At 42.6% G+C, this 70,435-nt stretch overlaps 7 protein-coding genes across 7 annotated transcripts; 1 reads left to right on the top strand and 6 right to left on the bottom strand.

Moving 5' to 3' along the window:
• Positions 1-2,639: 2,639 nt before the first annotated feature.
• LOC119646349 (pancreatic triacylglycerol lipase-like) lies at positions 2,640-3,898 on the bottom strand. Its single transcript, XM_038046783.1, has 2 exons — positions 3,764-3,898; positions 2,640-3,672 (listed from the first exon to the last, which is right to left on the bottom strand). The coding sequence occupies exons 1-2, from the start codon at positions 3,804-3,806 to the stop codon at positions 2,708-2,710; spliced, it is 1,008 nt and encodes a 335-aa protein (XP_037902711.1). The 5' UTR covers positions 3,807-3,898; the 3' UTR covers positions 2,640-2,707.
• A 10,657-nt stretch (positions 3,899-14,555) lies between these two features.
• Positions 14,556-15,866, bottom strand: LOC119646730 (phospholipase A1 VesT1.02-like). Its single transcript, XM_038047311.1, has 3 exons — positions 15,768-15,866; positions 15,446-15,692; positions 14,556-15,354 (listed from the first exon to the last, which is right to left on the bottom strand). Exons 1-3 carry the CDS (start codon positions 15,808-15,810, stop codon positions 14,625-14,627), a joined length of 1,020 nt encoding a protein of 339 aa, XP_037903239.1. The 5' UTR covers positions 15,811-15,866; the 3' UTR covers positions 14,556-14,624.
• A 10,014-nt stretch (positions 15,867-25,880) lies between these two features.
• Positions 25,881-27,344, top strand: LOC119661465 (phospholipase A1-like). Its single transcript, XM_038070826.1, has 3 exons — positions 25,881-26,153; positions 26,216-26,414; positions 26,512-27,344. The coding sequence occupies exons 1-3, from the start codon at positions 26,111-26,113 to the stop codon at positions 27,254-27,256; spliced, it is 987 nt and encodes a 328-aa protein (XP_037926754.1). The 5' UTR covers positions 25,881-26,110; the 3' UTR covers positions 27,257-27,344.
• A 5,930-nt stretch (positions 27,345-33,274) lies between these two features.
• Positions 33,275-40,585, bottom strand: LOC119646355 (phospholipase A1-like). Its single transcript, XM_038046792.1, has 3 exons — positions 40,303-40,585; positions 40,052-40,241; positions 33,275-34,047 (listed from the first exon to the last, which is right to left on the bottom strand). Exons 1-3 carry the CDS (start codon positions 40,343-40,345, stop codon positions 33,279-33,281), a joined length of 1,002 nt encoding a protein of 333 aa, XP_037902720.1. The 5' UTR covers positions 40,346-40,585; the 3' UTR covers positions 33,275-33,278.
• Positions 40,586-40,701: 116 nt separating this feature from the next.
• On the bottom strand, positions 40,702-41,887 carry LOC119646354 (lipase member H-B-like). Its single transcript, XM_038046791.1, has 2 exons — positions 41,560-41,887; positions 40,702-41,464 (listed from the first exon to the last, which is right to left on the bottom strand). The coding sequence occupies exons 1-2, from the start codon at positions 41,844-41,846 to the stop codon at positions 40,729-40,731; spliced, it is 1,023 nt and encodes a 340-aa protein (XP_037902719.1). The 5' UTR covers positions 41,847-41,887; the 3' UTR covers positions 40,702-40,728.
• Positions 41,888-51,679: 9,792 nt separating this feature from the next.
• Positions 51,680-53,011, bottom strand: LOC119661618 (phospholipase A1-like). Its single transcript, XM_038071038.1, has 2 exons — positions 52,694-53,011; positions 51,680-52,432 (listed from the first exon to the last, which is right to left on the bottom strand). Exons 1-2 carry the CDS (start codon positions 52,975-52,977, stop codon positions 51,697-51,699), a joined length of 1,020 nt encoding a protein of 339 aa, XP_037926966.1. The 5' UTR covers positions 52,978-53,011; the 3' UTR covers positions 51,680-51,696.
• A 10,345-nt stretch (positions 53,012-63,356) lies between these two features.
• Positions 63,357-64,659, bottom strand: LOC119661617 (pancreatic triacylglycerol lipase-like). The gene is made up of 2 exons (XM_038071037.1): positions 64,342-64,659; positions 63,357-64,162 (listed from the first exon to the last, which is right to left on the bottom strand). The coding sequence occupies exons 1-2, from the start codon at positions 64,623-64,625 to the stop codon at positions 63,424-63,426; spliced, it is 1,023 nt and encodes a 340-aa protein (XP_037926965.1). The 5' UTR covers positions 64,626-64,659; the 3' UTR covers positions 63,357-63,423.
• Between the last annotated feature and the right edge of the window lie 5,776 nt (positions 64,660-70,435).

Here is a 70,435-nt window from a genome sequence, read left to right as displayed (position 1 = left end):
GGAGTATTGGAAGCGGAAACCAGCCTGCTCACTGTCGGCTTTCTAGATGTTTTTTGATGCGTTCCTGGATTATTTTAGCTATTATCATTGCGATTGGCTCCAGTTGTCACTCTCAAAACGGGTTCCTTCTTTGGGATCTTACCGATCGTCCCTTTCTTTCACTCTCTCGAAAGGGTCTCGTGGAAGTGGCAGATCTACAGTAACTGCAGATGCAGCTATAAATAACTTTGCGGGGAGACCGTCAAGCTCAGCGGCTTTACTCCGTTTGAGTGCATTGGTGACTAAAATGATTTTTCTTCTGCTTGGAGAAATATTCCGTACCCACATGATACGGTGAACTAGTCATTTCATCCACAAGAGGAAAAACTTCACTGCATGCGGTACGGCTAAGAACCATTGGGAAGTGTTCTTTTTATTTCTGCAGTTGATTGTCGTCGTGAATGGAAGTCGACCGTTGATGTTATTCACAGAACTACCGATAGATTTGTGATCACGTTCAAGCTCTTTCGTGATGCGGTATACATTTCTGAAATCATTACGATCTGCGGCATCTTCCGCTTCCTTGATCAGCGCAATAGCAAATTACACTATCCTGAACGCGTCTTACCCACTGTTACCCACAGCAGACAGTATAGCCTTTATTCCCTTCCGTTCATCGATGCACTTCCACGATTACGAATTCAGCTAGATCTTAGAACGCCATCTCTGTGTAGCACCCGAGAAAAGAGCATTTTTTATGGTAGCCCAATGCTCATCGATAATCTCAGAGAGGCTACTCAGTATATCTGTAGACCGATCAGCAAGATAATTCTCCCACTGTCGAGCAGCAGCTGGATCATATAAGCTGTCAATGATCAAGTTGGGGGCTCCGGTTTTCCAAACCTCTGAGAAATGGTGAAAGCTACACGCAAACATAAGCGACATAAGCGATGATGATCCCGGAATGGACCGGAATCATGCAGTCAGGATCCGGCTTACATGTCAAGAGAGCTCGGATTGGTAGCCGTCAGGCCACATGGTTCGCGTGTGCTACCACCTGGCTTTTTAGAGTACAAAAGCATATTGGCATAGGTATGGAAGGATGGAGAAGAAAACTATTTCACTTCACCTAGGCCCAGAGCATCCACTTCATATCACTGGAATTTTCGTTCGAGTTGAAGAAGCCTTGAGAACCCTGCATACCGCTCCAATCATTAATGGTTTCCGGTTAACCAAAGGTACTAGGCGTGACGCCAGTCCCTATCCGAACCGTTGTTGGCTTTTGGAAAGGTTTCTTAAATATTATACAAAGCAGACCTTAATGAATTAGTCTAAGGGTTACAATGATCTGAATAGGGGCTGCAAAGTACGTTGTCCATCTTAAGCTAGACCAGATGTCATGTTAACGGTACCGATAATACTTAGACGTATAGTTCTTTGCATTGAGTCTACCTTAGAATGGACACCCTTCTGCTTCACTTTAACCCACTATATTATAGTTACTGGACTAATGAGTGCCTAATGGATACAGCGCATCTCCACAATCCCAGGCTTGGAAATCAAGGAATAGAAGGCAGACTCACAGGACTTTTCACGCTGGTAGGTGTCTTGGTTAATGGATTCAACTTTAACGACTTCTCGGGAATAGCATAATTAAACGAGTCCCTAAACAGTTCAGTGAGAAATATGTTAAGCTAGTTGGTCTAAAGTTCTTTGGATTTGAATAGTTATCTTTCTCAGGCGTCCGTTCCCCGGCATCAGCAGAGGGGCCAACTATGATGCTTTTTTTCCAGTTGCAGCTTTGTCAGTCCTTTTACCGCCGGAAAGAAAAAGGCTTTGAGATGCTGAAATGGAATCATAAAACGGGGTTACAAACTTCTCCCCAATTTCCGCCGGAAATTCTGCTGACTGTCTTTCAATTTCTCTGGGTATTACCACATTTAGTGGTGCTGCATTGGCCATATTTTTGTTTCCAAGGTGCTAAGCCCTCTTTCACAGGTTCACAGTGGCATGCACATCATATCACATCAGCAGAAGGTTCTGACAGTCGAAGATTGAGGCTGTAGTTCACCCTTCATAGCGACTGAAGTTTTTTTACCGTGCCATTCTCGCCCATTTTCTAGACGACTTAAGCAATAACCCTGCAATAGCAATATTGTTGCAGTACTCTACTTTCTGGCAGGTAGCGCTGTAAGCACCAATGATTACCAAGTGCAGACTTCCCACTTAATGAGGCTTCCAAAATGCCTGCCTCAACCAGAACTCGGTTGTTTTGCTCGAAGTCGCGAGTGGATTAGACATCCGTCACTTCCTTGTACTTGGAGAGTACAAATCCATTTACAAATTTATGACATTTTTAATGTAGTAGTTACCAGAAGCTGCTCCATAACGTCAACGTGGTGTCCGAGGCTAGTAAATCATAAGGAGGGGCTACAATTCTAAAGGCTCATAAACAACCGTAAGGACTAGTTATATATGATAATAAACCCCAAAGTGAATATGTATTTTTCGAGTTCGACATAACTTTCAATAATTCTAGCACACTCAGGATTTTTTTCGAACACTGTTCAAAGTCGAAGTAAGTTTTCTAATTATTCCCATTGGTCTAAATATTTCTATCCAAACATATTATCTGTAAGTGAAAGCCCGAAATACATAAATAAAATTAATAAATTTTGTTCCTCAAGCTTTATTCGATCCATTTTATAACAGCCAAATTGAAAATTCCTCAAACTTTTCCAGTGGCATAGGGGTACGCTGAGTTAACAGGTACGTAGAAAACACCAGCAATGCTATGATTAGATGGTTCTCCACCCATAAGGCTAATGCCCCCTGTGCATACTTTATTTTTAAGGTTATTCCAATCGCCACAGTTCTGTCCCAAGAATTGATTGTTGGCTTGCAATGATTCTGCAAAGTATTGATAAGATCGGCTATGAGAGCAAGATCCCGCCACGTCAAGACCACATCCAGGTTGTACGCCACCCCAAGCTGGGTAGAAGGAGGATGTGCCAATAGGAGAGTCGAATCCAAGACGTCCACCATCTGTGTGGATGGTTTCAACGTAACCGGCATCGCCAACAGCTAATCGAGTGCTAGAATCGCTAGCGCTGAACAATGGAAGGGCAGCATCCAGTCCAAAGATGGTGTTTGGCTTTGAGTTGGCATTCTTACCAGCAAAACCGCTAACGTGAGCACCCAAACTGTGGCCAATCAAGTAGATGTTATTCGATGAAGCACCATGCGCATTCAGGAAGTTAATGAAAGCAGCAACTTTCTTGCCAGCGTCAGGAACGTTGTTTTTGGCAGTAACGTAGTTCAAACTTCCTGCACCTGCTCCCCAGTCGACAACGATTACATTGAAGTCACCACGGTTCAAATAACCTGTGCGAACGACACTTCCTACTTCTGAACTGGCATCATTACGCCATCCATGAATGATAATCCTGGTTGGACGGCTGGCACTGAAGTAGGAGTTGGTCAGCGAGCCGGAATCTCCGGTGATGATTTGTTGGGAGCTGGATGGATTTGACTTTGTGAATAGGAAGAATTTCACGTCAAAGTCAGCTCTCTCCTCAAGGGATGCTTGAAATTCGGCATCCTTGACGTTGATCAAACGGAAGTATCCGTCGGCAGTGGGAATCAATTCCCACTGCTCTTCGGGCGCAGCATCTTCAACTGGGTAGCCAAGCACTGTCGGATGCAGGAAGAGCAAATTAGAATTTCACTGTGAAATTGATCCTAATACACAAACATTTATTTATCGAGAAGGATGTTCACTTACCACAGGCAATGCCAACAACAAGAACCAAAAGTGAGCCTTTCATTGTGGAACACGCAGAAGAACTCTATGAGCCATAAGCTTCCTCCTACTCTTTTTATATAAAATCCATCAGATCTTATCCGTTCCACATTGTTTTAGATCCGTTATTGTGGTTCTCGAAATAACATCCATTTTTTAGGTATTCTACGACGTACAAGTGGTAATGATTGATGGTAGAAAGACAAGTGTCAGTAGTTTCAACTGACAACCTAAAGATATTTATCTTACCTAATGGGACAAATTCAATAAGTTCGGAGTAGATAATGTCATACCCCATTTTCGTATTGTGAACAATGGAAGATCGTCCATTTATACGCGCTTTACACGGAAGTTAGATTGAACGCAACTGATATCGCGAATATTTGACGTAATTTTATACATTTCTGAATTTACTGTTTTATTATGAAATTGGTAATTTAAGATCGCTTCAGTCTTTAAGTTGCACCCCTATAGAAGCGCTTGGCAATAAATTCAAGCAACAAATTTAGGACCCTGAGATTTATAAACGAGTGTTAGCCCCATTTAAATAAACGGATTACATGTATTGTGAGACTGGAATTGTGTTCACTTTGACTTTCGAAGGAGAAATTAATTCTGTAGCCACTCCAGAGCAGCAGAGTACCTATCGGGACATTTTTGCCAGACTTTGTCACATTGCTCACTGGAGCTTTCAGCTATTTTACAGGCAAATAAGGATAGTAATTTGTGGGCTAATAATCTGCACATTTCGAAATTCCATTGCTACCAAAACGACAACAGTGCTATGCACCAACGAGCATTTCCAATACAGTGAGGAAGAATGGTTTTTTCAACTAAATATATGCAGATCAGGAGAGGCAACATTATGATCATAATGGGTGATCTGAATGCCAACGTGGGTTCTGATAATACCTCACCCGGGAATATAGTGAGAAGACATGCTTTTGGTTACCGTAAAAACAACGGGAACAGGTCTGAAGACTTCTGCAGCTTCCATCATCTAGTAGTCAGCGTCACACTGAACGAGCACAGAACCTGTAGGAACGGCAGTTGTGTTGCGTCTGATTGGGCATAACATCCAATCAGATCGACCATTACTGTCTGACTGTACGTAATAAAAAGAGCAGAGAATTCCTTTCATTGTTGAGAATTTCATTGCGCGGATGAGTTCGAATTTTGAGTTTGAAAAGTGCAGTTTTTCATAAAATGCTGCTCCAGAACAGCTTGCTTTGATCTTTGCCAAGAAAGTGTTTCATTATGTTTCGGATAAATAATAGTGGGTCTACCTTCTGGCCGCATTTTTATGGATTTTTTATATAAAATCCAAGTGCTTGAACAACATCCGAAAAGGAAATGAGGAGGAGCACTGAGCACTGATTAGACTCGATTAAATTAGAAGTGCAGCTTACACGAAGGGGCTAATGCGGATGCACCCTTAGGTTACTTTGAAAAGGGGATAAAAGAGGTCCTAAGATAATCTCTTCTTGGCACAGAATTTGGTCTATTTTGACTTGGTATTCAAATGCAGGAGAAAAACTAATATCTTGCGCTTACCTCTTTAGTCGCTTTGATTGCCGCAGATATCTAGAAAGAAAATGGATCTTAAAGAGAGATTCAGTGGTAAGCGGCTACATCTCATCGATCGATGGGGTAAAAGAAGCATCAGCAGCATCCCTGCTTGATCGTGACATGCGTGGCTTTGAGTTGGTATTTGGTTTCAAGGACCTGATCCACCATTTTTTTTTTTTGTTTTCCAAATTTTTTCCGCATTTATTTTTACAACCCCTAGCGAATTTCGCACTTTTATTAATTTTAGATTCGGGTGAGTTAGCAGGTATAAAGCACGTTGTATACATAAGGGTAGTGAGTGCTCCAGGACGTGACTGGCACAGTCACATCTAAGGCGGATCAGAGCGGCTTTTCAGCCCGTCTGCACGTACTAGTGAACCCATACGACCAATTTCTAGCATTTCTTTGTTTTTGAAAATACCTCCTTCCAGCTGTTGATCATAGTCAATTTGGGTGCTCACTTTCAGAATCGTTGACCGCTACGCTCTTCACGAGACCCAGATAAAGAGGAACCACAATAGCTTAGTACTAAACAACAACGGAGATTTCCCATGTAAAAGACAAGAAAGGAGATTCTCAGTTCGCGGTGGATGATCTGAATACCAAGATCAGCTCTGACAAGATCCTGATAGGGCATCTGATTTGAAAGGATGGGCTTGATGATCTTACCGAAAGCAGTGAAAAGTTTGTTTTTCCGTGCCCTCTTTGATGTCAAGGCCTGCAATAAATTCAATTCGATTCCAGTTGACCGGCAACAAACGCCTGATTAGATCGGTCAGATCGCGATGACCTCTCTGGTTGTTTTGTTACGCATACTAATCGATGACATTTCACTCGGATAAGTTTATAATCTGGGCAACCGCGTAAGTAATCGCTCCGCGCCTACGTTCAAAGACGGAAAACAGCCCCCCGAATGCACCATTAGTTGTTCCAGCGGGCTGACTGCAGTTCAGAATTGGAAAGGCTTTCATACTACATAGAAGATAACTCAACAACATCTCAAACGGAATGAAGCCTTCAGGCTTAACAATCTAAATATTTTCTGCACCAGGCTGCTACTTTCGCTTTTTCTGCATCGATTTCGGAATGGGTCTCGACAACGGCTCCGGCTGTTGACGTGTGCCTGTCCCCTAAACGTGTCACTGTCCTTGGCAACTGGCTGTAATATTAAAGGAAGAGACAAGGAGGTGAGGATTGCAGATAAATACAACGAAACCAAAATTCCCAGAGTTGCTGGTTACCACATTCTTCCTATCCATTTCAGTGAGCAGAACATTGAGGCTTTGAACAATTTTTATACCTATGAAGCAATATTATTCGGCACATCGACAGCGCAAAGTAGACCAATGTGATATTGAGGCACATCCACCTCTCTTTAAACTGCTATATGGGAATATCACATAGTAAACGATCGACATAGTTAGTTGAAAACTTCAAGGTTACAGAAACAATCGGTGTACTCTGACCTGTGGGATGCGTATTATTAAAGTTCGCAAGTTTCAACGTGGTCAAATACTGGTACCATTTATTTGGCTGTAGCTTCACCTACGGCTCAGCTCGGAGAACTGTGACGATTGTGAAGACATTCTTATTATCACCCTCTTAACCAACAATGGGAACAATAGTAATAAAAGTTTTGTAACCTCTGGGGTTTTAGGATGCAACTGGCCTGCAAGCTTATTAAACTCAGACCAAGGAAGATTGAAGCCAATTCTTTCTTATAAAGTCGGAAATATTTTGGATAGAATGATGAGATCCTAGAGCTACTAGACTATGCGCAATTCCCCGGAAAACAAGGAGGACTGTGTGCCAGTAGATTACTTCTAGGGCATGGAAGCCCAGTCCTGTTAGATTACAGAATCGGCACTCGTAAAAGATAAAATTAACTGGGCCATCTTCTTTACATAATCTTACGGCCCATAGGGAAAAATACTAGTCATTCTTCAGAAACAACAAGGAAGGGTTGTGAGGCAGCTCTTAGAGACTCGCCGGAGCTGTATTTCGTTGGGATAAGCAGAACACTCCTGGAGACCCGCTCGCATGGTTTTGCATTCCGACAATGGGCAGGCGTCGCCATGAGGCCACAAAGGACTTTCAGCCAAATAACTTTCGTGATGAAGACCAAAACTCTGAAGAACTTTGAAGACCCTAGAGCGTATCCAGATAGTCGTCAAGATACTGCCCTTCTAGTCATCTCAGCACGCTTACCTCCAAGGAGAACCCAGAGCGTATCCAGATAGTCATCAAGATACTGGCCTTCTAGTCATCTCAGCACGCTTACCTCCAAGGAGAATCCAGTGGAGGAAATTAGCACGGTTCAGCAATCGCTATAATAGAAGCAAGTATTTTACAACGTAGTGTACCAAATTCATTGAGGAAACTCTAACCGGAATACGATTAAATAGATGTTTTATGTATGGCGCTAGAGTGAGGCCATCTCTTCGGTGCTCTTTTGATAAGCATAGGTGACATTCTAGGTATATGGGACTAGAACGGGGTCAAGGTGGAGGCGTATACCTAAGACTTGACGTTATTGGTTTCAATGTTTCCCACCGTTATTAACGAAATCAAGAAGGGCGCATTGGGAAAAATGTGTCTGGGCCTACAAGTTGGGGGAAGTGTGCCTGGCGGCTAAAACATGCGACTCGTTACAAATCCATCCAATTGGAGTTGATGCTGTTTTCTACCAATGGTATCCAAATTTCACCCATTGCAGCTAAATGTACAAAAATAGGCACTCTCACCCAATGTAAAAAATCTGAGCGAAGGTAGATTCCAAGTTAGCGTATCATACACTGAACAAGAAACAATATAGAGCCAAGCTTAACATCGTTCAACCGCAGGTGTATGTGTTACTAGGGCACTGTAGTGTCACCTGATAGATGCTCTCAATATACTCCTGCACCTCCTCCCCCCGAGCTTCGACATTAAATGCGTTGTGACGAACAGAATTGTCAGAGAACTTTCCGGATCTTAGGCAGTGGAATCCTCTCGATAGCTCTGAGCACTCCCATCGGGTTACACCATAGGTGAGCTGAGCTTCAAGTAGAATTTTCTGTGAAGTTTCCAACCAAGGCATAGTCGGAGAATGGCAAGTGTTGCTACTATACAGTATTTTTCACCGGCGGGACAAAGGTAATATTTGGAGTCCGATGCATTCAGTATAGGCAAATATGCAGTTGCACGGAGCATTGACCTACAATTCGCACTACCGACATTGGGAAGAGAAGGGGACATCACTAAGCACTTCCATTGCGATTGAATAGCTCTAACTAAGGCTAGGTTGCAGACATAGGTAAACCATTTTGTGGGAACCTCAAAGAGATCAGTGTTTACCAGTCAGAATAACCACAATACTTCTACAAGTCTTCCTCCTTCTCGACTGGACAAACTTTGAAGAATTTTTGCGTGGTTTTAGCAGAAAAGTTTGGTGTATTAATGTAAGGCTCATCCTCCAGTCATTATGGACTGGTTGTTCCCAGTTTCTGTCAGCACTATTAGCCAATGTTACTGACACCCCAATTGCTGATTCCTCTCGCATATGGGGGAACCGAGATCCGAGCACCCGAGATTTCATTTTCCTCTACACTACAATGACCAGGTACCCAGAGCAGTTCCACAAAGAGAGTTCAATCGATTTCAACATTCCTGAAAGATTTTTGAAATGATCAAAGGACTGCTCAACGCTCTTAATACAACTGGACTATCGCTACAGACTGCGATGCATTTATCTTTTAACCGTTCGGTCAATCATACAGGTTGCTGGCCTTGGGATCGCAAAAACTTCAGCTAGAAAGACCATTCGTGAGGTAGGCTTCTGTTTCAGAACCTTCTTTTGTTTTTGAGTCATCAATGTAGAAGACGTCAGTATATGCTGGCACGCATTTTTCTGATTCGTCTCAGTTTTCCCTCCATTTCAAGATAATTTCATACCAAATAAATGTCTGGGGATCCGAGCATCAAACGCCATTGAAAAAACTGGATTCAGTTCTCCCAATGACTCTTCCAATGCTCTGTGCTCGCCACGTCCATTGCTTCTCCATAGATGTAATCAAATTAGTCTGTGAGCTGTTTCCATTGCAGTGCTTTGAATAACAAAATAAAAGGACTGCGATTTCAATAATGCATTTACCATAGAGTTGCGCCGGATGTTGTTCTCATGGCACCGGTAATACCCAAACACCGTTCTTTGCAGTGTGGTTAGTTTACAGCAAAAACTCTTTTGTTTCACCTCAACCCACCATACTGCAGACGCATAAGCAAACACCGGCATAATGATAGCAATGTATATCCACATTACCACCTGAGGCCTAACTCCCATGTCAAGACCAAGGTCCGCCTAGACAACCCATAAACTGTGAGAGCTCGTTTCATTTTACCTCTACATGCTTTTTTCATTTTTCCCTAGAACAACTCCCAGTCTGGGACACCAGTTGTCAATTGAATCAATGTATTGGCAGATTTAGCAGTTCACATTGCAGTGCAGGTTATTTGCAATTGAATAGTCATCTTTTCCAGGCTTAGATATGAAGACTGGCTTAACCTTTCGCCAGGTGGAAGACATGTAGCCCAGAACAAGAGATCCCCGAAAAATATTTCTTAGAAGTTGCTCTAAGTTCTCTATACCCACCTTTAGCATCACTGTATAGATGGATCCGTGCCAGATGCGTGGAAATCCCTAAAGGGTAGTATAGCAGCTTTCGCTTTTTCATTGGTGGCAACCACTTTTGCAAGGCCCTAATTTCGCTTGGCACACTTTCATGTTGAAATTTTTTTTGAAACCCCCAATTCTTAGTTTCCTTGTGCCGAGCCCTTCAATCCAACTTTCTGGAGGAGTTAAGAAACGATGTGACCGAAAGGCCGTGTTACGAACTTAGACTCAGACGATCATCCTAAGGGGCCGAGAGCGACCTAGAGGGAAGAGCTATACCAGCAACCTAAAAAGTTGGCGAAATTGACCGTGAAGCTCACCCGGAAAGACTGAAGCTCTATCAAAGTGCTCGGTCGACACATTCTTGTTGAAATGAAACAAAAGACAAATGTGTACATCAGAATGTTCACCGTTCACCGGAATAACAACGGTACATGGATCCGAAATGAATTTTCGAGCGAGGACAATATCCAAAATTGAAACAGCGGAGAGACGACGGGGATTGTTCTTTCCTTTGGATTTTAGAACTTCTGCGGCAATTGATCCACACTAGTTCACTGGATTTGTAATAATCACGATTGAAGCCTTTGGACAATTGTCCGCAATGGTAGAAGTCAAATCGCGAACGATACCAGTATTGGTGTTGAACCAATCACTTCGAGTCCTTCCTGGTTTACGTGGCACGCCAGCTGGAATAACAACTCCATCGCCTTTAAAACCATCCGTAAATTCGTCTGCTCCAACGTATTCTTTTACCCTCCTGCCTCTGTATCCGCCGGAAAAGATCCGCTACACCAGCTGCTCCTCGCGAAAATTTTTGGAATCGCCTTCTCGTCTTTACAGCTGTCTCTCCTGACTTCCAGCTGTCTCCGCTGCCAATCACAAACTTCCTCCTTATCTCACCGGCCAGTCCAGCTGTTCAACCCAGAATCGCTCCCCATGTCGCTACGTTCACCTTGAACTCTGTTGATTTCACGTTGCAGCATACCGGGTGCAGGCTTTCCACTGAAGTAAAAATCATGTCTTCAACAGATTTCTCCGTGGAGGAACATGAATCTTATGGGGCCTCCAAAATCCGTGCCTCGGCCATGACCTGATTTTTCAAAGTCACGGGTGGATTTGAAGTCTGCAACTTTTTGCCATTTGGAGAGCTCCAATTCATTACAGCATCCTCATGTATTTTTGGACACCCTTAGTATAGGCAGATACTATATTTCGCTTTTGCTTGGAATTTAAGCTTTTCTAGAAAAATCCCTAAAGGGTGCAATGGTAAAGGGAACTATCTTTTCTATTATAGCTAATTGGAATATGCTCCGCTCCTTCCTCTTCCTTTCTCTAAAATACTCAGTACAAAATACATTTTATCAGGTTGGTATTGTTCTTCATAAAGGATGATAAACTAGATTCTTTTCCGGATCAAACCGCCGTTGCTTTAGAAACTATCTGATCGTTCGCAACTCCAAATGTCATCTTCAAAGTATCCTCATGAAAAGTCCTCCTCAGCAAGTCTTCCTTTCAGAAAAGAATCTAATTCTTCAAATCAGTTTCAATTAGTTTGTGGCGTTTTTTAGTTAGGTTGTGGCACTCTTTTTATTTTCTAAATTTGAAACTCTTGCACTATCACAGTAAGACATAAGATACCATCCATAAGATGCTATGCAATTAGGGATTTTGGAGTATATCTCTTCCACCTGTTAAGCTGCTCGTCGTAGTAGGTGAGACGGCTGCCGTCAACATCTTCGACTGAGCAACTGCAAATTCTTTCGTGATGCAGAGTATAGTTTCGATATCATTGCGGCTACCGCAGTTAATTACTCGTCTCTTGCAACATAGCATTGTATTATTGAGGTTTTTCATTATGAACAGGAATTTCGCAGTTAGCATCCTGTTAGAAACCGACTTCAACTAATGTGGGCGCGCCTTGTCAAATAGCAAACCCACGTTTGATTCGATAGGCACAACGGGTTACAGGGTTATGGTGCTGCAAGAGGGAAGGATAGCTCTTCCGAATCCTACCTTCCAACTTCATTTAACTCCAAAATATTCAGTTTGTCGTGCTGGAATTCTTGTTCAGATTGAAGGATATGAGTATTTTGAGGCACCCGATATCGTTTTCAGGAGGAGCAATATTATCGTTCCAGAATATTCAAAAATGAGTACCCACAAGTTCTTTCTCATTCAAGTTATGAAAAATCGAAGTTTCCAAATCGTCGACCCACATTTCATCGCTTTTGGTTAGAACCGTAAATAAGAAATCCCGGAGTGAAAATTATGCGAAAAACCGAGCCCTAAGTGAAAATTTTTCAGGGCTGGGGTAAAAATTATACGGTCCTCCTATTATCAACTTTTCCATTGAAATTGCTATTCCGGCCCCTTGAGAAAACTCTGTCTCTTCAGGCCCGCTGCTTAGGTACTATCTGTGTGAGTCATAATATACCTTGCATTAAAAGTCATCATCTAAGATGCAATAATCGGTTCCCTGTCTAGGCCGGCCTTCTAAATATCCCGTGCGCCGAGGTTCACAAATATCATATCACTGACAATTGCCTAGCGTCCTGGGCTACATCATTGCTGTTCATAGCACTGATTCCCCTACGTTCTCTGTTTCTTATATATATATTGTCCTTATAAAATTTCCGAGCTAAATCATCTACACTAATTCAGATTAGACGATCTATCCAACGCTGCCTATTAATCCAAATTTCATTCACAACTAATCGGGTGTGATAGCCCGATAAATTTTTTCGTTATATAAACTATAAAACGTTCACGCTGACGGGACTCAAGATCCTTTTGTATGTGCCGGCGATGTCCTGGGTAGACAATATCTTTAATTATTGCACTATGCGAATCGGTTCACTGTCGCCAGCTTTAACAAGTTGGTGAACTGCTCGGTGTGGCTGGTAACCTCCATCTTGAACCAGGTCAGCTAGATTTCAAATCAGTAATCAGATTTCTTTCTATAACTCGAGAGTACGAGCATCGTGGTATATATGGCTTAATCCGGCCAGCTAACATTCGACTTCCGGGCCTAGCGTGGCTGATCTCTAACCAACTCCAATTTACAGATTTTTTGGTTTTCTGAGGTTCCTCTTTCAGAAGCTCCGTCTGAAGCTGCTTCCATACTAGGTGGAGATAATGATAATTTCCTCCTTGAGAGTGGAGTCTTCTCTCTCCTCCGTTCTTAACGGGGGACCTATGCTTCCCATGAAATATCTAAAGAAGATTAACTTTAATCGATTTCATCATGACAAAATGTAACCGCAACATTAGGCACGAAATATCGTCATTTTTAAGGTTTTTATGTAAACACAAAATCTTATCAGAATCGAGTAGGTGTTTGTCCGTCTGTCTGTCTGTCTGTCACACCCGATTTATTCCGAAACGACTAGACCGATTGTCACGAAAGTCAGTAAGAGTACGTGATCTATTGTTCCCTTTACACGAAAAAAGAGGAATCATTTTGTGGTCAGTTTAAGGGGGGCCTCCCCATAGATGTGAATGGAGGGTGGAATATTTATTTTCACAGAATGTGGCCCATGTGGGGTACCAAATGAAAGGGCTCAATAAGTACTTTTTCGATAGCGGGTGAAACATAGGGCAGTGAGGGATCAAAATATGACCCCCAAAAAGTGTAACAGGTCTCCTTCTCAGAACCTAAAAACCTAAAAAGCACAGTAGTGAAGCTCTACAAAATCCAGGCCTCAAAATCCGGCTCCGATATCTGCACAAATTTAATACAGCATATTTCCACATTTTAGAAATTTACCCGGCAATCCCCCTTATGTCCATCCCAGAAGTACAAAATTTGACATGGGTGTAAGGGACAACATAGTGCACAATTCGGTCAAGGTTGAAGAAAATCCAACTATTATGAACAAAGTTACAGAGGGTGAAACTTTGCCATTTTTTGTGAATTTCGTGCATTCTACAACGTGTATGACGTCACTATCCCATATCAATTCGTCAATACCGCAACGAACTAAGTTCATATTAATGAGCTCGCAAAGAATTATTTTCTTTTAGGTTTTTAGTCATTTGTATATGAATATCAATTACTCCAAACAGAAATATGTGTATGTAGGTATATAGTATATGCGTGCTAATGAAATTTGCGGGTAGTGTCTAATTCAAATAGATGTATTTATACACTAAAGCAACAGTATTTAATATACGTGCTATATATATACATATGTATGCTTTTGTGCACGAAGTAAATCGGAAATACGGGTTTATATCAATTTACTGCTTCTTCATTCCTTTGTTTCTGCTATCATAGCAGAGCTAACATATGCTGCTGAAAAGTGACAGTCGTTATGGAACTGTAAGTCTTTTTTCAAATTTTCAGCCAATCTGTTGATGAAAAGAGGGGCGAAGATGGCTACAGTTTCGTACCAGGGCAGAGACAACTCATCAGACGCTGCTTCACCTCCGCCCTGGGAGCAACGTGACCGAAGCGGCTCGGTGTTATACGCTCCCTTTTATAATTCGTAATGGATGATAATTGTCAATTGTTGCAAAAATTGGCTTTGTCCAATAAAAAAATCCAGTAAATTGACTCATACAATTTTTTGTCAATCCGTTTATTTAATTATCGTAATGATCTATCATTCATAAACTAATTTAAGCCTTTCCAGTGGCAAAAGGATATTTATCATGAACGGGGACGTAATATACTCCACGTATACCAGTATGAGCTGGATCACCACCCATATCCTCAGCAGCTCCACGCGAAACACATTTCTTCTCCTTGATTTCATCAAAAGATCCACAATCCTTTCCTAAGAATTCATTTTTGCCACGAAGAGATTCGGCAAAGTATTCAACTGATCTTCCATGCGAACAAGATCCAGTCAAATCAACACCACATCCTGGTTGCTTCTTACCCCAGTTTGGATAGAATGAAGAATCCCCAATGGGTTGTTCAAAGCCCAATTTTCCTCCGTTCGTATGGATACTCTCTACGTAAAGAGCATCACCAGTAGCTAAACGTTCATTTGGTTTATTGATGGAGAACAAGGGGAATGCAGGGTCAAGACCGAAAATAGCATGGATGCGACCGTGTTTAACATGCTTGCCAGCCATACCGGAAACATGAGCTCCCAAACTGTGCCCAATGATGTAGGTGGTGTCGAAACTGAGACCATGCTTCTCGTGGAGGAAGTCAACCATTGCTGCGACTTGTTCACCTGCTTCATTGACATTGTTCCTTGCAGCAATGTAGTTGATAGTTTTAGCTCCTGAGCTCCAATCCACTACAATGACGTTGTATTCTCCACGATCCAAGTATGCGGCGCGAAGGAGTGTGTTGATATTAGCGTTAGAGTCGCCATTCCATCCGTGGATTACGAATCTGCATAATTGAATTGTAATGAATTGTTTAGTTATCTAGAAGCTTCTTGGTGATTAGCAAAGTAGAAATTATTGAATAATTTATTTCTCACCTCGTTGGATGCTTGGCATCGAAATGTGAATTCTTCACAGAAGCTGCGTCATTCAGGACAATTTCATGAGCCTTCGTTTTATCTTGTCGAGTGTAGACTAAGAATTTCGCCTTAGTTTTACCACGGTTTGCCAAAGCAGCTTCGAATCTCACCTCCTCCATACTAACAGGATAGAAGTTTCCTTCGACATCTGGGATCATAACCCATTCTGGATCTTCTTCCTGGTCATTTGTGGGATAAGCAATAACTAAAATTCAGGAACTCAATATTATCTAATGTCCTCAGTTTGCATCTTGTAAATTCTGTCAAACAGTTAACTTACCAGCAGTTACTGCCAAAAGTAGAAAAGCGAAGCAGACCTTCATCTTGGCGGACGTTTGACGCTAAGTGGGAAATCATACTCGGGAGTCCTAGTTTTATACATTGGCGTCGATTTTCTGAAATCTACATTTTTGTATTTCTTCCATTGGAAAACCCCACTCGAAGCAATTTGACAGCCATATCAACAGCATTATCTGAATGGAGGTTCACCTCTTATCGTGTATTAGCCATACAATGACTTAATTTAAATTATCGAAAATCTTAACTAGAAAATCAATTGGAAAAATTACCAACCACTACCGCTCTGATAGAGGTTTATTAAACCTCACCAGATAATTAAGGTGCTTTATCTTCATATCTGCAATCTAGCATAAGTAAGTACGTGATTGAAAGTACTTATTTTGAATTCTTTATTGAGAAGTTTCCAAGGTAACTGCGTAATTATGATATTCAGGAACATAAAAGATACCTCCAATTGGCAAATGATACCCAAGCCAGTTTTTAATTTTCCAAGTGGACTGTAAAGATTAGCGTATATTCTGTATAAATCTGTCTTATACCACTCAAACCAAATGATCTGGTAGATTTTCCTAATTCATTATTTTAAAGGTTTATGTAAAATAAAACCTTACAAAAATCGATCCTGCCTACGACTCCATCCATTATTTTCACAGGTGAAGTTCTTCAAAAGGCCAAGACTAGCGTCTATCTACTAAAAATACCCACAATTTATACCTTCTCTTCTTAGACCTACCGCAAAGAATTACGTCGCTATAATAAAAAAGCACACCATCTAGAACGAAACAGTTTAGATCAATCAAGAGGCAGGAGGCGTCAATCATAGCGCAGCAAATATATACCGCACCACTCTTGTGCGGAAACCAATAACAGTTGCTATGACTAAAAACTGTGAAAGAATCGGAAGTCCATCGGTATCCTTGTAGTAACACGCATACAGTAGAACAAGTTAACCGGCAGGACTCGTAAAGTGATTCGCTTTTCTGGTGGTTTTCTTTACTATGACAGATATCCATGTTCCATCAATAGACCAACCCTAGAAAACAAAAAGTTTGTCTTTAGATGGTCCCACAACCATGTTTCAATGTTAATTAAAATGAATCTAAAACCTACATCTTCACTGAAAAGAACATACATATTTTCTAGGGTGCTAACTGAAGCTTCATTAATCCTACTATGGTTTCTTGAGAGAAAAGAAAGGTAGGTCGGTATTAGCAGGCAATCCGAGAAGTCCAATTACCACCGTAGTTTACCATGTTAGTGCCAGAAACCCCTGAGACCATAAAAGCTGTGGAAAAGGGAAGGTGGTTAGAATCAAGCCAGCTCGCATCATGCAAGAGGGATAGCAGTTCTCCCTCCCTGCACTTAGAGATCTCCTTTAGGTCCTCAAAGAATGGCTTACATGTGTTGGTAACGAAGCTCTAGCTATTATACAACTAGGCTATCGTTAAGGTACCACAGGGTTTCTCCTTCTTCTCCGCAACTTTAGAAATGCGAATTGTAACCCACCCATTTCACTCTATGTTCCTCCTGAAGCAGGGCTTGGGTGTGATGTAGTCCGTTAGAGTTCCTGAGCAACTTAGTCTAAAATGTTTCTATAGCCATAGTGATTCGCCATCCAACATATGAACTGACGTAGCCTGATAGCAATGCACGCTACAACATATTTAATGTGGCCCAAGGGGAGGACATGCACCTGCACAAGCGGGTCTTTAAAACCAGCTTTGTTCAATTATATTTGTTGTTCAGCGCCTGCTACTAGACCAACGAACTATATATTAGGATGGGATAAACCACGACTGTGTACATCAAGAGAACCACCGTTGCCCGGAGATCTCATTTATACATAATGTTCGGTCTCCTACTTTACTTAGGATCCCGAAACATAGCCAGATACTTTACATTGAAAGAAAGAATCAATCTTGGTGGTTAATAGCATCATTTCCTTTTTGCTTGTATTTACGTCGAGTCCACATCTTGCAGCGCACAAGAACATCTTTGCTAACGCATAGGATGCGTAATGCTTTCTCTATATCCAGACAGAGAGCCAGAGTATACTGCTTCTGGCGTAATGACAGCCCAATCGTAATAATTACTTTGTCAAAAGAGATTCCAGTGGGTTTGTCTTGGAGGTAGGGGAGCTAAGACGAACGAAAGCCCTTCATAAACTCATCGCTGCGGCTACCCGCTTTCAGTACGAATGGGTGTCGTATGTATACGGAAGAAATGCGACTACGCTAAAAATCTACAAACTGCGACACAAATCTAGCTTTCTGTTTCTGTAACATGACTGGCATTACCGAATTAATAATCTCATATAACTGGGACTACAAGCACCTGACTCACAGTCCTCTTCACTTGTTAGGAAGTGCTTCTTAATTCGTCTAAATTAGCAGCCCAGGATGTCACCAGAAAATTCGGTTCAATTTAAACGCATTCGTTTCCAAGCGAAGAGAGTTCTGAGTTGGGATCTTCATGGCAAACCTACAGTAACCAGTGATTCTTTCAATAATACAACCTCAATTTGCGCTCAGCCCCTCAAGAAGAAATCTTTTATGGTATCAACAAATACTAACTGCGCATAATGCAAGCAAAGGTAGGCGTTATTTAACTGCTAAAGTTTTCAGTAGTAGCTTGTGTTGTCTCGAATACAATAAAGATTGATCGAGAATAACCAAACAAACGATTATCTCTGCTCACTTCTTGGTCGAGTATAGAGCACTCGCACAGTTAGATTATGCTTCAGTGTCACTGTCATCACACTTAACGCTGTGCAAGTGATAAACTCACGGCTGCTCGACAAACTCAAGGCGGACATAGACACCCATGATGAGTACAATTCGAACCCAGAGCAGTGAGATTTGGAGGCTGACGCTCGACTTTCTCAACCATCGCGCCGCGATCGTGGGAAAAGCAGTGAAAGTTCTTAACACGCCAAGCTACCAACCTCGAAGTTACGGCCGAAGTAAATACATATTTTGGAATTTAGGATGCCGGAAAAAATTAAAAGTGAAAATCTGGCTGATCTTAGGACTGGATGGACGAAAAAGCTTCAACTTGCAGACCTAGATTACAACTAAAAGTCAGGTATCAATTTTATTTTTAGAATGGATGTTTTTAGAAAAATAAGAGAACCCCAAGTCATGAGGGGAAACTGTTACTTGCCCATGACACTAGATAAGACTGGGTCCTATCCGGAAAGGTGCCTATGTGTAAAGCCTAGCCGTCCTCACAACAGTTTGGTTTTGTGAAATTCCGGTTACATTTCTCACAATCAGGACACTATACCAAGTGCACATGAATGAAGTGAACAAGCTTCCTATTGCGGCAGAAAAATTGAAAAAGGGTTTTTTCATCGTCAGTTTCTTGAGCGGGGCAAAGCACTTTACTTAATGGCTAGATGACAAATATAACAAAGCAAGCTACTAACGACTTGGAATTGTTGCGAGGAATCCCGGACGAATCAAAGGAAACTGAAATTACATGAGATAACACAGTAAACAACCATCGCGACATTAGTGCTACTGTGGAATCCATCGATGGACGACACTAGGTTCTACTAAGTGGAATATACTGTCCAACATTGCTGCGACCTATAATCCATTGCAGTGGCTTGCACCAGATTTAATAAACACAATTCGACTAGGACGACGTGCTTCCAGAAGATACTGTGGAGCAATGGACAAGGTATGAAATGTATCCATTGTCCAAAAAGGACCCGGTGTGTGATACATAGTTATGGTGATGCTCCAGAATCGGGAAATGCAGTAGTCACCTGTAGAAGGACAATTAATGAAGGCAGATTTAGGACTGCATATACCTACTTTGTGCGAATACTCACATATGACCTTTGAAACGGAGGTTCATACTTCCAAAGTTGGAATTGAAAGGCGCAATATTTATAGCAGAGCTCATGAAAACGGCAATTTCCACAATGCAACTAAAGGAGGTAGCAGTGTATTTTCGGTTACACTCATCTACAGTTTCGGGCTGGCTTAAGAAGGGCTCATCAAAGCTGAATAATAATATCAGCAAGTATGCGGCCTAGCTAAAAAGGCTGTGTGGATATTCTTGAGCTTCTGGCCAAATCAGTTCAAATGACACCCCAGTAAAATGTGCTTCCCTAGGCATAACGCCTAGCCTGTTAATATCGACGTCTCAACGAACGTCTCAAATCTAAAATTTACCACAATGTCGTTCGCCCTGTTGCCCTCTATGGTTCTGAATATTGGGCGACTATAAAAGACAATGAACGGCATCTTGAGGTAATCGAGACGAAGATGATCTGCTAGGCTAGTAGCGTGACACGCTTTGATCACATCGTTACACCGACCATGGAAAAATTGCAAGGGAGGCGTCTTCGATGGTATGTTCACGTAATTTGTGGTTCCAAGAATTCATTCGCCAAGATTTGAACATCGAAGTCAATGGTAAGCGACCAAAAAGCCGACCGAAACAACGGTAGCCTTATACACTGGATGGTGCTACCGTTCACGACGGGTCGACCCCGCTTGTGAATAAAGGCTGAAGAAAAAGAAGTGTTAATGTCGTTTTTGCTTTCTAATTTTTCGAAGCTGGTAAGAGTTGTGTCCTCAGTTGTTTGGTTGCGTACGTATTTAAGACGTTGGATTTCTCTCGAAGAATATGAATGGGGTCGAGAGGATTGACTTTATCTAGAAATTCGTAGGTATCATAAAATCTATGTTCCTTCATTGACAAACACGGCCTAAGAGCAAAAGATGATCACAAATCCCATATTTTGTTGCTTGGAAGTCATCACATTACATTGCTGGCAATGTATTCTGGTACGGGGACCACATAAGAATACCCTGCACAGATGTGTAACGATTATCCAAAATTACTTGAGAATGCGATAATGAATCTTGGATAATAAAAAGTAATCCGAAATGAACTTCATCATTTTCGGACCTGCGTTGGATATGCAGCAAATCATATTCAAGACGAAGATGTCAAAAGACGGGGCTACTGCTGTTCTGAAGTGATATGCTTGCTTAATTACTTATATTCCTAAGGAATAGAAATCTGTGGTCTAGCAACCTTTCAAACCTTTCAAACTTTATTGCTACCAAAATATCAACAACGCCTCGGATAAGGACTGACCTCACGAATGAGACCTTTGGCTACCAAAAACCAAACATGATTGGTTCCTGAAATATGCGCACGTGCCTCGACAATGGTACCGAAGGTCTTCAGAATCCTCGCTTTCTTCAACTCGAGCAAAAATTTTAACGATTTAACCGGGGAATCTGGAGATCTCTCCTCTTCCTCTTGCGGCAATGTACTGTGATACCCTGGAAAGACAATTACAGAGCCGGATACGGTACCTGATTCCTTCTGACAGTTGCCGGAAGGCGCGGCTACTTGACACGCAGACGGTTTCCAACAGTTTTCTGATACCAAGATTAAGGTCCAGGTTCAGGAACATCACAACCGTGCAGTGCTATGCGTCAACGGAGACTTCCGATGTAGTGGAGAAGGATGCTTTATACAATCAATCCCACGCAGTTCAAGAGAAGCTTCCTAAAGGTATGGCGTCATCATAACATATCAATTCGTCAATACCACAACAATGTGAGCTCATATGACTGAGGCGTCGGAGGGAAACATTTTATTTTAATTTATTAATCAAGCTTCCTAAAGGTGACAGTGTGATAATGATCGGTGATCTTAATCAGAGCCTACCTTGGTGCTGACATCACCTTACTCGGGTATGTATTGAGGAAGTACAGTCTTGGCGACTGTAATGACTATCTGAAGTTTGTAGGTTTCTGCTTTGCCTCACCTTGGCAATGATGGCAAATAAGCATACACTAACATAGAACCTGCACAAAGTCAGTTGGGTTTCAACTGATCGGCACCATTCAAGCAACCACACTGACGCACTTTACGCTCAACAGATTTAGGAAGAAAGAGATCATCATCTGATAATCGCTTAATTTCGCTTATGTGTAGCGTCACCACTTCCCGCATTGTTCCCCCAAAGTTCAACCTCGTCCGCTTGTATGATTCGGCTGTTGCTCTACAATGGGAGAACGTTCTTGCTGATCGGATGGTAAATATATTGAATAACCCGATTGTGAATATCGATAAACACTGTTCGACCATTAAAGATACTCTTTTCTTGGGTTCCACTTTGATCATTTACCACATTCTGAAGGGGCGCCATAAGATTTGACTCCAGGAATCGTGGAAGTGAATAGATGAATGGAAGGGACTGAAAGCTCTATTGATTGCCGCCAGTGATGGCGAGGGTGACGTGCCAAATCTTGAGAAGTCCAACGCGACAAAAAAGAACTTGTTATTGTGCTGTTCAGGGAAATGGAAGATGTCGCAGAAGGCAATGATTTCAGAACTATATAGCGCACCACCAAAGAACTTTCAGGTGACCGCAAACCTTTCGACTGGTCTGCGAAGGACGTTAATGGTTGACTGCTTGGAAGGACACTTAACCACAGTTCTTAAACTTACCAAATCCGGCGAAGTTCTGCCTCTTCTAAATGAAACTGCTAATCACCGTAACATGCGGATACGAGTTGTTCCTGCAAGCAAGAGGAAACCATCTAGGACAATAACATAAGTACCGAGTAAAGCCGCTGGGCTGGACTATTTCGCTGTTCAGTTATTCAGTTCAGTGGTTGAGTGGAGTCTGCCAGGGTTGCATGTTGCCACCATCAATGAACAATGACAACGTCTGTGCCTTCTCCCACCGTCTGGTGGGGCATCGACTCTCCCTATCTGCATTACTAAGCAGAACATCGAAGGCATAGCTGAATTTACCATATATCTGAAAAACGCGATTTCTGCCGACAGGCAGCACCAAGCTGGATATCTTCCAACGCTTGATCCTCTTTCGCTCCCTTGTCTAAAACCTGGAAATGCGTTTGTCTGTGTTAATGTTTTTTGCTGAGTTGCTATATGAGAACCGCACTCGGAAAGTCACCACCACTTTCACCCGAAGGTCAGAGCCAACAACACCTGCCCACAACATATCATTGAAATACGCTGGCCTCATACTATTTCAAATCAAGAACTTGATCGGCGCGTAGACCTGGCATCCGTACCCGATGTGATTGGAAGGGGGAAATGACAGTGGGTAGGTCACACAAGAAGGAATAGTGACAATTGCATTGCTGGCTATGGCATGCAGTATTATTTACTCTCCCAAGATTGCTAAGTGAGTTGCTCCAATAGCAATTTTCGCAGAGCAGAGGAGAAGGAGTGCCGGCCTCTCGAGAAGTTCTTGGGAACTGAAGAGCATTTCAATGAACCCTGAAGTATAATACAATTATGATATTACGATGATTCAGCTGGCCGTGTTGAACTGCTAATATTGGACAAAACAAAATTTCTGAAGTCCTGCCTGATAACAGTTAGCAAATCTAGTCGGTATTGGATTTGGATAGGTTTGCTCCTGTAGGTTTCTGAACGAGAGTTTCATCAGTTTTCAGGATGTCAGAATCGGGTATTGTCGCAACGGTTTCTCGGTGTTGGTTCGGGATCATTTCCCCTCCGGTGTCGTTGGCCATCACGTTGGAGTTGGTCGGCGTTACTAATAGGCCCGTTGAATGAATTTTTTAGCAAACTCAACATTGCAGCACTATTTGCGGATTCATTCTCGCATTCATACCTACTCTGTCGAACCGAAGGGTCAGATATAGACGCCTCTGCTTGCACCTCTTAGCCACGTGATCGGCTGTTGGCTTTGCCTGGATATTTGGGACCGGCTCTTTTCATATGGCTCTTATACTTTTATCAGCGCCAGCGTCTATAGACGATAGTGTTTTCCTATCATATTTCGGCCGAACGTCAACAGGCATCGTGAAGGAGATGAAATGAGGCCATTCGCATTGTCCGAAGCCCAACTATAATACATAGTTTCGCACATTTAATAACCTCAGAATTTAACCTCCAGTGGTACCAACATATACTCTGGTGGTGAAGATTTTGGACCGGCATTTTGTATGCGACCTGGACTGAGAAGGTTGACATTTCCGTCTGGTTGGACTCGCCGGGTGTGTGTATGTACGCGTGTTTGAGGTGGGGAAGAGGCAAAGCTTCTGACCACTCAAGCCCGAGTGGTCGATTGTACTCCTCCTCAACCCGTCTAACGGAATATTTCAGATTCCTTTATGTATCGCAGGATTTTCGTTAGTGGATGTTATCCTACCCGCTGCAGTTAGAGCACATCAGCACCAAAAATCTGATGTTTAATGCATCCATAAGCGAAGCACTCAAATAGAAGATATTCCGTGGATTTCGCTTCTTTATTGCAGGAGGGACACGTTTCATCTTAGAGAATTCCTATTCTGAATGTGTGCTTAGATAGTGAATTATGACCAATAAGAATACCCACAATATTTCTGAAAGTCTTCTTGCTTTTCGACAGGATAAACTTTGCAATATGTTTATTTGGTTCCGACAGGAAAAGTTTGGAGTGTTTAGCAGGCTCAGCCACCTGTCATTATGGGAAACTTGTTCCCAGTTTTTGACACCCCAACCGTTAGTTCCGAGCATGGGGGAAATTGAACCCGCTTTTGCTAAAGCGTCCGAGATTTCATTTCCCTCTATACCACAATGGCCGGGTACCCAAAGCAGTTTTACCGTATTGAATCTAGAAATAGAATTCAATCGATTTCTACATTCCTGAACGATTTTTGAAGTGATCAAAGGACGCTCAACGCCCTCAATGTAGCTCGTCAGTCATCCAGGTTGCCGCCCTTAGGATCATATACACTTCAGCCTGAAAGACCATTGTATATTGCCCCAAGGAAAAAACTCACTTGTCGTTTTTTCCAGAGGTAGACTAGCGGGGCGAATAACTGCACGTACCTCCGCTCGCAGCTCTGCGAGTTCGCTTAACAATTGTCGAATTAGCTGCGTTAAGTGTATTTCCGCTGCTGAAGGCGAGAATGTTTGCATGTCTGGTGCTTGGTATCGAACGAAGCACGGCGTTGACCTTGTCAGCAAACGCGGTTGCAGTTCACAGGGACTGATCATCCAATGTCGTCATCATCGATTGAAGAGCAAACAGTAGGGGTCTTACCCATAGATTGCAGTATCATTGAGATTCTGCAAATGCTTTCCATGAGCTGCTGCGTTTTCTCTTCCTGGCTGGAATACAACCATTAATTGTTCGCGTGAGCTGTTATATGAGCTATCTGGCACCGACTCTGTAATTATGTGGCGGTAGCACTACTATGAATTGGAAATATTGCTGTCGTGAGTAGGTTATGTTATACCTCACAAAGCTTCCCTCCCCTATGTTGAACCAAATTTCGCGCTTCTGGGGGTAGAAGTTCGGAAATATTGGAATGCAATTTACCGCGGTCGCAGTCATACTCATGTCGCATGTTCTCAGGATTCTCGTTATCACTGCTTTCAGATTTACCACGTGAGGTTGATATGTAGTAGAAATTCAATGGAAAAATGCAATATCGATCCTGCTTTTCATTGTGGTGTTCACGAAATTAGAGCGTTTAGTAGACTCCATTTTTCTACCGAGTAACTGCTGTACTTAGCTCTCTAGTAATTAGCTAACTTTTAGGGAGTAGGTCGTTTAACAAGTTCTAATTTTCGGCAAGTGTATGGACGTAAGTAGCACCGGCATCACTAATCGCTTACGACTGAGTGGATGCTTCAGTAGGAAACACAGAACATAATACCGTGTGAAAACTTTGTATGTGTAAAAGGATTTCATTCATTTGCTGTTGCAACCAAAAACCATCTGTTCCGTGTGAAACAGTGCTAAGAATACGCAATTTCTACAATTCCCCTTTACTTACATATATGCTTGTTTCTATGTTATTCTATACTCCAAATGAAGTTGAAGTGGTGACTATCCTTATACTCCCAATATCTTTTTCCCCAAAACTTTATCTTGGAATGCAGAGCAGTTGAAGATGGCAGTTGCATGATATGCAAAAACTATCTTAAGGTGCAGTGGATGCGATAATGTTCTTTTGTACGCAAGTGGAATGTCTATTTTTAATGAAAACTATTAATTTCAGTTTATTGGCAATAAAAATTGTGCCAAAGCCCATATCGCTTCGACGGTGACTCTTTACTGGAATCAGTGTTTATTTCGTGGTGCTGGTGGTTAACCACTTTTACTTTATTCCGGGTGCCATGTTATAATAAAATTTTATAAACTAACTTCATTAGACGTACACAATATTTTCCTTAGATTTGTTTGTATAGTCACAAAGATAACAAGTGTAGTGAAAACACCGAAAAGTAAGTTCAATACAAAATCCTCAGAACTTTTCTATCCACTGCGGAGATTGAAGGACCAACCATTTTAGCTAAATGAAGATAAACTTTGCTTTTCTATTCTTAATTACTGGTATCGGTAAGATTAGTGATTCTGTTTTTTAAATTTCCAATCCGATACAATATTTTCCAAAATAACAGTCGCTTCCCGAGATATGGCCTTTACTGGAGGAACAGAGGAACTCGACCCTATTTCGAAGTATAACGCCCAAAACAACGAAAAGGCAAATGTCAGCTTCTTGCTTTTTACTAGGAGAAATCCTTTAAAACCAGATGAAATCGTTTTAGATAATGAAGAATCTGTTGAAAATTCGGAGTTTAATCCACAAAATCCTTCTAGGTATGTACTTCAGTTTGAGTTCTTTCTGACACTATCTAAATCAAATCAAATACAAAGTTACTCACAAATATTTTTATATTTACTGCACATCTTCCAGATTTCTGATTCACGGTTGGAGGGGGGGACCTAGTGATGTTATCAACGTCTTATGTCAAGCAAATTACCTTGCTCGGGGAGACTATAATATCTTCATAGTCGACTGGTGTCCATTAGCTTCCAGCTCCTACTTGAACGCTACGGTTAATGTAAGAGAAGCTGGGAAGCAAGTAGCAGCATTTATTGATTTCTTGCACAGGAACCATGGACTCAACCTAGCTTCCACCTATATCATTGGTCACAGCTTAGGGGCACATGTAGCTGGGATAACTGGAAAACACGTCAAACGCGGGCGAATCCGTGCTATTTTTGGCCTGGACCCAGCTCAGCCACTTTTTTCAATTGATAGACCAAATGAACGCTTAGATGCAAACGACGCAGAGTACGTTGAAAACATTCATACCAATACTGCCTTCAAAGGATTTGCAAAACCAATAGGAGATTCTTCATATTATCCGAATTGGGGTAGACGTCAACCTGGCTGCGGAGCAGATTTATTAGGAAGTTGTTCACATGAGAGAGCTGTGAGATATTTTGCAGAATCGCTTGAAGGTAGAAGTAATTTTTACGGAGTCCAATGTGAATCTTATGGTAACATTGAGAACATGACATGCAATATTGGAGTAACAGTCAAAATGGGAGGCGACTTACTCGACTTTAAGGGCAGCGGTGTGTTTTACGTTCCAGTTGGTGAAAAATATCCGTTTGCCAAGGGTAAAATTCCGTACATGCACTTATTTTCTTAAGATAGTTTTATAGTGTGACGCTCGGAGTTTTTATGTTATTTCATTATTTTTTTTTAATAGGAAAATAATGCACGATTGTTCTGAAATTGTAGCATAATTTTGAGGGAAGTTGTAAATGTACAACATTGTTTTTTACTTAATTTTGCATTAATCAATATACATATCTTTCCTATGAACAAAGCATGCTTTGGAAAAAGACGGTCTAACTGTGGTGTTCTGTAGATTGCCCTGTTAGGTGAGGCTTAGGAATACACTCAAAGTCTTCTCCGTCTGCCGTGAGCGGCGACTAAAAGGGAAAGAAATTTATGGGCAAGCAACCTACAAATTTTGAAACTTTATTGCTACCGGTACATCAACAACATCTCGGTTAGGGACTGGCCTCACGATCAAGACCTTTGGCTATCGAAAACGAACTATGATTGGTTTCTGGAATGTACCTAAGCTTCTCGACAACGATAGCGAAGGTCCTAAGAATAGTCCCTTTTTCCAATTTGAGTGGAATTCCAACGATATAAACCTTACATTCTGGGACTCCGAAGTAAGATAGTCGGACTCTGTCAGAGTACTCCCCTTCCTCTTGCCATTACCGGGAACATGCTTTTGTATTCTAGAAAGCCAAGTGGTGGCAGATGCGAATCCAGTGCCTGTTGCTTCTGACCTAGGAGCCGGTTTCTAGCAGACTTTTGAAATCAGGATTCCGGTCCAGGTTAAGGAGCATCACAATTGTACAATGCTACGCACCAACGGATTTTTCCGATGTTGTTGAGAAGGATGCTTTCTATGAGCAATTAAACGCAGTTCAGGGGAGGCTTCCTAAAGGTGACTTTGTGATTGCGGTGGGTGATCTCAATGCCAAAGTGGCATCTGACAAAACCTTGCTCGGGTACGTGTCGGGGTAGGGCAAGTAGGTATCAGCGACTGTTCCGAGAAGCCCAATTAGCGTGACTGCTGTTATGAGAGAAGGGACGCAGAGTCCAGTCGGCTCGGACCTTCAGAGTCAACCCGCAGTATTCACGAAGAAAAACAGTTTTGCCACCCTGCAACTAGAAACCTCACTGAGGTCCCCAAAGAATGTTTTGCCCAGTGTCCGTAGTCTGACTCTAGCTAGAGCTGGGTAATTACAGAGGAAGAACCTGAGGGTTTCCCCCGCTTCTCCGCAGCTTCGGCAATGCGAATTCTAGGGTATGCTGGGCCTGACGGCGTGGTCCTCTAGGACTTATGGGAGTCAGGTGTTCACCTGAGCCTGCTATTACAAAGAGAGGAGGCGTTGCATTACCTTGGCACCAACACGATCGCCAAGGCGGTCAACCAACCAAACGTCCCCAATAAACTACTTTAATAGAGACGAGAAGTATTGATAAACGTTGATACCACCAAAATTCTCTTTACCAAAGGAGGTAAACTACCAAACGGCCTAATAAGGGAGAGGACAAAAAACAAAACAAAAATTATAGCACACTGACTGGACGGGGAAGGCCTAGCACTGAGTTGATTCGAGCACCTACGCGAAGAGCGGCCTACGTTTTCATTTCCTTTTCAGGGGGGGCCAGATGAGATTCTGGCCTGCAACCTAAATGTTCACTCCCTGTCGCTTCAAATACAATGGGAGGAACCCTAAATACAAGGAAGGAGTGACGACGAGAAAAAAAAAGTTCTCTCGTCATAACACTAGCAAGGATACAAACGGGCAAAGACACATCTCCGTGGATCTTCATTATTTGCGGACGGATCTTCACGGTCAATTTGGGGGTTTTCGAATAGCTCTTTCATTTTTGTCGAATTCGATAAGCCAGGATGATCTTCTGAAGGAAGGGAATTGTCAGTTCCAGGGAACCCCTTCCATCCAGCTCCTCCAGCGGTCGAGCTCTATCTTCTTTGCAACGAGAAGCACCCGAACGTAATGAGAAACACACTTCCACTTGTCAGCGCTCCTCAACATCTCCTCGACAATATTGTCTGGGGAGAGATGTGTTTAAATAGAGCTGCTGACGAATCCCATCGCACCTTCCACAAGAAAAAATAGTGCGACAGGCGTCGTCCACAACTCCATTACAAAACACACAATCCGGAGATCGTACCTTTCCAATCTTGTGCAGGTAAGAGTGAAAACCTTCATGCCCCAGGAACTGAGTAAGGAAATAGTCAGTCTCACTACGCTTCCGATTCAGCCACGCACCTAAGTTGCTAATGAGCCGCGCAGCCTCTAGTTTCATTTTACCAAGAGAGTTGCCACTCATCTAGAGTGTGTTGCCGTTCTTCACGAGCAACCACCTCCCTTGGCTCATCTCCCTTGCGTTTGTATATGGCTTGACGCTCCTTAGCAAGAAGGGCCACGGGGATCACTCCCGCGATCATCATTACGGCCGGTTCAGAGACAATGCGGTACGCAGACGCCACCCGTATAGCTCCCCGTGTCTGTACTTGCACGAGACGCTTACTATATACCTCTTTGCCAAGAGCGTCACCCCATACCCCTGCACAGTAGAGCAGGGAAAATTGAATGGACGTCATCAGGAGACATCGCCTGTTTGACATAGGACCCAATATTTGCCATTAGCCTACATAACGCTTAAACTTCAGCCGCAGCCTTGTTCGCTGCTGCTTTCATCATCATCATCAACGGCGCAACATCCGGTAGCCAAAAATTCTTCGGAGGATTCTTCTCTCGAACGCGGCCAAGAGTTCGCAATTTTTCTTGCTAAGAACCAAAGTTATCGAGGAATACATGAGGACTGGCAAGATCATAGTCTTGTACAGTAAGAGCTTTGACCCTATGGTGAGACGTTTCGAGCGGAACAGTCTTTGTAAGCTGAAATAGGCTCTGTTGGCTGACAACAACCGTGCGCGGATTTCATCATCGTAGTTGTTATCGGTTGCGATTTTCGACCCTAGATAGGAGAAATTGTCAATGGTCTCAAAGTTGTATTCTCCTATCCTTATTCTTCTTCGTATTTAGGTACTTTACCGCTGGTTTTGACTCGATTACCGACTCACCGACCGCAGGATCGGAATTCTCTTTTTAGTCAGGATCAATATGCCGAGATGGGTTTGCACTAGTTCGACAGTGCGTTTAGCAAGAAACGCCGCGACATCATCTCCATAACCGGACAGACGCGACTCTTCTGGCATGTCGGGTTTAAGTAGAATATCATAGGTAGCGTTCCAGAGGTCCGGCCCTAGGAGGGATCATTTTCCTACCTCCGACGTAACATCCATCCTCCTCTGATCCTTCAGCGTTTCATTGAGCAGGGAGCGATAGATAGTCTCTCAATATCTGTAAGAGATAGTTCGGCATGTGGAAAATATTGTTTAGTGTGCCTACAATGTCTTCCCATCTTACGGAATTAAAGGCGTTCCCGACGTCAAGCGTTACAAGGAGCACCACCCGACAAGCTCGGCGGCTATGTGCCTCTGCTCGTCGAACGGCATCCACGACTTTCATGACAGCATTAACTGTGGATCTCCCTGCTCTAAAACTGATCTGCTGTAGAGATAACCCTTCGATAGCGCGTATCGTTTCAGCGAGTCTACTTCTGATCAGCTTTTCGACCACTTTTCCAGCAGTTTCAAGAATACAAAGCGGGCGGTATGAAGAAGACAACTCAGGGTCACCTTTCGCTTTGCTGATCAACAGAAGCCTCGCCACCTTCCATCGAACAGGGAAAATTCCCTGTTTCAGGCAAGCGTTGAATAGGCCGAACAGTAGGTCTGGTCGGTGTTGGAATACCAGTTTGTATATTTTTGCTGGAATACCATCGGGTCCTGGCGCTTTCTTGCTTTTGATAGAGAGAACTGCGTGTTCCATTTCTTTTATAGAGGAAAGTGGGCAGTCCTCGGCGCTCTCCGCACCGGCGTCATCATCCCATACAAGGTACGCAGGAAATGATGCCTGTACAATGCGGTTCATCTTTTGGCTTTAAGTGAACAGGGTTTCCGCAGAGTCCCGATTTTTCGGGTTACCAGTTTGTAACAGAGTCAGTTCATCTCATCGACCAGATCCTACCAGCTGCGAGCCTTGCTCTTATTTATTGCGCTGCGGAGTCTCCCTTTGGCTGATTTGTACTCCGTGATTATGGTACGTACCTCCTCCGGGTCGCTTAGACTTTGTGATAACCGGCGAAGCCTGTGACACCCCTTCCGGAACTTTACAATTTCCACCGTCCACCAATACATAGAAGCGCGATCCCACTTGTTCCAAGTGTTTCCAGAAACCTCTCAGTGTTTGCCTTCTCAACGTTCCATGCACAGAAAAAGCGCCGGAGGCGCACACCGAGAGTTTGTGTCCACCACTGTGAAGGTAATGTATTGATGAGGCTTACCGAGAAGTCTTCCAGAACTCACCACCCGTCCACCAGCGACGCCAATGACTCCGACGCGGAGATTACGTCTAGAATGCTTTCCTCGCAGCCTAGGGGCCGAAATGTTCGGGTAGATCCGCTGTTTAGAACTACCAGTCCTGTTCTCAACGCCATTTCGAGAATTCGTTTTTCTCTGGAGTTTGAGGGAGGCATGTCCCATTCAAGTGCCCTGCCATTGAAGTCACCCCAGACTAGGATCCGCTCATCCTTGCTCCAGACTGCAAAGCATCAAGCTTGCGTCGAAAGTCCGGCATCGTATTAATCCGTGTAAGATACACCACATATGGCGGCGGTACCTGATATATCAAGGTGCCGTGAAACTGGGTCCTTGTTTCGGTATTGCTCACTAATGAGCACTAAATCAGCTTTGGTCTCCGCAGCGAACGGCGCCAGTAACTCGTGAACGGTTGCACTGCAGTGCATCTTGATTTGTAGGTTGCAAATCATCTCGACCACATCCTAGCTGTTTCCAGTTCTGCTCTGAATACCGAACACCGCCCCGAGCCCGCAGTGTGCGCAATGTTCCTATCAGACACGTCACGGTCTCTGGATAGGACGCAGCTTTCCTTTTCATTGCAGGTGTTCGCTTTATGGTCTGGCTGACCACATTTGCGGCATGCTGCCCTTCTGTCAGGTCCCCGACAGGTTGCAGGTGTGTGCCCATAATTCAAATATCTGGAATATGTGGTTGGGACGGCCCGGATTAGTATCCTGCTCACTACCAAACCGATTCTGATTTTCCTGCTGTTTAGAAGTGTCTTCTCGTAGTGCTCGGCAACTTCCACCACAGCGAGTTTTTGGCCTCGGGAATTCACAGAGGTGATACCAATCCGGACATTGGTTACCTCCGGACATTCGCATTTGATTGCCTCTTCTACCTAGTTCCTTTCTGTGAGGCAGTCAAGGTCTCGGAGCCAAAATTTTCTCTCCCAGAACTCCTTGATTACTAGACAGAACGTAACTTTATGTGTTGTCTCGGGCCTAGTTCGACTAGGACTCTACCACCCTTCTTTTGACGAATGGAAGACACTTCTGCTCCGCTCTCTTCGGGTTTGCTTTTGTAATGAATTTTGCTGAGGACTCTCGCAAACATCTTGACTTCCGTCGGCTTTATAAGCAGCGCAGGCAGTCTACTCCTCCTTCGTCTCGCCACCTTTTGTTTTGGTATTTCTTCCTTCGTGTCCGCCATAATTTTAGGCAAAGATTTTTCTAATGACGCGGCGTGTTGTCATTGCTTGTCGTCTTCTTTTGGGCCCTGGGGAATACCTGAGTAAAGTCTCCTTCAGATGCCCCTTCCTCCTTTCGTTTTTTCCCCCAGTTCGGCGAAAAGATCCTTATCGAATGTGGAAAATAACAGTATGTTCCAAAAAATTGCCCCATCAGCGAATGCGTTAAAACTGAGACGATTTGATTCAAAATTTTATATAATTTATGGTGGGAAAAGGGTCTGAGATTCGATATGCGATCTCCTTAATGACGGGCGCCCGCAGATTGTCTGTGGTATACTTCAAAAAGATTTGAAGCTAATGACGTGAACTTTTCTGACAAGGTTTTTTACAAGTGAAAAAAAAATTTTTTTAAAAATTGATTTTCCCACCCATTTTCCCCGTTAATAAGCAAAGAATCAAATCAAAATCTTTATTCAAAACCTTATTGTTCAATATCTATTTAACCAAATTATCGATCCATGTTTTATTAGTTACTACATATGGATATTTCTCATCGACCGGCACATAGTAAACACCAGCGATAGTATTATCTACCAAATCGCCACCCATTTTCACAAGCTTGTGAGCTGTACCAGCGGTTGGACATTTCTCATCTCTTATATTATCATAGCTTCCACATTCTTTGCCGAGATACTCATATCTTTCATCAAGAGACTCTGCAAAGTAACTCGTAACCAACTGATCCGAACAAGTACCATCTGATTCATAAAAGCAAGCTGGTTGCCTTCGTCCCCAATTCGGATAGAAAGCGGCGTCCCCGATAGGTGCTTGGAAACCAATTTGCCCACCATTAGTATGAATGGTTTCCACAAACTTGGCATCACCAATGGCTAATCGAGATTCAGGGTCATTGATTGAAAACAGGGGTAGCGCTGGATCCAGACCAAAAATAGTGTTAATGGGAACGTCTTTGTTTTTGAACCCCTTGGCAGCAATTCCAGCAATATGCGCTCCCAGGTTATGACCAATGAGAAAAGTTGCATTTAAGTTGAGGCCGTGATTTTCTTCCATGAAACCTATAAAGTCAGCCACTTGCTGTCCTGTTTCGTTAACATTGATGCGTCCCATTACGTAGTTAGTTGACTTTCCGTTGTTATTCCAATCTACCGTGAATATATTGTAGTCTTGACGATCCAAGTAAGAAGATCGGATTTGAACAGCTGAAATAGAAGTTGCCCTATCACTCCAACCATGGATGAAAAACCTGCAATTTAGAATGTAGAAAAACGTTTTGTTTGAATTATCTTATATTTCTCTCAGGACACCTATATAATATCAAATTTTTTGCGTTAACTTCAGTATTGAATCTTTTATTGCTCTCAAATTTACCGGGGAACATGCGGGCTACCTCATAAGAGGTAGTTCCAAAATAGACCAATACCTAGTTATTGGAGTCACATACTCTCGAACCCAAAACTCTAACCTATTTTGGGAAGTTAACCGTGACACAGAACTAAATGTTGCACGACGTGTTAACAGCGTTGCCCTGGCTAAAATCTGGAAATGCAGTTATCTTAACACTAAGATCAAGTTGAGACTGTTCTACATGGACTACATGGAAAGTGAACTCCATTGTCTCTCAAAAGAGTCAAGCTTTCGTCAATACCTATCTCCGTCAAATCATCGGAGTAGGCTGGTCTGACACTATCTCAAATGAAGAACGCACACGCTTGGCACCCGTATGCGATGTGATCGGAAGACGAAAGTGGTAGTTGATAGGTCATACGTCGAAGAGTCGTAAAGGAGCTGGGAGCATTTGAGGTAACCGCGAGCGATGCGCGTAGCTGTGACTACGAAAATGTATTGCTACATCCCAATTGTCGCAAACATTTCATGCAGTGACTCGGTGATTATAAACTACCGAGATACTGGGGCCCACTAGGCCAGATTGTCACCGGACATCAACCTACGGACTATAGCGCAGGCTGCAAGGATAATCGCTTTGCGTTTCCATTTATAGTCCAGCCCTAAAATCGAGTGTTTTCAGCGCTTTATGAAAATTTTGAGGGACTAATCCTGTCGCTGAAATCCAGACTGGTACAACTTCCACCTTTTGTAGTCTCTAAGTGTGCCCCATATCGTCTGTCACGGGGTCGTAGTTCCGAATTTTTTCTAGATGTTTTTCAACAGTATTGTGATCGATTATCGTTCTTCCTTGAGAAGAGGAACTAGATAGAGTCTATTGTGATTAACACTGCGACCAGTGGCAATAGTGTGATCCCACAGGAGTTTAGCCCGATCATTTTCCTAAATTCTCTGGGAAGTATCCTTATAGTAAGGATACTAGGTTGCCAATAAGTTATACTTCAATGAAAGGTTTTGATGGAGAATCTTGCAGACGGAGTTATGACGATTGGTGTACTCGGTACTGCTCAACATTCTGCACGCAGATGTTATGTGCTGGATGGTCTCCTCTTCACAGTTGCATAACCTACAACTGATGTGATGTGTGGTGATTGAGGAGCCATGAAGGATGTATCGTTTGTAGTCTTTTGTTGGGAGTGAAGCATCCGGGATTGAAATTAAGAATGCTTGGGTCTCATAGAATAGTAGTCAACCATTTGTTACAAGCTTCGATGTCTATTCCTGGCAACAATAAGTTTTTTATATGACCACTGTGAACGGGTTTCTCTTTCCACATGTCGATCTTTTCTTGGACTGAAGCAACATTCGACATGGGATCCCATTCTCTGCTTTCCAAATTCAAAGGAGACAATTTGTTGTCTGCAATGACAGTAACCTGATGTAATTAGCTAGAGGATTGTTTCTCAAGAAAAACTCACGAATAGAATGCACTTGATTGCAGTCAAATATTTTTAAATCGGGTACCCCCTTTCCCCCTGGTGACGTGGGATAGTGATCCTCAATTTTTCGGCAGCTCTATTGTGCTTATTGCTAATAGAACTAACCTTACCCGTCTGCTGGCAGATTCTAAATCCGTATTACTCCACTGTATCACACCGGAAGTATATAAAAAGACGAGAATGGCGAAAATGTTGATTGCCATGATTTAATTTTTCCCGAACAACTCAGTTTTCAGGACAAGATCCAGACGCCTTTCAAATTTCACCAGCAATTTAGATTTAGTTATTGCCGCAGCTAGTAGTGTCGCTTGCAATATGTCGATGTATTTATAGAGTCGTCCCAATTTATACCCTCAATTTGGATGACATTTTGACCGTATCCTTCATTATCGGCGTGTTTTCCCCGAACAATTGCTTCGAGAAGTGAAAGTACAGATCGAACTCCGCGAAGGATACTACGTCCGAACTCCGTGTAATAGGAGAGACGGTAGGGAAAATGATATCAGAGTTGGCTGAGCAGTTCATCAGGCAATTACAGAGTTTGAAAATAGTAAACATATCAAGGAAAATTTGGCGTTGCTGCAGTGAGGGGAGATTCAGGGTGCGGAACCATGACAAATAGTCAACCAGTCGAAGGCTCTTTTTGCAAAAAAAGGTCCGGGTGAATTTACGTTGCACAACTTCAGAGTCGAGAGTCACGGATTCGGAAGGGGATCAAACCACACAAGGATGCTTCTGACAAGGGAGTTGAAGAGTGTTAACGGGGACTAGATTGAGGTAAACTTAGAATAAAACCAGACATTTTGGAAGCTCGATTGATAATGTCGGCGAAGTAGGAATTGAAACGAAGTTTGCCTGAAATCATAAAAAAAACTTGTTTCTTTTTCGTTGGTGTAGATATTTATTCTTGCAAATACCGATATTTCGCGAACCACTTGTTCTCTTCATCAGTGCTAACAAGTCGTACATTGAATATTAATCCAGGCATTGGAAGGAGGCCAGTAGTGAAAGGGGTTATCCACTAAGAAAATAGAAAAAGGATGTTGGGAGGGTTGAAGCGAATAGTACATCCAGTGGCAGTTGCTGACAATCAGTGTCAGCTTGTTAACAGAACACCAACGAAAACCAGGAGATGATTGAGGGAGGGACGTTGAGTAAAGCGGTTGGTCAGCGGTATCAAAGGCTTTTGAAAAATCAATATAAATACCGTATACCTCCTGTCGTAAATTAAAGCATTTAACAAAGAAGTGAGTAAATACCTGAAGGGTTGAAGCCGTAGATCTATGTTTCACCAAACCATGCTGCTCTTTGACAATTAGGTGATCGAAGTGCGTGACTAGCCAGTCGTTGACGTATCTCTCGAGAATTTTGAAGCAAGAGGAAAGAAAAGACATGGTACGATAGTTCACAACAAGAGAAGAATCACCGCTCTTGAGGATAGAAATGATAAGGGCCTCTTTCCAAAGAAGGGGAAAGTAGCATTCTTCTAGACTTTTGGCAGGGAAATGTGCTTTCTATAATTAAGATGGAAGAGGTTAGGAAGCCCATCGGGACAGGTCCGACATTGGTGTCAAGAATGCCAATGAGGAACTCAACCAAGTTAGCCACAAGCAGAGGAATGGCGAGTGATTCCAAGCAGGCTACAGTTAGAATAGGCGTAAGAACAGAGAAAGTCGCAGAATTGTTGTGCGGAACTTGCAGTGGAGTCAGCAAAACTGATGGAAGAAAGGAGAGATTGGGTGGAATTACGGAAATAGCGAGTGTGGGACCAAAACAGTTTGAAGTTACCGTGGGAAAGTGCGACTGTGATGCTGAACAAGCAGCTTTTATGCGCTTTTTTAATTATGGACTTCACGGTGGAGCGCATAGCCTTGAAGTGAGCAAGGTCGATGTCATCCTTAGATGCCCAAAACTTTTTCGTAGTGCTTGTTTCAGGCGGATGTTATGATATACAAAATCAAATGATATCTTTCGTTGGTGTCAAAAGCTTTCTCAGAAAGCATATTCTTGCAGTTAAGGCAGTCAAAGCGGTGCCTTTTATGAAAACCTACACTATCGTCAGCTTCTTACATTGCTTGAATTAATCTACGATTCTCAAGATTTTCTTATCTGTGTCTTTTGTCAAGTTTGACGCAAGAGAACACTAAATACTTAAATCAAGATAAAGAAATGTAACATTACGTTATTCGTGAGGTTTTCTGCTTTTTTGTGTACACTCGACCACGATGGAAATCTAATTTGTTGTTCACTACCAGCCGCTCAAAACGACTCTAATAAGAGCTTTGTATGACTCCTAAGTCTCCACATATGCGCCCTTTTGATGTGACTACCAACAACTTCTATCTCTTCTGATAAACAAAGTAAATTAAACTTTCCGAAAACTTTCGAAAGAAAAAATCGACCAATGGCTATCCGCCAAAGAGTTCTCTCAATCCTTCCGAGTTCATTTTATTTAGACAAGCAGAAATCCTCTCTCCTCTCCCCCCTCCCTCCATCTTTAACGAAAATTGAAATCTTATAGGCTGATCCCATGATGATGTTGCGCGAAATAAACGCAAAAAAGAGGAAGGGAGATAAATAATGGAAGGATAATGGATAGTTTCCGTGGTAAAATTGAGAAAGTTTTTGGCAATTAAAATCTCTCACTGGAAATGCAGAATAAAAGGACCTAGAGGAGGTTGTTATTGGGGGTGATATCGCCGCTGTATTCAAAAAGGAGTTCGATTTTAGTGATCTGAAATAAAGCACCAATACCGGTATGATCAATTTGCCTACAGAATCCCTACTTTAACTGAATATCAAGATCCGGTAAAGGTTATTGAGTTCAACTATCAGCCTAACATCTGTCCCCCTCTAACAAGAAAGATGACGACTAGTGGAGCGACGATATGGGCGTGCGGTCGCCAAGCCAGTGGTTTTGTGTGGGCGAAAATAAGCGGTGTGTCCGCTACGCCTCACTCAGTCTCACATTGTCGGAATTTGAAGTTATATTGAATAACCTTGTTTTCGATGCAAGGGGACAAAGCCCAAAAGTGATTGCCGGTGACTTCAACGCTTGGGCCCTCGAGTGGGGATACAGGGGTAGTAACGCAAGGGACCGAAGTCTATTAGAGGCTTTTGTTCCGCTGGATTTAGTTTTGGCCAATGGTGGTGATTCAAGCACCTTTCACGAAGGGGTCTTCCTCGATCGTAGACCTGAGCTTTGTCAGCCCTGCACTGGTACGTAGTTGGTCCTGGCAAGTTATCGAGGACTACACCGGCAGACACCAAGCAATCGTTTTGGAGAGCGATAGGCCAGGAAAGGACACCTAAAGCTGAGAAGGGCATCAGGCTGGTCTGCAAAAGTATTGGATGAGGGAAGTTTCTTGGAGGTATGGCTAGGTCGCCCTACTAAGGTTGGCGGTCCCATAGAGACAGTTCTCCATGTCACGAAATTCATCGCCAAAGCGTGTGAATCATCCATTCCTAGGAGGTGTTCATTCCTTAGAAGACCCTGGTGCAATAGTGAATTGGCCAGCCTTCGATCAGCGTGCCACCGAGCCAGCCGAAAGGCTCAGAGGGCGGTAGGGAGGAATGGTCAGAGTCAAAAGGAACATGCTTAAAAGGTAGCACGCAAAAATCTCAATGTTGCAATTCTGTGAAGCAAGAGAGTATGTTTTGAGGAGCTCTGCTCAGAAGCGGATGCAAATCCGTGGGGAAGCGCCTATAGAATTAATTAATGGGATGGTTGAGAGGCCGATCATCCCCACAAATCACGGGCCCTACTCTGTTATTGGAAATCATCCAGAAGTTATTTCCCCAACGCGAGAGGGGCACTGACACATTTCATAATTCTCTGAATATGACGGTAATTACTACGGTGACCACGGACGAGTTGTTCAAGATCTGCAGCAGAATAGGTATGAACAAAGCTCCTGGCCTGGACGGCATACCGAACAGAGCCTTTAAGCTCGCCATAAAATCCAGACCATACATTTTCGCTGAATTGTTCGAAACGTGCATGTTCGAGGGGATATTCCCTTTAGCATGGTAGCGGCAAAAGCTGGTGCTTCGGCCTAAGGCTCGTAAACCTCCAGGTGAACGATCCTCTTATAGATCCATATGCCTTTTGGACGCTATGGGGAAAATATTGGAGCGGGTCATTTACAACAGATTACTGCCGATCGTCGAGAGCCAGGGAGGCCTTTCAGATCGGCAGCACGAATTCCGTAAAGCAAGATTAACCATTGAATTTTAATGTAAATTAAGGCGGCATTCAATAGAAAATGATTTGCTGATTTAAAAAAGGCTTTGGTACATAGTTTTGCAAATTACTGGAACGAAGCCTCCTTCTTCTTACTAACAGTCCTCACGGGCTCCAAGTGAAATTTATTCAAGTACGGGTTTGTATTTAGTCAAAATTACCTGGTAGGATTTTTTGCATCAAAATTTGAATTAATCACAGATTCATCATCGTTTACAAAGATCTCCTGCCCAGTTTCACGGCTCTCTTTCGTATATAACCAAAATCGCGTTTTCACAAATTGAGGTCCCTTAACATCCGTGTCTGTGTTAATGTTCGACCTCATGTTTTGCTCTAGTGAAAACTGCACCGCTAGAAAGTTAAAGATACTTAACTCGATTGAATCCATAAACCAGGGCGAAAAAATGTTTACCTCCTGTGAGCGCAACAAGAATCACTACAAAAAAGTTATCCATGTTCGAAGTTGTTGGTTTCAAACACTAAACTGTTGTCAGAAATCTGTGAGTTTCTATTGCAATGATAGTTTTTTCGTTTACTGATAAATAGGTACGCAACATTTCAAATGATTGGCCCCTGAATTTGATTGAATGAGCACCACTTCTCCGAGCATATAGTCTCTTATGTATATATTTATCTGAAAATATGTTTACACAGACTGATGTGCTATCGAATCAATTTGCTTTCAATTCATTTTTGCGGGAGTTATCTTTCTGAAAAGTTTCAATGTTTCTCATTCAGCAACAATCGTAGATAATAAAAAAAGTAGCCATACATATATACATATATCCGAAATAAATAAAAAAAAACAATATTACTTTTCAAAGTTATCGCAATTTATTTAAACACGTCCTGTAGCGTATGGGGCCTTAGAATTAACTGGCAAGTAATAGACGCCTTCTACACCGCGGCCATAGTTGGAAGGTTGTCCACCCATACGAGCCTCAGCTCCCTTCAAGCTACACTTCTCATCCTTAACATCAGTGAAATCTGGGCACTTCACGGATACAAAGTCATCTTTGTTGTCCAAAGATTCGGCGAAGTAGATGTAGGAACGTGAATGTGAGCAAGCAGAGACGATATCAATACCGCAGCCAGGTTGGTCCTTACCCCAGTGAGGATAGAAGGAAGCATCACCCAATGGGTCGAGGAAACCAAGAATTCCACCATCAGTGTGAATGGACTCAACATATCGGCCGTCACCTTTAGCAAGACGCTTACTTGGGTCGTTAATGGAGAAGAGTGGAAGAGCAGCATCCAAACCGAAGATAGTGTTGATCTTTCCACGAGTGGTGTACTTGCCAGCCAAACCGACTACGTGACCTCCCAAACTGTGACCAATCAAGTAGGTATTATCCGTGTTCAAACCAGCCTTTTCGGCAAGGAAATCGATGAGGGCGGCCACCTTTTTACCAGCAGTAACGGTATTACCAGCAGCTTTAATGTAGTTAATACTTCCGGCACCTGCACCCCAATCGACAATGATGATGTTGTAATCGCCACGATCGAGGTATTTGTCACGAACCATTGGGTTCATTGGAGCATTTTGGTCACCACGCCATCCGTGAGACAAAATCCTGTAGAAAACATAGAAAATATTTTAGCGATATTCCATGGGAAACAAAATAGGAAAATCGACAGGAAAACAAGATTTTTTCGTTTTCATACTCACCTAGTTGGATGATCCTTATTGAAATGCGAACGTTTAACAGATTCTTCATCTCCGGTAACTAATTCCTGAGAGGTTTTTGGATTGCTCTTTGTATACAAGTAGAATTTAACAGCGAAATCTGCCCTTTGTGCAAGTTCAAGTTCGAATTCTACATCCTTCATATTCACCAAGTGCATATTATAGTTCTCGTCGGGGATGACTGTCCACTCGGTTGGGTCATATTCGGCAGGTGCTGCCAAAACGGCAGCAACCAAACCAAGGGCGAGTACTGCTAGTGAAGCCTTCATAATACGCACAGTTCGCGAAAAGAGCTACGTGTGTACAACGCGCTCCTCTCGATCCTCTTTTATAGATGAGAAAAAAGAATTGCGCATTTTGATGATAGAAATCTTCTTAGATATTCCTATCAGATTTATTAATGAAATAAGATTTGTTCCATGTATTGCTTTTCATAATCTCATTACGTTCATTCAAAATATTTATTTTTGGAAAATAGAATCAGGCGACTGTCTTAATTAACAATAGACAATGGGCCAATATCAGTTTTCGTGAAAACAACATATCATCTTTGTCCGCATTTAGTTGCCAAATAAGGTCTATCAAATACCTATAATAGTGCGATAGTATGACGACTGTAAAGGTATTCATTCAGTTGCAAAAGCGATAACAAAATCATCTCTAGGATCGATGTTATCCTTATATAGCTATAGACCATAGGGAGTCACCCAAATTTAGATCACCACTCTGCCCATTTCGCTATCAACCAAATTTCCTCTCCTGGCAATATTTCATGCAGAGTTTATAGTCTTTTGCCTTCGTTTTACGCTGTATAGCCCCATTTTTAAGGTTTTTTGTAAACACAAAACCTTATTAAAATCGGTTTACTGTCTGTCTGTCTGTCCGTCTGTCTGTCCGTCTGTCTATCTGTCCGTCACACGCATTTTTCTCGGAGTCGGTTTCAGCGATTTGCACCAAATTTGGTAGAAAGGTGGGAACTGTGAACGCTCACGCATATAGCGAGTTACATCCTTTTACGACGAATTTAAGGGGGGTCCCCATACATGCAAAAGAGGGGTGTAAATTTTTTTTTCATCAAATATAGTCAGGCCTTGGTGAGTACTTTTCGAAGCCGGTTTTAGTTTTGACTTTTGTTGACAAGGTGGGGAGTGCGGGGCGTTGAAAGTGGTCATTTGATGGCACAAATGCACACTCAAATCTCTTAATAAAAGAAATAGACAAAACCTTTCATACCGGAAGCGTCTAGCTTCCGGTTTCCCGACTTGTTCTACTTTGTTGCAAAACTTAGTCATAGCGACGGGGGAGGAGTTGGAATTTGTGTAACTAACAAAATTTCTTTCATAAAAAGACAACGAGTAATATCATTATTTTCGCACACTATGATCAGGATCATTATAAAATAAAAACCCTCTGCTAGTACTAGACGGCACTGGGGTCTATGTTGACGATATGCAACTTAATTGCAAATTTGCAGACATAAAGCATCTGACTTCTTTCTTCAGTCCACGTCCTCTGATGATTGAAGACGAGCAGGTAATATTCCTGCATATCAAATTTCAGCGGAAGAGATATAATCGATATAGAGCAAATTTTGATCGTCCAAATATGAGGTTGCAACGTGCCAAAAATGTATGTAGGGGAGATTTTGGGGAATTCCGAAAATCTGATAATATGCCATTACTAACTTTATTTGCGAAGATATTGGTATGGGATACATTTTGAGGCCTACATTTTGTATAGATGCACTACTATGAACTTTTTTCTAAAAACGAGACCAGTTTCACTTTCTGGGATTCAGATTTTGAGCCCTTACTCCCCTATGTTTCATCCGAAATAAGATCCGCCTCGAAAAGTACTTTGCGAGCTCTTTCAATTGATGCCCCCACACAAATTTTACACTCCCTTCAAACCCAGCGGAAAATAATGCCACTCGTTGGATCTAAAGAAACTGGCAGACTACAAAGAATGATGAGCTGAAAGGAGCTGGCTGGCCAAAGAAGGCAATTCCGACAACCACCATATCTGCTTAAGAAGTACTCCAGGGTCAGGAAATAAACTCCCCCTTCAATGCCAAAGACGGCAAAACAGATGACTCAGGAGGTAGATCAGGCCAAGACTCATCGAGCATGGAAGCCTAATCCTGAAGTGCTGCTCTTCATGCGACTTGGAGTTAAAATAGTTGAGCTGCCCGAGTTTATAAAGAACAATCAAAACAAGAACCAAGCCATTAAGAACATGGTGAGAGCCATAGGGGTGTTTTGTAATAAGTAGCAAGTGGAAGAAAGAAGACCTAAGCACAAGTCGAAATCTTCTGTCCCAACAGACAACACCAAAGTGACACAAAAGTACAGGGACTTTCGGCCAAATAAAATAGTGCGAGACAAAAAAGGGGAACCTTTAGGAAATTACCAGGCGCCTAAAAGGGAAAAGACATTCTCACCAGCCCAACAAGCGGAACTAAAAGTTCAGAAAGGGGAAACCATGTGCCAAATATAATACTGAACATTTTTGCAATCGTTGGGACTTGGTTCCTGGTCAATTTCCCCAAAAACATATTAATATACTATTATTAACTTAATTTCAGTAGATATCGAAATGGAGAGTATTTTGGGTGAGGCCTGGATAAGGCCAGATTCATGATTTTTTCAGAAGTTTCGGTTTCTAAGAATGAGTCCTTTAAAAAATCATAATGTTCGACCCTTGGCACTCCCCACCTTTCTAACAACTGTAGAAACTAAGACTGGCTTGGAAAAGTATTAATCGAGACCTTTCATTCGATGCCCAACATAATGATATTCGGTGAAAAAAATTTGACACCATTTTTGCATGTATGAGAATTGTTTTCAAAACAAAACCTTAAAAAGGTCAAAACTGACCCCGAGCTAAGAGATTTAGGCCGAAATATCAGAAAAATCCGAAGGACTCAGAAAGGGGAGCTGAAAAAATCCAGCACGGGAAGAACTGACGGCTTTCGAGCATAACTGATTGACACTTATTGCTAGTAGTAAGTGAAATCTAGCATTAGTCGAAATTTGAGGGTCCCCAGAGTTAATTTTCTTTATTTGGCCCTCGTGATAATTGGCAGTCCCGATATTTCGTACCAAACTGTCAGTCCCTTGGCGATGCCAGTTATCAGGATTCCTCTGTAGTACTAATAATAACAAATAGCTTGTCATAAAGTATAAAAGCAGGAAGGAGATTGCAGATTACTAACTGAAGAAGGGATCAGTACCTAAGATTTAGGTTAAGAGTGCCGTCAAAATGCAGTAGTTTTAAATGGAAGTGAGGTAGGTGAAAAGTTTAAAATCCATTGCGAATAACCCGCTGGAGTCACCTGACTTAATGATTGGAAAGGGATATCATTATGAACAACACACTGTCCAAATTGCAAATCAAGGAGAGGTTCTAAATCTGGGTACCAGGGTAGTCGCGCGGCTATATCGCCACAATTTGTTATGATCACTTCAACTGTTCGCATAGGCAACGCTTTGAGTAGTTTGGGAAAATAAGTTCGTTTTTCATCCACTCCTACTATAAAATGCGGAGGCGCGTACTAAACCATATCACCTTGACTTCATGAATGGTTTATTGACCGTTTAACGCAATATGGGCACTTGATTGTCTAGAAAGCGGCAGACCATTACCAACATCCAGGGTTAAAGTCAACATGGTTAGAAACCACGGTATTATCAGAACCTCGCCATACTGTGGGTAACCGGTCCAGTACTCGCCAAAGCACTCTTCCAAACCGTTAGTCTGAATTTTTCACTGAGACCAGGATGAAATTCAACGAGCCTACATTTTCTGAAATGAGTCACTTATATAAATCAAGGATATGTTGCTGTTGCACGTATAGTCAATTAAGTAGTTACAAATTTAAGACTACAATTCAACCAGTGGTCTTAGAATTTATTTCTTTTGTTAACAGTCGCATGTATATTGTTCTGCAGTTCCGGTTGTCACGTTGAGAGATAGAGGTATCACGTTGCTGAGTATCGCTCCAATGATCCATCGCTCAGAACATCATTGGTCCATACCAAAGAGGCTTCACTCCAGGCAAATCAGCAACAGATCAGATTTTCTCTCTGTGGCAAGCGAAAACTGTTGGAATATGGACAACAGTTGCACCATCTGTTCATCGACTTTAAAGCCGCCTATCATAGCATAGCCAGGATAAAACTGTACACCGCCATGAGAGAATTCGGTATCCCGACGAAATTAATAAGACTGATTAGGCTGACCCTGACCAATGTGCGAGGCCAGATAAAAGCAGCAGGATCACTCTCAAGACCATTCGACATCAACAACGGTCTACGACAAGGAGATGCGTTATTATGCGTCCTCTTGAACCTGGCCCTCGAGAAAGTGATCCGTGATGCTGATGTAAATGCGATCCTCTTCAAGTCCACCCAAATACTGGCCTATGCGGACGATATCGACATCATGGGAAGAACCACCCGAGACGTACAAACTGCCTTCATCCAGATCGAGCAGACGGCGATTGGCGCGAGATCTTGGGCTGCACATCAATGAAGGCAAGACAAAATATATGGTGGCAACGTCAGCACCGAAGACGAATCAACCAACAACATCAAACCGCACTGGTCAAACACGAAGAAGAATAAGGATAGGAGAATACAACTTTGAGACCGTTGATAATTTCTCCTATCTAGGGTCGAAAATCACAACCGATAACAACTACGATGATGAAATCCGCGCACGGTTGTTGTCAGCCAACAGAGCCTATTTCAGCTTACAAAGACTGTTCCGCTCGAAACGTCTCACCATAGGGTCAAAGCTCTTACTGTACAAGACTATGATCTTGCCAGTCCTCATGTATTCCTCGGAAACGGGTTCTTAGCAAGAAAAATTGCGAACTCTTGGCCGCGTTCGAGAGAAGAATCTTCCGAAGAATTTTTGGCCCCCAACATGAGGATGGACGATTCCGTAGCCTACACAATGACGAAATCTATGAGCGATACCATGACCATCCGGTTGTGGATAAAATCCGGCTCAACAGGTTGCGGTGGGCGGGTTACTTAATCCATATGGATGAGGATGATCCCACCCGGAAAGTCTATAAGGGCAATATCTATGGTAGAAAAAGAAGGCGAGGCAGACCCTGCCTAAGATGGAGCGATGGCGTAGGTCAGGACGCCAGACAGCTTTTAGGGATATCAAATTGGTGGACCTCGGTGCAAAACCGGGATGTCTGGAGTTGCTTATTAAGACAGGCCTAGACCGGATACCGGTTGTTGCGCCGTTGATGAAGAGTTCTGGTTCTCAAACTTCATAACTAGAACATTTACTTTCATGTGTTAATTTTAGTGACCGAAGAGGGCCCCATGGAAAATTTCGAATTCCGATTTCTTAACTCCTTCCTAAAGAAGCCACAGTATAAAACAATGCGAACACAAGATCGCTAACTTGCTTGGCAATCCTCTATAAATTCCCAATGTCCGTTAAAGCATCAGTGCGCTCATTGAACACTACGCGATCTGAAGAGCAGAAGGGGCACGAAGTTGAATTGAGAAGTTAGAAAAACCAACTCATTAGGGACAGGATAAGCAACTATAATAGAAGCCAAAGAAATATCGTTTACACCAATGTGTCTTACAAGACCCTTATGTCGACAATCTTGGAACTGTGGGATTCCAACTCATCAGTGGCTGGAGCGAATTCACTTCTCTTGAGACAATGGCGGCAGAGTCACGGTAGGCGATGCGCTAAAAGTCATTACGCTAACAGACGATTGCAAGAAGTTGTTTATTATAGAACAAGTCGAGAAACCAGATGTTGGACGCTTGAGGTATTTATGTATTTCTCATGTAATATTTGAGTTGACATTTGCCTTACCTAGCTCGTAGTGTATATGCATATCAGGTCAACACTTTAGTCTGATAAAGACATTCAAAGATTTGTTTTTCAGGCCAACATGAATCCGTAAAAGAAATTATCTCTTTTGAACCCCTGCACGCCCCCTTTTTCTTTTCCAAATTCTGATGCTAGCTTTAAAAGTACTAATCGAGACCTTTTATTTGATACCCCACATAAATACATTCGGTGCAAAAAAAATGTGCACCCCCTTTGCGCCCGGGTGCATAGTTCCAATTTTCGCCAAATTTCGTATCAATAGGAGTAACTGTTTCTGAGAAAAGTTAATGCGACAAACAGATTGACAGATATACACAGCATTCACTTTAAAGGTGGAAGCCGAAGACAAAGCAAAGTAATCAAATGAACTACCTCTGGCAGCTGATTGATTTTCGTTTACCAAAATGATGCCTTTAGGCAAGGAACTTCGTTGCTAATAGAGAAGGATTATGTGCGCCATTCAGAACGGGATAGATTTGGCTTGTACTAATAAAAAGTATAACGCTTTGGTTCGTATCCCCTACGAACACCCTGGACTGTTGCCTGGTAAGTTCGAATAGTACAGTTCGCTCAGCCGTTCCTCTTCATTCCACACAAGGGTTCTGACCAACTCCGTTGCCTATTAAAGCATTCCTAATTGGACTTAAATGCTCTAATAGCCGCTTTGCTGTCGACAGAATAGTAATCTTCTGCTCCAAGGTACTTCCTTTGGGGGTTGAAGGCATATATTTTACTACAATCCATCCGTTCTGAGGGACCGATCAGTGCTGGTTGTTGACGGTTTAAACCATAGGTCACTGCTACTGTTTTCCAGTTGTCCTTGTTACTTCACCCTCCTGCACCACGTACTAGTAATTCTCAATCCAGCTTGGATTCTACCATACAGGGGGTGCTCATATTTGCCCTACAAATTAATACAATGTCATCCTGAACCTATATTGCTGTGTTTTTTAGCTCACTAAGGAATTTGTCAATTATTATACTTTACATTAACTACGGTAGTAGTGCACCCTGTAGCCAAGCTTGAGTAGAGTTCACGACAATAGAGTTTGTACCTGTCGGCTCTTCTATTTGCCCATCCAAGAGGCCAGGCTGTTCCCCACTCGTTTCGTATCTCTGCATGCGCAGAAACGGACACAGAACTATTCCTTTAGTTTCTACAGTGTCACATAATACATCCGTTAGTTGATGCAGGACAGTTTGGGTTGACCGACCTGCCCGATAAACATGCGGATGTGGCTATAGATAGTAAGTTGAAAGTTTTGAGTACAAACGATGTCAAGCAAACTGATCTGAAGATTTATAGTGGAAAGAATCCTTTTTGTCAGTTTGCAGAATAAATACCACTTTTGCCCACTTCAAGCCATTCTAAGGCTATGCTGTTCCTCACCATCCTTAGACGAGATTCTCAAACAATTCCCGGGGCTGGGAAAATGTCATATATTCCGCATAATTTCAGTGGTTTACAGGTCCCCACTGTCCATCTTTCATTAGTTCCTGAGCTAGTTCTAGTTTTTCTTCTTTGCAGGGCGTCAGGCAGAATGTTGTTGTCTTCAAGTCTTCCACTACTGTTTCCACTTCCAATTCACTGCTGATATCACCATTCACTTCTAGATGAACAATGCTATTGCCCAGGTACCTTTTTTTTGTGCGTACATGGAGGTGGAAAATCTTAGAAAGACACGTCCGCCGCAGCTCCGCCGGCTGAACGAAGGAACTACAGCGGGCGCGTGTGGGATTCACACCCACTAAAAACCACCCCCGGTCTCTCCAGCCCCAGTCCCGCGGGACCACCATTGAGGTATTAGTTCGCGGGGTAGGTTTGCTCTTAGGCACTCATCCTTCCCCTATTTGCAGATTTCCTCCTTCTTTGTTCCTTCAGCAACTCCTCCTGCATTTGGATGATTGCGGAGCCAACCGCAAGCCACTTCTCCTCGGACTCCAGCATCTCAGCAACCAAGCTCTCCGGGGTCCCGCTCCTGCCCAGCACCTGGTTTAAGCTCCTTCTCTCCATCGCAAATCGTGGGCAGTGAAACATCACATGCTCTGGATCCTGCGGTATGCCATCGCATCTGGGACAGTTCGGAGAATCATCCAACCCAAAGCGGTGCAGATACTGCCTGTAGCAACCACCGTGCCCCGTGAGGAACTGGGTAATATGGTAGTTGGTCTCCCCATGTTTTCGTTCAAGCCACACCCTAATGTTGGGAATAAGCCTGTGCGTCCACCGATCTTTCGCAGACTCGTCCCATCTGCGTTTCCAGAGATCAAGCGACTCTGACCTTGCCGCATTTCTACGCTGTGCATGCCCCTCCATATGTCTTGCATTGTACAGGACACTCATTTCTTTGGCCAGAATGTCAACCGGGATCATGCCTGCCACCACCAATACTGCCTCATCTGATGTGGTTCTAAAAACACTGCAAACCCTCAAAGCCATCCGCTCGTAAACCGAGTTCACCTGCTTTCGTCTCTAAGAGTTTGCAAGCGCCTCTGCCCACACAGGCGACGAGTAGAGCAGGATGGAGCGCACCACTCCGGCTAGCACCAACCTCCGACAATGTTTCGGCCCACCAATATTTGGCAGCATTTTTGCAAGTGCCGTGGTGGCACTGGCTGCCTTTTGGCATGCATACTCTAGGTGTTCCCTAAAACTCAATTTGGTGTCAATTATTACCCCCAGGTGTTTGATAGCCGGCTTTGATACGACCGTATGTCCACCGACCTCCACTTTTACAGTGTTATTTTTGCGGCGTTTCGTTATTAAATCCGCTTCCGTTTTCGCGTCCGCCAAGGTCAGCCCGGCCTTTTCTAGCCAGGACTTTACCGCTCTCACTGTTTCTGTTGCGTAAACCTCCACATCTTCTGGGTGTTTTGCTGCAACAACCACAGCTAGGTCATCAGAAAAGCCGACAATCGTAGTCCCCTCTGGGACGGGAAGAGCAAGCACCCCATTATACATGATATTCCACAACAAGGGACCAAGTACCGATCCCATTGCCCAGGTATCTATATATATTTATATATATTCGTTATTATTCTTTCTACTTCCGAGTTGGCTTCAGTGTCAAGTCTTATTATTCTGTGCTCTGAAATTGAGGGCTCATCAGACATCCTCCAATTCTCGACCAGCACGTTTATACTAACATTTCCTAGAGTTATGTTTTGGTATGGTGTTGGTCAGAAAGTTGTCGTGTTTCCTATGTTATATATTTCTAGCTTATTCATCATCATCAACGGCGCAATACGCAGTATCCGGTCTAGGCGTGCCTTAATAAGGAATTCCAGACATCCCGGTTTTGCGCCGAGGTCACCCAATTCGATATCCCTAAAAGCTGTCTGGCGTCCTGACCTATGCCATCGCTCCATCTAAGGCAGGGTCTACCTCGCCTTCTTTGTCTACCATAAATATTCCCCTTGTAGACTTTCCGGACTGGATCATCCTCATCCATACGAAGATTCTTCTCTTGAAATTTTTCTTGCTAAGAACCCAAGTCTCCAAAGAATATATGAGGTCTAGTAAGAGCTTTGAACCTATGGTGAGACGTTTCAAGCGGAACAGGTTTTGTAAGCTGAAATAGGCTCTGTTGACTGCCAATATCCGTATGCGGATTTCATCGTGATAGCGGCTAGCGGTAAGTGATAGAAAAAAATAGATAGAAGAAGTTTTCAACCGTCTCAAAGTTGTAGCCTCCTATCTTTATTATTCTCGTTTGACCAGTCCGATTTGATGTTTTCAGTTGGTTGGTCTTTAGTGCTGACGGTGCCATTATATATTTATATATTTTAGCACATTATGCTAATCAGCAGTAGACTGACAGAAACAGCTAACAGACTGAGAATTTTCGTGAACATTCAGGTTCCGGAAACGCTGGCTAGAAGGCCTAATAACAAACGGACTGCCAACTCTTCCACAGACTTGGAATTATCAAGTCCCAAGTTGAGCTCTCAAACCTATTGCAAAGGATGCATTGATCCACGGCAATTTTTCCAAATATTTGGTATTAAAGTAAACTACTATCGAACTTATCTTCCATTGCAAACCATTATATCGTAGATTATATGCCGACACATCACACTGTCGCGTCACTAACTCCCTTTCGATAACATTGGAAAGGACATGTACAAGGCTCCCAATATATTGTTTGAGGACAGCTGTCCTTATCGATAATCCCGACGATTGAGAAAACTGCAAATTCATTTCTTTATAAAAATTAAAATGCATTCCCGTAGTTAATGATTTATTTAGACTCTTCCGGTAGCATATGGGTAATTTGAGTTAACAGGCAGGTAGTACATACCCTCAACTCCACGTCCGTAGTTTGATGGTTGGCCACCCATGCGGGCAGTAGCTCCTCGAGTACTGCAATCCCTTCCAGTAATTTCACTGTATTCAGGACATTTAACTGCCAGGAACTCATCAGGTGAACTCAAGGATTCAGCAAAGTAAGTACATGAACGGGCATGAGAGCAAGCAGTCGTCAAGTCCAATCCGCATCCAGGTTGATCATTACCATAGTTAGGATAGAAGGAAGCATTACCGATTGGCTCTTCAAAACCAAGTATTCCACCATCGGTATGAATAGATTCAACGTACAAGGCATCACCCTTGGCCAAACGTTTCGATGGTTCACTGATGAAGAACAATGGGAGAGCGGCATCCAAACCAAAGATTGTATTGATCTTTCCCTTAGAAACATTTTTTCCACCAATGCCAACAACATGAGCTCCTAAAGAGTGACCGATCAAGTAGGTGTCATCTGTGTTCAGCTTTCCGCTCTCAACAACGAAGTCAATGAAAGCTGCGAGTTTCTTTCCAGCGGTCATTGTATTCCCGGCCGCCTTGATATAATCCAAAGTGTCGGCCCCGGCACTCCATCCAACGACGAAAACGTTAAAATCACCACGAGCAAAGTATTTATCACGAATTTCGGTGTTCATTTCGGATGTGTAACTTTGACGCCATCCATGCACGATGAATCTGCAAATAGAAAGAAGTTTTTTTAAAAGAGGACCTCAATTTTCTACCCACTTCAATTAGGGTGGATTTAAATACACTGAGGTTATCAGCGCATCCATAGAACACTGGTCATGAACAATAGTAAGGAAAGAAAACTCCATCAATATTTTGAAACAATTCGTAGCGAAATATGCTTCAAAAATGTAAATAAACAAGTCAAATAGTCCAGCCTTAATCTACTTGCTTGAGGCCAATCCCCGAATCACACACATGTCCCCTTACCTGGTTGGATTTTTTGCATCAAAGTGGGAATCTCTCAAAGCATCAGCGTCTCCAGTGGCAATTTGTTGAGCAGTGGTTGGATTTTTCTTGGTGTAAAGATAAAAGTTGACGGCGAAATCGCTCCTTTCAGCCAGTGCCTTTTTAAAGGTAACATCGCTCAGGCTGACCAGATGCATGTTATAGTCGCTATCTGGAATGAGGGTCCATTCGTCTGGATTGTAATCTATAGGGGATGCCAAAATGGCAGAAACCCCAACAACAACCAAAGCAAACACAACTTTCATTTTAGCTTCTTCAAACTAAAGTATCACAAGTGGTTTTCGCAGGCTTTTATACATTCTATAGAATTGATTTGAAAAAGATACCATCACTTTCACATTGTGGTTGTTGCTTTAAAGATGATAACACGGTGTATTTTCGAAATCAACGTAACTTGATCTCTTTCACAGGGACTGTGCAGCCAACTAGAAACTCGAAACCAACAATAAATTCATATCAATACGAAAGAAATTGATTAACAACTCTGGTAAAAATAAATCTGATCTGAGTTCCGAATCACTGACTTTTTTGTCACCCTTTTTTGAATGCAGCATTTGATCTGATAAGTAACTGATAGGAATAGCACAATAGAAAACTTATTGTAAAACTTGATAACAAGAACCATTATCCTCGACTGAGGCAAAAATGCAAAAGATTTCGTTATATTCAACATTATCTTTTTTCAGGACGTAAAAAAATAACCTGATTGAAAATTATGGTGTTCACACGTTCTCAACATAAAACTATACCATTCACTGCTTGCGTGGGATGCGTACTGTCAAGATCACCACCTAAGTTCGTGCTACAATCGTTCCAAAATAAATTTCGTGTGAAAGACAGACGGATAGACAGTAAACTGATTTCAAGTTAATTTAGGTTAGAGGCTAAGTTTCAAGTGCTTATGCCCCATATATTAGGCCTCCTGAAAACGATATTCAGACAGCTTCTTGTCTGCAAATCTAGCAACTTTCCTAAAGGATCTTTCCCGGAGGCCCAAAAAGCCCGGTAATTAAATGTGTCTTTTCCACAGATTGGCCGCATGGAGCTGGTACAACCATTAATATTTTTCGAAGTACAAATTCAGGAATAGTACTCCGTTGAAAACTTTACTGGAATTTTTATCTCGACCTACTTGGAGGATGTCGGTTCGATCAGATATAATAGTCGATGCTTTAACGTCAAAGGTCATTCCATTATTGTTGATCCAGATCGCTGGTGGGTACCATAAACATGAATAATGGCGAACAATAAGCTCTAAACAGTATTGAACGTGAAAATGAAAGTAAAGTTTGTTAACTGTGGTTACTAAAACTCCTATGTGGGGTGTAGCGCGTCAACCCCTACGTGCCATTGTTGTTGGTTCTAGGCACTGTGGTTCAAGTCACCCCTCCCCTCAAAGGCGTTCTTTAACGGGTCGCTCACGATGCGGGGAATGACGTCCACTAGGTGACCAAGTAAGTAGTTCTAACCCCTTAGCTAATAGGATGCACGCGTCCTAAGTAGTTGCCTTGAAAATTTTCTATTCCGAACGAGAGCTGAACTTTCCCTGAGCTCCGGTATAAAATACATTTAGGCCAAGCTTCGGGGAACTTAAGGGAACCGTTCCTGACTATTGCGGCCGCGCCCTTCCCCACCATGGTAAAATTTCCATGGATTGAACAAATCAATGAAGTAGCAACATGGAAATGCGGAAGCGCAGTTGACTGCCGTAACTAGAGCCGCAGAGGAGAGGCTTCACAAGAAATGAGCTACAGTGATGAACCGTATGCCGTCGGTAACTTTCCTCGAGAAGAACATAAGCAAAGTTATGAAAAACGGGCTAATGAAACTGGAAGAACTACTTAACGCCATTTCTCTCGACGGGCATAGATAACAGCGGAAGACGCCCTAAAAGCAAAAACTGCAGCACTTCCCATTGAGAACACCGTAAGCGCCAAACGAATCGCAGACAACCCACTGAAAGCCAACTGGAGTAAAATCGATAAAAGGAAAACGCCTCTGAAAGAAACTTTATCAACGTAGTCCCCAGGGCTCACAACAAAGCCAACTGATGTAAAATCGGTGAGAAGAAGAGGCGTCCGAAAGAGACTTTATCCACGTAGTCCCAGGGCCCAAAAAAGAAAACAAAGAATGACATAAGGAAACAACACACTAGGCCGTCGGAAACCCGGCTGTTCAAAGACAAGTAGGTTACGAATAGTATATCACTAACAAAAAAGAGATGGAAATGAAAAGGAACTAGCCAGTCGAATCTGTTGATTAAACCGACGGAAAGCCAGATACTTCCGAAAGTTCTCAGCTCGGAGGCAAAAGCGCAGAAAACTCTTCCATATGAAAAACAAAGGGCGGTGAAGTCCTCGTTGAATTCGACACGAAGGAGTCAAGCCTATGCGCTTTCTAGAAATCTAAGATCTTGACCGCTTGACAGAAAATGTCGAATTAGGTGAAGTTATAGAGCGCAAATGTCCAGAGGTAACCAATATCCGGATAGGTATCACTTCTGTGAATGCTGGCTATCAAGAATTTGCTGTTCGTCGTCGAGCAACAAATGAGAAAACCCTTTAATAGCGGGAAAATGAAAATTAGATGAGTAGCATGCAAGGTATGAATAGGTATAGTCTTCACCAAGCGCTACAGATTTCAGGACTATGAACACACATCTGTAACTTGCCAGGGACACCAAAAGAAGACAACATGCCGTATATGTGGTCAGAATTGCAACGAAAGACGGAATTGCCTTCTCTACGAAGATCGTGGCGCGTCCGACGGAAAGGAACAGGAAAGGGTTCAGACGTGGCTAGTGTGACGCATCCGACAAAATTAACACACACCGGAGAACAATCGCTCAGGTTTTGCTAGCGCAATTCGGTGGTTGTTATGGAGGTAAAATTTAATCTAGTGCTAATAAGCGAGCAATTTCGGAACAAGGACCCGGCTTCATGCAATCTCGACTAATCAGGTACCACTACCATGTGGATTCGGGACGGCATTTGATTTGGGGTTCTTACTCAAGACCGGCAGAATGGCTATGTCTGGATTTGGTGTTTAGGGATAACGTTTTTTAGTCGAATGAGACGATTTCGGACTTTCGTCTCAATCTAAAAGCTTTTGGAGGATGCCGTTTTGGGCACGTAGAGGCAGATCCTATTGTGCGATGATTTTAATGCAAAGTCCCGTCAATGAGGCATATCTTACCTAGAATCCAGAGGGAAACGGATCCCAGAAATGGCGGGAAAACCGGGCTCAAATTTTTAAACACTGAATCCTCGCCAACGTTCTAGCGCCCATGTTGTAAAGGGAGCTTCGTCGTTCGGCAGCGTCGATGAAAGGGTGGCGAGACCACCTGGACATCGAGTTCGTTATCTATCGACGCGCACCAAACCAGTGCTTCTCTAGCACGTGGAACATCGCGGGAAATTCGTCAAACTCTGAAGTTGAACACTGGATGGCACTTCTGAGAGTGATAACGCTCCACCTGGCACTTTCGTAAGTTCAGTGATGAACATGATAACGACATTCTGTGAAGCGCCCATGCCTCGGAGTAACCCAAGCCGTGACAAGCTTTCTATGGACTGGTAGACGGCGAATATTGCTGACCTATGAAGGGAGTGTTATAAGCTATAGCGTTTGACACAACGTTTTCACCCCCGCAAGAAGGTATGTGCCGCAAAGGCAGAGTACAGATCAGGTAATAGGAGACTCCGCAGCGCGATAAATAAAAGCAAAGCTCGCAGCTGGCAGAACCTAGTCTACCTAAGTAAATGGGGATCGCGAGGAATTAGTTACAAATTTATCCCCCGGAAAATTGGAGCTCGACGGAAACACTGCATATGGTAGTGACTGATCGGATAGACCACATTGTACAGGTATTATTCCCCAGACTTGAGAAAGTTTCTAAACTGGAATTCCGAAAACAAGCAGACTTGCCACATGGGCACTCAGCGCTTGCCTGGTGGAGAGCACTTTACCTTGTCGCTGGAAGGTAGCGAGGCTCGCGCTGATCAGCAAAGGAAAAGGATACCCTGAACTACCATACACTCACTGAAACGATCCGTGTCGCCGGGAATTTATCCCCAAGACAGGTCGGAATTAGAGCAGGTAGATCCGCGTTGAATGCTGTTATGGAGGTCGCGGATGCTGTTCATCGAGATGAAGCACACAGTGGTCGACATCGACGGATAGTGCTTCTCATAGCACTTGATGTCAGAAATGCCTTCGATTCCATAAGATGGACTGATATGGAGGGCAAATTAGAAAATTCCATACACGTGCCAAGCTATCTATAACGGATATTAAGGGATTATGAGAGAGAACCCTCCCTGCTCTATGAGACGTTAGATAGTCAGAGCAGTATGGAAATTACGTCGGGAGTAGCACAGGAATCCATCCTAGGACCAGACTCTGAAACGCTTCTTACGATAGTTTGCCAAAACTCGACATATTAGAAGAGTCGCGCTTGGTCGAAACCATCGCTCGAATACTTTAGTTTAATGCTCGACCCAAAGATGAGCTTTTCCGAGCAAATGAAAGCAGCAGCGAAAAAGGCGCAGCGGAATCCTGGACCTTGAGTCGACTAATGGCGAATATCGGGGGCCCTATATATACCATGAGAGGTTTTTTTATGGGAGCAATACAAATCGTTCTGCCCTAAAGCGCGGAGGTATGGGCTAACGGCCTTTGCAAGGAAGTATATCGTAAGGGCCTCACTCAACTGCAGAGACGGAGTGTCTGCCTATAGCACTGTCTCAAAGCCGGCTGTGATGGTGAACATGGGAGTGATTGCCGTTGCTCTCATTGCTAAGGAAAGTATAGTTTCCTACGCTTCCTTCTCGTACAGTAAGAACGCAACGTTCGTCAAGAAGCAAATAAACTGCGGGAGTCATTGGCAATTTAGAAACGTGGATGAATCGAAAGCGTGGTGCGATTGATAATTTCCTTAGCCAACTTCTAAGTGGGTATGAAGATTTTCAGTCTTGCCTGCACAATACTGGGAAGGCATGACATCCTGATTGTGTGTTCTGCAATGGGGTTGCGGACGACGTCGAACATATATTTTTCTGCTGCGAAAGGTGAGATGGGTTTGGTCAACAACTTTATGCAGGCGCAAGGGAGCCCCCTTCAGACAACTTTTTAGAGAGATGCCGAGGAGCGCTGGCAAAAGGAGTCATGTTGCGCATTACACTCGGGTTCTTCTTGCTGCGAAGAATATTGAGCTTCATCGGCCGCGGGACCAGATAACAAACTCGTAGGCGAGAAGTTGGGAAAGTAAAAACAAGCAAGACACCGGTGAATGATAAAGAAAGTGTATGGACCTGTGGTGAAAGGCGGAAAAAATCTAGTTGGAGAATAGAAAGTTTCAGACCAAAAAATGCCGTATCTGGATAACTGGTAACTTCCAAACTGACCCGAAATTGGAGAAAACTGGCAAAGGTGATATCCAAATCTCAACTTGATGTAGCAGTGGAAAGACAGCCGGGAATAGGCGATGGTTTCAAAGTGTTTCAGATGACTGCAGTTTTGCCCCTCAACCATGAACTGTGGAATTGAAGCGGATAGCTATAACGAAGAACTCCCATAAGAAACAATAATTTGGGTCCGCAGAAAAAAAACAGACATCAGACTTTAATCTCATAACCGCAATGATAAATGTTCAATGTTCAGAAAGCCTTCTAATATTAAGAAATTATCATGACAGTAATGCAGGTAAATCTCAACCACTGCAGGGCAGTTTAAAACATACTAACATAAGTGATCCCAACAAAAGGAAAAAGCTGCAGTGCCAACGTGCAGCAAGCAACCATTCTAAATGAAAGGCATCAACTTTCAAAAATTGAAGAAACTGTTTCCACAGTAAGTGGTCACATTGATTCAAGCAGTTGGAGCAACCAATTCATAAAACATACCTCGTTTCATTGCGAGCAAGAAAATAGGTGCAAGCGAAAAAGCAAGCACGTGACAGATAAGTGCCGCAACCTAATGATTCTCAGAAAACTGTCGCTACCACGAGACCAGGCGCATTTATACGTACCATATAAAAATGCCTCAACAAAGGGATATTCCCTAAAAATAAAACGGGAACGTTTGGCGTTATTACCAAACAAAGCAAGAGACAACTGAAAGCAAAAAAGCTCTATGTGACATGCAGTTCGAATGCAAGAGAGGTTGCTCCACAAAAAGATGAGTGTATTCTCAACAGCCGCTACTGGTGTCGCTCTGCTACCAAGCCGGTTTCCTTAAGAAGAGCCACTACAATAATAGGGCAATCACTGCCTGTCGATTGGCATTATCTGCCCCATACATGAAAAGGGGGACATCAAGCAGTGCTACAATTATAGAGGTATCACGTCGCTGAGTACCATCTACAAGATATTCTCCGTTATCTTGCTAGACCGGCCCATACCAAAGAGTCTTCATTCCAGACAAATCAGCACAGATTAGATTTTCCCTTTGCAGCAAGCGATGGAAAAACTGCCAAAATATGACCATTAATTGCATCATCATTTCATCGACTTAAAGCCGCCTATGACAGCATAGACAGGGAACAACTGTACATGACTATGAGAGAATTCGGTATCCCGGTGAAATTGGTTCACTTTCGAGACGATTCAACAGCAACAACAAGGGGATGCTCTATCATGTCTCCACTTTAACCTGACCCTAGAGAGAGTGATTCACGATTCAGATGTCAATACAAAAGGCACCATCGTCTTCAAGTCCACCCAACTACTGCCATACGCTGACGATATTGGCATTAGGGAAGAACAATCCGAGCTGTACAGTCTACTTTCATCTAGATCAACCAGGCGGTGTGAAATCTCGGGCTGGACATTAATGAAACCAAGGCAAAGTAAACATCAGCGCCAAAGAACAAAAAAACGAACAACATTGAATCGCGCTGGTCAAGCGAAAACAATAAAGAGAGTAGACTTCAACTTCATATCTAGGGCCGAATATCACAATAAATAACAGCTATGATAATGAAATGAGCTTCAACTTACAAAAACTGTTTCGCTCGAAACGGGTCAAAGCTCTTACTGTAGAAAACTACGATTCTGTCAGTCCTTATGTATTCCTCAGAGACCTATTTCAGCTTACAAAGACTGTTCCGCTCGAAACGTCTCACAATAGGGTCAAAGCTCTTACTGTACAAGACTATGATCTTGCCAGTCCTTATGTATTCCTCGGAAACTTGGGTTCTTAGCAAGAAAAATCGCGAAATCTTGGCCGCATTCGAGAGAAGAATCCTCCGAAGAGTTTTTGTCCCATTCCGTAGCCTTCATAACGATGAAATCTATGAGCGATACCATGACCGTCCGGTTGTGGATAAAATCCGGTTCAATTGGTTATGGTGGGCGGATCACTTGATCCGTATGGATGAGGATAATCCAACCCGGAAAGTCTATAAGGAAAATATCTATGGTAGAAAAAGAAGACGAGGCAGACCCTGCCTGAGATGGAGCGATGGCGTAGGTCAGGATGCCAGACAGCTTTTAGGGATATGGAATTGGTGGACCTCGGGGCGAAACTAGGGTGTTTGAATTTCCTTGCTAAGGCAGCCCTAAACCGGATACTGATTGTTGCGCCATTAGTAATGATAGACAATATTTGCTGCAATAGCAGGCGGCAAATGGTACGCGGATACCTTCAAATTCAATTCTTAAAAACACCGTTGATGTTCTGGGGTTTACATTCAAAGTACTCTCTGCTTGTCGTATAAAAATGAGAAAAATGTTTGGGTTAGAAATTTGCAAATTTCAAAATTGCATTGCTATGAAAACCCAAACAACGCCCCAGAGAGGAATTGATATCGCAGCTACGAAATTCGGCTATAAAAAGCCACTCATTGCTTGTTCCTGAACAATATATACCTAACATTCTGGGCGTAAGTAAAGCGAGATGACAGGACGCTAGAGAGTAATCCTCCCTCCTTTGCAGAATCAGAAAATAAAGCTGGAAAGCCTAGGATTAGTAAACTCGAAGCTGGTCTCAGATGGTTCCTGACAGCCCTCGCAAAGCACACTCTCATGTTCTGGTAGCCGATTTTTGGTAGGTGGATCAAAGTGGGCACTGGCAACAGCTTGCTCAGGTATTTTATGGGAATGTTTTTGGTGACCGTAACAACAACGCTGAAAAGTTGGCAGATTTCGGTAACTTTGACCACCGTCATCGGGGCTCACCACGAAGTTAGTTATGATAGATTACAGGTAACTTACGGGCAACGAACATCTAATAAGATCAAACATATCGCCATCAGCAGCAGATTTACGAGTCACCTTCTGGATATACGTAATAAAAGAGTTCTGTAAGTTGACCTCAAAACAGGCAATTATGTGATTATTGCTTAACTTCGTTTCCGCACCGCTGCCACATCTGCGGGCAGATAAGCATCGGCCCTCCGAATTCAATACGGTCCTTGATTCGAACGCCGTGCAACACTTTATCTGTTCACAGAATACAAAAGGAACGAAATGTACGAGGAGAACACACGGTGACATAGATAATTCTACCAATGCGTTGATGAGGGAAGCTGCCACAAATAACGACGATTCCACTATCATATACCGCACAACGCATGAACTTGAAGGGGTCAAAAACCGTTGGATAATCCTGTGAAGGTCATCCACGCCAACGAATGCAGCAGCACTTTGCCGTGATTCTGAATGATATACGATCCAGTAGAATTCCACTGATCGTGGATGAAACGGATAATCCGAAACCGCTAACACGCAACGACTATACTTCAAAATAGAATCGAAATTATCTTACTTCCTAGATCCATTAAGACCCTGCAGATCATGGAACAATAAGCAAAATACAAATCACGGCTTCACCTGCTCTTCATAAAATTCGAGTAGGCCTTCTCAACACCAACAAAACCAAGGTTCTCTGTCTTGTTAATGAACGCAACATCGGAGTGTAACTTTCACTCATGAGATTGAAGTTACCTTTCTTAGATATACTAATCAAAACAGACAATTATCTTTTTCTATTTACAGGAAACCCTCCAGTACCCAGCGGACAATTCCGGTCACTTCATTCCATAGTTACCAGCATAAAACGGCAGCTTATGGCTCGATGATCCACCACCTTCTAATAATTCCACTCACAAAGGAAGAGCGAAGAATACTACATTATGGACACTGCAAGGAAGAACGGGTACACAAGCTCCACCATAGATACGATGATCAGGAGACACGCACGAAAGATAGAACGTAATAACCTCACTACAGTATACATCCAACAATCGACTTCTACCGCATTAAAAAGATCAAGTGCCACCTGCTTAAATCCGTTCAAGCATATAAAACGGACATTAAAAAGGTTCGATATACAACTGGTAGGATCAAATCGTATCTACCAGCTAACATCTCAGCTGGCTGGAGGAAAGGACCGAAAAACGGTGGAGGAGATCAGCGAGATCGCGTGCTCAGATTGTCCGAAGGTGTATATCGGACAAACAAAAAGGCTGGTAACCACTAGATTTAGGGAGCATAGGAAGGAGGCAGAGTTGGCTATTAAGTACTTTCGAAAACCCACAAAATCTATGGTGGCTAAGCATATGGGAGATTGCGGCAATAAAATTAGCGCGGATGATTTGAAAGTGTTAAAATAGGTAAGAAAAATTACAAATTAGGAAAGGATGAGTATTTTCGGAAAGTCCTGAAGGTAGCTGGAACACTTTTCAGTGAACCGAGGCAGATAGGCATTGTTAACGCACTATGCCTCATTTAAGAATAAATGGCTACGATTTATCTAATTTATGTCGATCTTCTTTTCGATAAATGATCGATCGCGTCCAAGGTGGCACAATAGACGTTCTAACAAAAAAAAGTAATGCAAACATATATAAGGCGGGAGTTCTTTTTTTTTACCATTAAGAGCAACAATTTTTTTATATTTCACTTTAAATAGTTTTAAAGATGGAGTCATTATTTTCAATGCTACGGTTTTCCAACATATCGATGGGTATATTGGCGACAGTCTGCCGAATGGTGTTCTTTTTGTGAACCAGTGTCCTGGAGCAATCGTGTTTTAGAATAACATCATTAAAACACGAGGTAAATCAACCCAACAAGCTTTCCACTGCTGTTTACCACTAATACATACATGTGGATCCTCCTGAAAACTAATGCTGTAAAATAGTCATCGGTACTTGGCTTGTTATCGCAGAAATTAACTGCTGAAACCATACAATTCCCGCATGCATCGTCACAATTTACTGATGCTCCCTGGTTCCCTCTAAACGGACCATTTATTCTAAATCGAAAGGTGCCAGGGTCATTTTATGCGCGAAGAAACGCTACGGTTCGATGGTTGAAGGGATAGAGCGTCAGCTTCCCGATCTTACTGCTTTTGATTCAGTCAGTCTTCATTGGTGTACATATGTGTTCGTCTTATGTATGTGTTGCTGCTATGAGCTTATCAATTGAATAGGATTAAGAGCGATGATAGTGAAACTGAAGCACAATCTGACAGTTTGGATCCCCTATACTTCACTTAGGAGTGAACAGGAAACACTAACTAGGAACCCATCATTTCAGAGCACCACCATTATAAAGCCAATTGGCTTCTCATGCCTTTAATAAGCTTCCGCAGTAGTGACCTTTCCAGAAAATTTCAAAGATGGAGAAGACAAAACTTTAAATTTTATTTCTTTCTTAAAATTAAGGTCACCTATCAAATTATTTTTTTTAAACACTTCCTGTAGCATACGGATACTTTGAGTTAACTGGCAGATAATACACGCCTTCGACGCCACGTCCGTAGTTTGATGGTTGACCACCCATACGGGCAGTAGTTGCTCCGCGGATACTACAATCCTTTCCAGTAATTTCACTGTATCCAGAACATTTTGCAGCCAAAAACTCATTAGGTAAGCTCAAAGATTCAGCAAAGTATGTGCATGAACGAGAATGGGAGCAGCCAGTAGTCAAATCGAATCCACATCCTGGTTGATCATTACCATAGTTAGGATAGAAAGAAGCATTACCGATTGGCTCTTCAAAACCAAGGGCTCCACCGTCGGTATGAATAGATTCAACATACAAGGCATCGCCCGTAGCCAGACGTTTAGATGGTTGATTGATAGAGAACATTGGGAGGGCGGCATCCAAACCAAAGATTGTGTTGATCTTTCCCTTAGTAACGTGTTTTCCACCAATACCAACGACATGAGCACCTAAAGAGTGGCCGATCAGATAGGTGTCGCCTGTGTTCAAGTTTCCATTTGCAACAACAAAGTCAATAAAGGCTGCGAGTTTCTTCCCAGCAGTCATGGTATTAGCAGCGGCTTTGACATAGTCGAAAGTATTGGAACCAGCACTCCATCCAACGACGAAAACGTTAAAAGCTCCTCGAGTCAAGTACTGATTGCGAATGTCGGCGTTCATATCGGAAGTATGACTTTGACGCCATCCATGGGCAATGAATCTGTAAATACAATGGAAAGAACTTCTATAGAAAAAAAATCTCTTTTGCTCTGCATGGATTTCACCAGGATTAACACGGGAGGAAACATGCCTTACAAATGTGACCAACCAAGAAGAGTGGTTTAGGCTTAACTGGGAGAGAAGCCCTGAATAAAACTAAATGTCTGCATGTTACCTTACCTGGTTGGATTTTTTGGATCAAAGTTGGAGGCCCTCAAAGCACTAGCATCTCCTGTGGCAATTTGTTGAGCAGTTACTGAATTCTTTTTAGTGTAGAGATAAAAGTTCATGGCAAAATCGCTCCTTTCAGCAAGTGCCTTTTTGAAGGTAACGTCGCTCAGATTAACCAGATGCATGTTATAGTCGCTATCTGGAATGAGGACCCATTCTTCTGGATCGTAATCAATGGGCGACGCCAAAATAGCGGAAACACCAATAACCACCAAACCAAACACAACTTTCATTTTCACTTTTTCAAACTAAGACAACATAAGTAGTTTCCCCACGCTCTTATATATTCTAGTAAATTGATTTAAAAAAGATACCATAACTTCCAAAGAATGATCGCTGTCTGCCATATGATTACAGGGTGCGAATTTTCATAAGTTTAGCAAAGTTGTTTTTTTTGCAGTCAGTACAACGTGGACCCTTCCACAGGAATCCTGTAGGGAGTAAACATAAACTGCAAAGCAGCAATAATTTGCAATCAGTGCGAAAGTACATAGTGTGCGAAGTAAAATGAAGCTGGGGAAATGCTGAGATATCTCATTCGATTTCTCGATTAACGACTTTTTTTCATCCTTTTTTCGAACGAAGCGTTTCATGTGATAAGTAGCTGATAGAAATGGCACAATTGAAAATTAGTAATTAAAGGTGATAACAATAGCAATCATCCTCAGACAGTTATATTCAACGTTATCACTCTTTCGAGACGGGAACTTTAGAAACAAAAATCTTAGTTCTTTTCAAATAATGCAATCGATATGTCAATTGAAATCCATACTGTTACTATTTTTCATTCTTAAGCGATCCCGGACGTTATAGTCGGATGCTGAGCTGATCCACATGCCGTCTTATAAAATTTAGGTTCATCGTTAATATGAAGCTTTATTTCTAATTTTAATGATAATTCAAACCATCAGTAATAGGTAAAAGTGTGGGCCAGATAACTGGAACCGTGGATGTACCAAAATAACTGACATCTATAATTATTTAAGTATCATACCTAAAAGTACCTAAGAATTTATGAAAAACTTGGTCGCATGAACGGGGTCTTTAATTTTTAGTTTTTAAAATCATTTTTATTTTTAAGAAATAGGTAACAATAGTATATAGATTGGAAAAATGAACAATAAAAAACAATCTTTTAAAATAACAAAAAATACTTAAATCTAATGGCCACTGTGGGCTCTCAAAGTTTTCGAATAACGATTTACAGGCAGAGAAGAGAAACATTAAGAAATAAAAATCTAAATCTAAGTTGTCGGAAAATGGTCAAAAACCCGACAGAATTCACTTGGCCTTAGTGGCAAATAAAGAAATATAAAAGTAATAATAAATGTTTGATCGCTTCAAAAGATACTTTTAACTTAAATTATTGTTCTTAAAACTATCATAATTATATATTTTACATTATATATTTTTTCTTTTTTTTATAATAACATCTATAGGGAGAAAAGGTAATAATAACAGTTGTAATATTTACAAGGAAACAAAGAATAATAACGTATGTATGTATAAGTTACAACTGGAAGCAAAATCAGCACCCGTTCAATATATACATATTTACAAAGCCTCACCAAGAAACAAATGGCAGAACTGAGTACGGCCACTACTAACCGGCATCCCGCAGCCAACAGTACCAGGATTTCTCTTTTTCATCCCGCTTAATATCAATTGCTCTCCCTCTGGAGTATATCCAGTCGAATCCCGGAGCCCCCACTGTCAAATTTGGGGGGTATTCTATCCTTTTATCCGTGGCTCGTCTATGTATATGATACATAACAGGATCACCGGCAAAATCAAGATGCACGAACGCTTCGGGAGGAATGAAGCCTGTCGTGAGAGTTTTCTCAAAATACCCATCATTTGAGTCAATAAGGTGTTGTATCTCGCTACCACCGATTTTAATTCTCGGCACAGTCACTCGTGACTTCTTCCGGAATAACGTATTTATCTTAGTAAACATGGAATCTGAATCGCTTAGTGAAATACCCTTTAACTTCTCCCGCCATTGGGAGTTCACTTCATTTACGTAATGTTGACGGATAAGATCCCGCGCGATCTTTAGAAGTGATTTGAACTCAACTACTATGGGATGATGATAGTCCCCATATCTCCGATAAATTTTGTTGATACGAGTGAGCAGAAGGCTTTTCACTTTTTTCAACCGTTTTATGGCTGCAGTTTCATATCCTTCCATATTATTCCGAGGTTTATTCTTAAGGACGACATGTTCAATTGTTTCCAGCGTCAAGTTCTCCAGCTTGAGAAGATACTGAAGTATTTCCTCGTTGCTCAAGTTCCTGTTACCTGGTGCAATTGTACTATTGTTTTCTCCATCAAGAGGTGGGCATTCCTCTCGATATCCCCGAATAAACCTCTCTTGGAATTTCTTCAAATCTGCTTGTTTAAAGTTCAGCCTGTGGACGCCACTGTCCATCGGCAGAAGGCGAACTCTTCGTCCATCAAACAGAACTTCAATAAGAATAGTGTTATGATCGCTATCGTAAGAAAGAGTCTGTAGTTTGCGTTGAGGATTCCTAAAATACAAGAGACTTCGATACACTCAAATTCACGCCTATTAATATGCCTGAAACGATAATGGCGACCCACAAGTATTCCAGTACCACCTCCCCCATCACAATTTCGTCTATCGTTTCTTATGAACTCAAAATCTTTGAATGTTATCGGATGCCTCGGACTGAGGTGGGTTTCTGAAATCAAGACTATGTCAGGCTGTTACCTGGCAGCCAAATCAAGGAGGACGGTACCGTTCAACGCAACTGACACATTCGTCCTTTGGGCCGATCTCGGTGCCTGCTGCCTTGTGACCTTGACATTGCGGTATGCAGGACATCCACGGTGCGAAACCGGATGCCCTCCGCTTCCGAAAGTTTTTTCCTTGCCATCTACTTCAGTCAGTAAACATTTGGCTGCGGTATGGTTTTTCCCGCACTTTACACATCGTAAGGTCATTTGTATGTTCACTGCCGAGTGACCATAGCCCTGGCATCTTCAACACTGAACTATTTCGCCCCTTAGCAGGCGCTCAAAACGAATGGCCTGGTAATTAAGCGACCTGATGCCGATCAGATCGCTTCCCCGGCTCTCCGCACGAGGAAGTGCGGCAGGATTCGTTTTTCCAAAACGGATCTCCTCGTACTTAAGCGTGACACTGAGAGAAACTTGACCTCAGTTCCCGTCTCCCGGAGCATTTTGAGCAACTCATCGGGCTCTTCCTCCATATCCAAGCCTTTCAGAAGGAAGGTTTGCACCTTCTCTTCCTTTGGAGTGTACGTGAAGTGAGGAGCCTTTACTCGCACGAGGACCTCCCGTGCTTTTTAAGGTTTTGTGTAAACACAAAACCTTATTAAAATCGGTTTACCGTCTGTCCGTCTGTCCGTCTGTCTGTCTGTCTGTCTGTCTGTCCGTCACACGCATTGTTATCGGAGACGGTTATAGCGATTGACACCAAATTTGGCAGAAAGGTGGGAACTGTGAGCGCTCACGCATATAGTGAGTTACATCCTTTTACGATGAATTTAAGGGGGGGGGGGTCTCCATACATGCAAAAGGCGGGTCTAAATTAATCTAAATCAAATATAGTCATGTGGGGTATAAAATTAAAGGTCTCGGTTAGCACTTTTCGAAGCCGGTAATAGTTTTGACATTTATTGAAAAGGTGGGGAGTGCGGGGGGTTGAAAGTGGTCATTTTTTTAAAGAACCCATTCTCAGGAATTACCCAAACGAAAAATCTGAAAAAAATCAGGGGGCTGCCACTATATGGTGCCTAGGCTCCGAAATACCCTCCATATCGATACCTGTTCAAATAAAGTTAATAATAGTAATTACTCTAATTTTTAGTAATTAACAGGAAAACCCCCCTTAAGTTCACCCTAGAATCACAAAATTGCAGAAATGTAGGCTATAGTATAGAGCATGATTCTGCCAAATTTGGTGAAAATCGCACTATTGCTAACAAAGTTATACTAGGTCAACTCTGTCGCTCCTCTGTAAATTCAAGACTATGAATGTGAATATCACTTGAAAGTATCTATTTTCACATAATATATGCATATTTTACGTGCTACATGCTAATGGGACAAATGCACACCCAAATCTCTTTATAAAAGAAATACACAAAACCTTTCATACCTGAAGCGTCTAGCTTCCGGTTTCCCGACTTGTTTGTAATCTGCAATTTTGTTACATTTGACTTGGACTCTCTCGGCCCCCGTCTTTTTGATAACAAAATTCGAGAGCCCTCCGCTCCCATTAAGTAGAGTGGCTAAATCTCTACCACCTAATTCATAAACATTAATGGGGGGCACCCATTCCCCCTTTTCTTTATTTCGGGTGCTAATTGTATCCCCACTCGGACCATTTTTTAAATTTTTACTCGTACTTGCATTATTTTTTACATTAGTTAACATTGTTTCTTCAATTTTGTTTTTCTTCTTTAAAATTTTTTAGAAACATAGAGAAAAACTCACCCAGTTTGCCCTCTTCACTAATACAACGTGCCTGGTTAGCACCCTCTTCTGGGACATTTCCATCGCCACCGTTGTCGCTGTCTCTCGTATTGTTCGCTTTATTGTTTCTATGTCCTCCGTATGGACAGATTCGCTGCCGAAAACTTGTTCGCCCTCAAGGCAGCCCGGTTCTTCCATGGCTGCAGAAGTAGTCGAAGAAAGCTTCACTTTTTTCCTGGCTACCTTTGGAGACGGCGGGCCCGCCTCCCCAGCCATTAGCTGCTCCGTAAGCTTTCCATTTTTCTTGATCAATATTGTCATTTGATTTTTTAAATCTTCGAGTGTCTTCGCCAGCTCGGCATTTCTTCTTTCAAGATTGGCTATCTTTACTTTGGCTCTTTTCAAGTCTGGATCCTCCTCGTTCCGGACTCCAATATCTGTCCCTTTGGTAAAGAAAAGTTTGCGAATCCGCTCCCGGCTTTAACAGAAATGAAAAGTGAGTATCGTCCACCACGTCCTTATGGTAAATACGCGTAATCGGTATTTCATAATTTCACGTAGGTAAGAGGTTAATATATTGCTGGGACAGTAGGAAATGCAATCTCAAAGAAGAGATACTATTTGATTTCATCATTTCAGCCAGATGACTGCAAACGTAAGGTGCGCTCCTGCGTTCGTGAGACCGAGATGACTTCGAAGGTGTTAGAGTTGACTGGTGCTAGAGGAAGTGTAAACGTCAGATCACTGATACCTAGAATTCAAAGACGGAATCCCAGGAAAGCCAATTGGAAAAATTTCTATGAAGTTCTGGGCAATAAAGTGCGGGTCCCTAGGTGACTAAGGATTCCTTTAGCGCGAGAAGATGAAAACTAGAAACTCTGAACTGAACACTTTTCGAGTGCTATGAAGAGGATTGTCCTATTTCCCGGAGCAAAACCGCGTAAACGGTTCCTTGGTGAAACCCTAACTGCATAAACCAAAAAAATCATCCAGACAACTTCTAAATTGTGCGTGAATATAAGAGGGTCGTTAGTTGTTCAAAACGAGACTCCTTTAGAGAGTACTGTGAGGAGCTGGAAAGCGGAAGAGAGATTTCAAGGCTATGTAGAATCCTTAAAAAGGATGCGATGAGGAGTCATGTTTGCATGGAGAACCGAAACAGCGCAAAAGCGGTTGTTATCAATGAAAAAGTCAAACCTACCATTACTGCTTTTTGAACACCACAAAGTACCTGTATAGCAACTAGCCAGCAATGGTAAAGCAGAGTATAGGGCACTTAAAACGCCTGCTCAGAAATATTTTTCTAGCATATTTCGCTTTGGGCTACGCACCTACTTCTTGGCAGAGGATTAAGGCAGTCATCATACCGAAGCCCGGGAAATATTACTATTCAAACCCAAAATCGTTCAGACGTTCAGCTTGTTTAGAGAAAATCATTGGGCGTCCAAATCGTGGGAGGGCGATAGTTTTACAAACACTAAATGAAAGCCTACATGCTTACCAACGTGGTAAGTCCTATGAGTCTCCCCTTCATTTTTGGTTTCATTGATACAGGATGCAATTCTGAACGGTGGGTACA

Source organism: Hermetia illucens, chromosome 1, assembly GCF_905115235.1.
Source record: "Hermetia illucens chromosome 1, iHerIll2.2.curated.20191125, whole genome shotgun sequence".
Taxonomy (NCBI): Eukaryota; Metazoa; Arthropoda; class Insecta; order Diptera; family Stratiomyidae; genus Hermetia; species Hermetia illucens.
Note: the sequence above shows the minus strand (reverse complement) of the source record. Positions and strands in the feature narration are given on the sequence as shown.

Coding starts and splice junctions, on each gene's coding strand:
- LOC119646349 (XM_038046783.1), bottom strand. CDS start 3,806: ATGAAAGGCTCACTTTTGGTTCTTGTTGTTGGCATTGCCTGTG. Junction 3,673..3,763: donor TGTTGTTGGCATTGCCTGTG/GTAAGTGAACAT, acceptor TGCATCCGACAG/TGCTTGGCTACCCAGTTGAA.
- LOC119646730 (XM_038047311.1), bottom strand. CDS start 15,810: ATGAAGGTCTGCTTCGCTTTTCTACTTTTGGCAGTAACTGCTG. Junction 15,693..15,767: donor ACTTTTGGCAGTAACTGCTG/GTAAGTTAACTG, acceptor CCTGAATTTTAG/TTATTGCTTATCCCACAAAT. Junction 15,355..15,445: donor GATGCCAAGCATCCAACGAG/GTGAGAAATAAA, acceptor TCAATTATGCAG/ATTCGTAATCCACGGATGGA.
- LOC119661465 (XM_038070826.1), top strand. CDS start 26,111: ATGAAGATAAACTTTGCTTTTCTATTCTTAATTACTGGTATCG. Junction 26,154..26,215: donor ATTCTTAATTACTGGTATCG/GTAAGATTAGTG, acceptor CCAAAATAACAG/TCGCTTCCCGAGATATGGCC. Junction 26,415..26,511: donor AATCCACAAAATCCTTCTAG/GTATGTACTTCA, acceptor CACATCTTCCAG/ATTTCTGATTCACGGTTGGA.
- LOC119646355 (XM_038046792.1), bottom strand. CDS start 40,345: ATGGATAACTTTTTTGTAGTGATTCTTGTTGCGCTCACAGGAG. Junction 40,242..40,302: donor TCTTGTTGCGCTCACAGGAG/GTAAACATTTTT, acceptor TTAACTTTCTAG/CGGTGCAGTTTTCACTAGAG. Junction 34,048..40,051: donor GATGCAAAAAATCCTACCAG/GTAATTTTGACT, acceptor TCTAAATTGCAG/GTTTTTCATCCATGGTTGGA.
- LOC119646354 (XM_038046791.1), bottom strand. CDS start 41,846: ATGAAGGCTTCACTAGCAGTACTCGCCCTTGGTTTGGTTGCTGCCGTT. Junction 41,465..41,559: donor AATAAGGATCATCCAACTAG/GTGAGTATGAAA, acceptor TGTTTTCTACAG/GATTTTGTCTCACGGATGGC.
- LOC119661618 (XM_038071038.1), bottom strand. CDS start 52,977: ATGAAAGTTGTGTTTGCTTTGGTTGTTGTTGGGGTTTCTGCCATTTTG. Junction 52,433..52,693: donor GATGCAAAAAATCCAACCAG/GTAAGGGGACAT, acceptor TTCTATTTGCAG/ATTCATCGTGCATGGATGGC.
- LOC119661617 (XM_038071037.1), bottom strand. CDS start 64,625: ATGAAAGTTGTGTTTGGTTTGGTGGTTATTGGTGTTTCCGCTATTTTG. Junction 64,163..64,341: donor GATCCAAAAAATCCAACCAG/GTAAGGTAACAT, acceptor TTGTATTTACAG/ATTCATTGCCCATGGATGGC.